Source organism: Hemicordylus capensis, chromosome 2 (assembly GCF_027244095.1).
Source record: "Hemicordylus capensis ecotype Gifberg chromosome 2, rHemCap1.1.pri, whole genome shotgun sequence".
In the NCBI taxonomy this organism is placed as follows: domain Eukaryota; kingdom Metazoa; phylum Chordata; class Lepidosauria; order Squamata; family Cordylidae; genus Hemicordylus; species Hemicordylus capensis.
In genome coordinates this window covers 82,456-153,751 of record NC_069658.1, presented here as the reverse complement: position 1 = coordinate 153,751, position 71,296 = coordinate 82,456, and the positions used below count along the sequence as shown (strand labels likewise).

At 46.8% G+C, this 71,296-nt stretch overlaps 2 protein-coding genes across 4 annotated transcripts; one reads left to right on the top strand and one right to left on the bottom strand.

The window, feature by feature from the left end:
* The first annotated feature begins 31,428 nt into the window (after window positions 1-31,428).
* TUSC1 (tumor suppressor candidate 1) lies at window positions 31,429-38,680 on the top strand. Its single transcript, XM_053289794.1, has 2 exons — window positions 31,429-31,495; window positions 37,224-38,680. The coding sequence occupies exon 2, from the start codon at window positions 37,422-37,424 to the stop codon at window positions 38,028-38,030; it is 609 nt and encodes a 202-aa protein (XP_053145769.1). The 5' UTR covers window positions 31,429-31,495; window positions 37,224-37,421; the 3' UTR covers window positions 38,031-38,680.
* Window positions 34,055-70,481, bottom strand: LOC128342473 (uncharacterized). 3 transcript variants are annotated; one of them, XR_008314996.1, is made up of 3 exons: window positions 69,290-70,481; window positions 35,252-35,413; window positions 34,055-34,188 (listed from the first exon to the last, which is right to left on the bottom strand). XR_008314996.1 is itself a non-coding variant. In XM_053289780.1 (2 exons), exons 1-2 carry the CDS (start codon window positions 70,479-70,481, stop codon window positions 49,028-49,030), a joined length of 1,293 nt encoding a protein of 430 aa, XP_053145755.1. In that variant the 3' UTR covers window positions 48,938-49,027. The 3 variants fall into 3 exon arrangements, 1 of the variants encoding a protein (XP_053145755.1); XR_008314997.1 differs by lacking the exon at window positions 69,290-70,481 and adding an exon at window positions 37,071-37,247; XM_053289780.1 differs by lacking the exons at window positions 34,055-34,188; window positions 35,252-35,413 and adding an exon at window positions 48,938-49,128.
* Window positions 70,482-71,296: the final 815 nt, after the last annotated feature.

Below are 71,296 nucleotides of genomic sequence, written 5' to 3'. Positions count from 1 at the left end.
CCAGCCAGTCAACAAACTTTGCAAAACACACACACACACACACACACACTTTTGTGACTCCTGACCGTGGGTTTTCCTTTGGAGTTATTTTCACAAAGAGAAAGGGGGTGGGGAACAAAACTCTGAATGTTTAAATTAAAAGGTTCTCAGGAATTCTGTACTTTGAGAAGTCTGGACCTATTAGCAATTTTGGCACACAACAGTGGATGTTTGATTCCAATGTGTGCAGAACATATTGGATCCCAGCAGCCATCACATTAAAAGGGCCTTTTGACAATATTAAGAATATATGTTTAACCTCTTGTGCAAGCCTGACAGGAAAGCAGATGTATATTTAAAATAGTTGATGCATTGCAAATGAATGTGATTATGATGAGGTACATTAGCAACTTCCATGAAAACAGAAGTATCCAAAAGACAATCTTTTGGCAGGAGGCACAACCTCTTTCAATCTAAATTACACTAACATTCTTAATATTAAAAGGAGGAAATGCACAAATCATTCAGTGCAACCCTAAGCATGTTTACTCAGAAGTAAGTCCCACTAAACTCAATGAGCCTTACTCTCTAGTAAGTGTATTTAGGTTTGCAGCCTCCGTTTATCTTTGTACAATTTCAACAGGCATCCCAATGTAAAGCTAATGAAGTTGGCAACGCAGCAGTAGTTATTTCAGTTCTAGAGGAGAGGAAAGGAGCTCACCTTAAATTTGGCAGTTCCTTGAAAAGCAATGATCACAAATAACCTCCCAACAGCACTAGATACTAAAGGAGGATAGAAGTGACCTTACCCAACAAGACCATAGTATAATCTCCCTCCAAGCTCCCCTCAATTGATCCACTAAACTCCTCTGAGTTACTTCCGGCTTTCTTTTTCCTCTTAAAGGTACACGTTCTCATTGTTTATCTTTACCCTCTCCCAGTCAGTCGGAAAACGCTGGCAACTTTCAACTAGCATCTTCTTTAGCTTCCTTTCTTCCGCCCGGCATTAATAGTTGGTTGTTTTTTAATCTAAACTGCTTTTATTTCTTTTACTCTCTCTGTGTATGTTTTAAAAAACTTTTACAGTTTAAACAAATCAGGACCAACTCTCTGGCGATTAAGATGTCTTTGAGACCCTTTGCAAGCTATCTGTTCCTATTGTTGTCCAATCAACCCCATGGTGCCAGGAAGACCTTGCTTAAACGCCCTCCAGCGAGGCGAGAGAATAGGCAGCAGCAGGCAATGAGGAGAGTCAGCAGAGAGCACCAAACAGAGAGCAAAAGAAGGGGCAGAGGTTCAAGCCAGGCGTGCGGGGCCCTAGAAAACGCGGGGCCCGTAGCAAATGCTACATTTGCTACTATGTTAATCCAGCCCTGCCTGGCTTGCATTTGAATGGGAGACCTCATGAATTAGTACCATAATATATTCCCCTAAGGGGATGGGGCCACTCTAGGAAGAAACTGAGCACCTGCAACAGTGGCGTAGCGAGGCTGGTGGTGGCCTGTGTGCAGCCGCAGAGGCCCCTGGCCCCACCCCCTCTGGCGTCAGACGCAAGGAGCGTGGCGGCTTCCCAGATCGATTGGCCCTATCAATTAACCCAGAGCAGCGAGCCAAGCACTTTCCCCCCAGGGAGGGGCTCCAAGAAAGAGGGAAGCGGGGAGAAGGCAGTGAAGCAACAATATCCAGGCTCGTGTCCCCAGCCCCTCTGCCCACTGGGTTGCTCCGAAAAACCTGCTTCCTTTCTCCTATAGAGCAGCCGCCTTCAAGTCATCACAGCCTCCCCCCCCCCCCGTCCCGTTTCTAGGGGAGTTTACACCTCCCCAAGTCCATAGGCTTCCTTGATTTACACCTTGATTTACACTTCCTTGATTTACACCAAGTTTACACCTCCCCAAGTCCATAGGCTTCCTTGATTTCCTTGATTTACCTCTGTCCAGTCTCATTCGTCGGAAGGAGCGTACCCCGGGGCGGGGAGGAAGAGCCTGCTTAGCCCTCCAAGCTGCCTTTGGCGGCGGCTGCTCGGCTCCCTTGTGAGCTCGCGTTGCCCCCTCTGTGGGAGCGCGAGGGGCACGGAGAGAGCAGACCATGCTATTGATCCCGGGGATGGGGCCGGCTCCAGCAGGCGCAGCGTGCCCCGCAACTGTCCTTCTCCCAGCTACAGGCTTAGCAAAGCGACCTCCAGGGACCCGCCCCTGAAAAAGCTGGGATGATGTTCTGGTGTTTTAAAGCTCCGGTCTTATGTCAGTCTTCTAAACTGAAAGTCGCTCTCTCTGCATCCAAAGGAAGGCGCCAGACATGGGGTGAGGGGGAGGGTGGTGGTGGGGTTTTGTGTGCCCTTCACAAGTGGAATAGCAGGGGGGAGATTTTATATCGAGAAGGCTAGATCCTTAGACGTGTCGCCTCGGAATAACTGAGATAATCAAACCTGCCGAGAGCCTGATGACAAGCTAAGCTTGCTATCCGCTGGTGGAAGTTTGTTACAGGACTCCAGAGCGTCTCGCCACCCACCCCTGTTTGTATTTTCTAGCTTTGCCAAAAAGGGCCCTCCCACTTTTTCGCCACAACCCGATCAGCCGCCTTCCTCCCCGGCACTTGGGAAAGACACGTTCGCGTGCCCTCCCACGCGAGGCCCGCCTGCTTTCAAGCCAGCGCCTGCACTCGCTCAGGCGCACACAAGCAAGCTGCAAACTCTCCTGCCTTTCTCTTCTCCAAGCCAAGGCAAAGTGTGAGGAGGGAAAGCAACCAGGGTTGCTGCTGCAAGCTAGCGGGCAGATCTGAGTGCTTGCTTGTGTCCAGCTCGGAAGAAGGCATCAAAAGCGTTGTTGTCACCGTCCCGTTCTTGCAGCCCAAGGCTATAAGAAAAGGGCCTGGACTTTGCCAAAAGAACCTGGGAGGTGGCAGGCGGCGGGGCTGCGAGAGGAGGGGGCAGCCCGCCCGTGCAGGGTGAGTCGGAAGCGGAAGCGGAGCTCACCCCAAGCCGGCTCGACCAGCTGCAGGCAGAGTACGGCCGCATCTTCCTGGCTGCCAGGGGCAGCTCCGTGTTGCTCTTTCGCTTCCTTTGTGGCTGCAGAGGTAAGACTGAGCGGGGAGGGGGGCTGCTGGGGCAGAGAGGCTGGCTGGACGGCCCACCAGCTCGCCCTTCGCCTTCAGCGGAGCTGCTGCAGCCTGCTACCATTTTCAGCCCAAGCTCTTATAAGCGCTTCTCCAGCAGATCGGAGACACAGCTGCTGGCAATGCAGCAGGGCCAGCGGCAGTGAGATTAGGAGCAGCTCTGACTCCCTGCCCAGTCAGAAGGAGTCACTCCGGCCGCTCACTGCAGCCTTTTTTGAACCAAAATAACACCTCCTGCATCTGACATCAGATGTTGGGGCGTGTCTGGAGCCGCGCTCGTGGCTCCAGATTGGTTGGCGGCCTGGGTTCTTTGAACCCTTTCGCCCAGTGGTGGCTCCGCTCCTGCGTGCTTGCATTGAGAAGTTTCCATGTTCCCTCCCTGGCAGCATCTCCAAGACAGGGCTGAGAGAGACTCCTGCCTGCAACCTGGGAGAAGCTGCTGCCAGTCTGTGAAGACAATACTGAGCTAGATGGACCTGGTTTGGTAGAAGGCAGCTTCCTATGTTCCTGTGTGATAATAGATGTTCTCACAGTCACAGTGATCCTGGTTAAAGAGCTAAACAGCATTTTAAGTCTGGGGAGCTGATTGTGGGAATGCAGATTTCCTAGGCAATCCTGATCTAACTGCTGTGGTTAAACCAGGATCTGATCCTGGTTATCTATCCTGGTTAAATGTGTTCTTGGGAAATCTGCATTCTTACAACCAACTCAGCGGGGCTCAGCAATCCTGGTTAACCAGAACTACTGTGGTTGTGAGAATGCAGCCATAATTTCTGATCTATCCCAGTCTTCCTTCCTCAAAGTGTTCAGCATAAAATAGATAGTTACATTTGCAAGATAAAGGTTAACTTACAAAATAATCACACAGGCAGCAAGATTAGAATTGTTAAAGGAAATCTTTGGCTGGTGGTTGGACAATGAACTAAAGAGGCTCCTGGATGCTCTGGATAGTCTGTGAAGCAAGTGGGATTCCTTTAGTGGTTACAGAACAATTGTGGAAACTCTCTGAAGCTGATGGGTCAGCCAGGAAGGCAGATTTCTGAGCCTGTACACATAGGAAAACTCACAAGGAAAAGCTACGCAGAATTAGGGAGCAGCAATATGCGTGTGAATCAATTTCAGATTCTCATTCACCCTAGCAGAGCTGTCCTCCTGTTACCTCTCAAAGTGCCTTTGGCAGAGAGAACAAGTGTCCCCCACCTTTCCTCTAGACAATCTTACTTTCTACAGTTCCAAAGGTGGGCAAGTAGGATGCCTTCCTATGCAGAATAAGGCATCTTCACACTACTTTAGCACCACCTGCTGGCCACATGGCAAATAGCCCATGCCCTCTGAGGGGTGCCCCTGTTCCTGAGTGAATCTCAGGCAATTTGCCATTATGAGGCTGGCTTCTTGGGACTGTCATTAAGGCAAAGTTGGAAGAAAATATTGTGCCTCTCAGGAAGCCCAACCCCTCATGCCGTGCATTGCACAAATGTTAAGCTATTAATTGATCTAGTAGAATTGTCACATGGCTTCATTAGAAATAAACTCCATTTGGCATCAGAAGAAGCACCAACTGTTGCTTCAAGTTGTGGTAGATGGATATGCATGTAAAATAGTATAATAGGGGATGAGGATGAAGGTTTGTGGCTATTGGCAAGCAGTAGTTGGGATACCTGGGACAGGTGTACATGGATAAAGAGCTGCAGAAAGGAAAATGCCCTACTCTGCACACTGAAAGGTATTCCGAGAATGTGGGTACTTCCGGAGGGGTGTTTAGTGCAAGACTGCCACTCCTTGCTTTAGCTAAAAACTGGTCCAAAAAGAAAGAAAAGAAAGATAAAAGCAAAACACAAATACCTGGGCCATAGCTCCGACCAGAGCCAGGAACGGAGGGGCAGTTCACTGGGGTGAATCCTGGACTGCCAGGGACTCAGTGGAGGCGGCCACTATCCACTTTATTTGGACGTGGGAAAGCCCACTCTCCATATTAGATTTCTGTGGGGGTAAAGTGGCCAAACCCTCCCTGGAAGGGCTGAGCAGTCCTCGGTCTCCAAAGGTGTGTGACTAAGGCAGGCCCAAAACGGAGAGAAGCACACTTCACAAACCGGCTTCCCCTGACATCAGATGCAGCGGGGCGGGGCGGGGCGGGGCGGAGGCCGAGGTGCAGCCCCTGATGAGCATGGCCCTTGTTCTTTGAACCCATTCGTCCAATGGTGGCTTTGCCCCTGGATCTAGTGTGGTAAGAGAGGGAGGAAAAAAAATCCTCTCTGCCCACTCTCTCTACTCCATGCATAATTTTATACACCTCAATCGTGTCTCCCCTCAGTTGCCTCTTTTCCAAACTAAAAAGCCCCAGATGCTGAACCCTTGCCTCGTAGGAAAGGTGCTCCAGGCAGATACGGTGACCAGAACTGTACGCAGCACTCCAGGTGTGGCCGCACCATAGTTTTATATAAGGGCATTATAATATTAGCATTTTTATTTTCAGCCCCCTTCCTAATGATCTCTAGCATGAAATTGGCCTTCTTCACAGCTTCTGCCCATTGAGTCAACACTTTGCAAAGATGCCCCATGTGGTCCTGCTCCTGGATTGCCTTAGGAGGCATCTGTATTGCTAGAGGAATTATCCTGTGAGTTGGTTGTTTGCTTGCAGGAGAGCAGTTGGGAGGCGTCCCTCTTCTGCCATCCTTCATCATCCTTATCCTGACTCAAGAGAAAGGAAGTTTTATGCTACAGTCCACCACCATAAATGCACCATCTGGAGCTTGTCTCCCGCTCAGGGAGAAAGGTTTATCTATCAGATGCTCTTCTATCATTGGCTTGACTCTCTTCTGTTGGGGACTATAGACTTACAAGATGCTAAAAAGGTAGGAAATGGTTTCATAGACTATGAAGATGCTAGAGTTACAAGTGTTTTTAATAGTCTCTGGGCCCTCCCAGTTATACTTTTGAAGCCTCAGCTGGTGCACAGAGCACCAGAGGAGAGGGATGGGAAGAACTTGTGGAATTCTCTGCCACAAGATGTAGTGACAGCCAACAACCTGGATGGCTTTAAGAGAGGTTTGGATAACTCCATGGAGGAGAGGTCTATCAACGGCTGCTAGTCGGAGGGCTATAGGCCACCTCCAGCCTCTGCAGGGAAGAAGCAGTAGGAGAGAGTGTTAGAGGTTGTTGATTTTTACCCACAATAGGTAAAACAGCAGAGCACTAAGGAATGAGCACACACTCCAGTTACAGAGTAGGTAGCAGAGGATGGTTTGCATATTGCAGCTATTTAAAGAAAAGACATGGAGATCCTTGTGTGACTAAACACTAAATATTTATTGGTTAAATACACTTAGATAGGAAAGACCTATATGTAATCTAAAGGGCTACATAGTGGATAGGTAAGGAGAGAGAGAGAGAGATGTTTCCATCTGCTCTCTAGGAGGAAAGGAAGGATTGTGACTCAGCACAGGAAGTGCTGCAGAGTCAGTTCAGGGGTCATAGAGTAGGGACAGAGAGGGAGACCCTGACTCACTGTCTCTACTCCCAATGCCCCTTGTGGTCATTAGGACAGTTGGTGCAGAAGGTCGATGCACTGGAAGTTCATCTCCAACACCCCTTCTCATCGCCTGTCGCACCTGGTCACAACTCCCATCTTCTCACGAAGCATCTGGAATCTGTCTCTGGATAATGGCTTAGTTAATCCATCTGCCAGCATCTCTTCTGTGGGGCAGTACCTCAGCTGGACCACCCCCTTTTCTTGCAAGTCCCGAACATAATGGTGCTTTATGGGAATATGCTTAGTTCGAGATTTCATCTTCTCCATTTGGGAGATCTGGATACAACTTTGGTTGTCCTCAAACATCACTGTGGGCTTTGGTTCCTCGATGCCAAAGTCCGCTAGTAGTTGGTGTATCCATACTGCTTCCCTGCACGCTTCACTTGCTGAAACGTACTCCGCTTCTGTGGATGATTGTGCAACAAGTGACTGCTTGTGGCTACTCCAAGTTATGGCTCCACCTCCATACAGGAACAGGTGAGGTGTCCACTTGTGGACTTGCGGTCTGTTCTGTCCTCGCCCCAGTCTGCATCCACATATCCCACAAGTTTGGGATTGCTGTTTGCTGGGATCTCCAATACGTAATGTGCAGTACCTTTCAGGTACCTTCCCAGTCTTTTGACTGCTATCCAGTCCTTGTTCGTTGGCACACTCACTTTTCTGCTCAGGATTCCCACTGCTGAGGCAATGTCTGGCCTTGTCACTGTGGCTATGTACAAGAGTTTTCCAATTGCCTTTCTGTACTGGTTGTTGGCTGGCTGTCCTCATCTTGCTTCCACAAATCAGCATCCACTGGTGTGCTGACTTCATTGGCATCTTTCAGTCCCAGGCATTCTAGAAGATCTTTTATCTTCTGTTTTTGGTTGAGAAGGAATGTTCCGTTCTTTTCTCTTTCTATTTGGATGCCAAGGTAATATGAGATCCTTCTGAGTTCCTTCATCTCTATTTCCTTGTTCAGGTGTTGTACAATTTCATGACTGTCTTGCATTTCTTCATGTGCAAGAATCAAATCATCAATGTAAGTCAGAATGTAAGTCCATCTATTGTCTCTGAGTCTAGAATATAGGCAGGGGTCAGCTTTTCCTTGCGTGAACCCCTCCTTAAGTAGTAATTGATTCAGTTTCTCATTCCATGCTCTGGCTGTCTGCTTTAAGCCACAGATGCTCTTTTGCAGTTTGCACACTAGCCCCTTCTTTCCAGGTCCCTCAAAGCCTGGTGGCTGTTGCATGTAGATGTCTTCCTCGATTTCCCCATGTAGGAAGGCAGTCTTTCTATCCAAGTGTTCAACTTGCATCCCTTTGGCTGCTGCCATGCTGAGCAATGTTCTAATTGATGTGTGTTTCACGACTGGTGCAAAAGTCTCATCATAGTCCTGACCGTAGACTTGGGAGTATCCTTTGGCTACTAGTCTGGCTTTGTAGCGCTGTCCATCCCCTTCTGCATCCTGCTTGACTTTGAAGACCCATTTGCATCCCACAATCTTTCTTCCAGCGGGTAGTTCCGCAAGTCTCCAAGTCTCATTTTTTTGCAAGGAGTCAATTTCTTCCATTGCTGCTTTTCTCCACTTCTCAGCTTCATCAGCTGGCAACCTTTCTATATCTTGCCACGTAGTGGGTTCTTGCATCTCTCCTTCTTTAGCCATGAGTGAGAGTCTGTTAGGTGGAACCCCTTTGTTATGCCTCTGTGAGTGCCTCAGTTCAGGTTCTGGTTGTGCAACCCCTTCTGAATCTGGCACTGATTTCTCGGTTAGTTCCCTAATTTGGGAATCAGTTTCACAGTTGAGGCTTCTGTGGCCCAATTTTCTGTGCCATAAGAAATCACGATTTTTGTGTTGGCAACTACTTGCCACGTTTGCTTGTGCAGTAGCACAGTCTACTTCAAAAAATCCATCATCCCGCATGTGGGCAGTCATGATTAACTCATCGCCTTTAGAGATGTAGCATGCTTCATTTCCAAAAATTGCTTTGCACCCCTTCTTGAGTCCATGCCCAATTGAAATCAAGTTGACTTGCATCTCTGGCACGAAAAGTGCATCATTTATCTTAACCTCATAAGCTTCAGCAGCAGAGCCACAAAGTATCTTTGCTGTCCCCTTGCCAGCCACGCTTAGCTTCCTTGAATCTGCTAATGTGACATCCGATTTGTAGCATGTGTCGAATTCAATGAACAGATTGCGATCACAGATTATATTCTGGGATGCACCTGAGTCCAGGATGAAAGTGTGACTCTGTGTTCGCTCTCCTAAAGTAATGCTGTAGCTCTTGGCATTACTACTGGCCCTTTCAGATAAGCCACCTTGTCTGTGCTTCCCCTCCCTTCTTTGTTTGTTGCCATGACTCATCCCTGTGTTTACTTCTTTGCCATGGTGACCAGGTCTGTGCCCTCTGAGTTTCCTGCTCTTTGGATATGCTGATGAGTCACTGAGGCTACTTCGCTTGCTAATGCTGGAATTACTTTGCCTGCTGAAATGTGCCAGAGTGCCATCACTTTCAAATTTCTCCTGCTGCAACTTTATATTAAAATTTCTCAGATTGAATATGACATAATCAACCTTCAGTTCACAGTGAGACAGTTCAAGAGCGACAATTAGGGGTTCAAAACTTTTAGGCAGGGATTGTAGGATTGCCCCAATTAGAATAGTTTCATTCAATTCACATTGGTTACTCTTCAAAAGCCTGCTAATTTCTAAGATATTTGCTATGTGGCCTTCAAAGTCTCCCCCTTCCTGCAGTTTGCTTTCACATAGCCTTTTATACAGGAGAAGAGCTGCGTTTGCAGAGACTTGTCCACTTTGCTTTTTCAGTCTATCCCACGCTTCTAAGGCTAAATCAGTATCCCGCACATAGATCAATAAATCATCGCTTATACTCAAAATTAAAAGGCCATACGCGTGTTGGCTTTTCTTGTCCCACGAGGCTTGAGCAGCTTCATCTTGGGCTGGCCGTCCCTTCGTGAGCACTTCAAAGATTCCTTTTGTCATGAAGATCGCTTTCATCTTGAGGGCCCAGGTTTCATAGTTATTGCCATCCAGTTTTGGAAAAGAAGGAGCCATTCCTGAGTAGGCTGTAGTCACAGGATCCATGCTTCAGTTTCTAACTAACTCAGCTGCACTTTCAAAAATGAAAAATAAAGTAAAATAAAATAAAATAAAATAAAATAAAATCTGCTTGTGCCTAGAAGCCTGTTGCTCCTGCTGGGCCCATAACCCTGTTAGAGGTTGTTGATTTTTACCCACAATAGGTGAAACAGCAGAGCACTAAGGAATGAGCACACACTCCAGTTACAGAGTAGGTAGCAGAGGATGGTTTGGATATTGCAGCTGTTTAGAGAAAACACATAGAGATCCTTGTATGACTAAACACTAAATATTTATTGGTTAAATACACTTAGATAGGAATGACCTATATCTAATCTAAAGGACTACATAATGGATAGGTAAGGGGAGAGAAAGATGTTTCCATCTGCTCTCTAGGAGGAAAGGAAGGATTGTGACTCAGCACAGGAAGTGCTGCAGAGTCAGTTCAGGGGTCATAGAGTAGGGACAGATAGGGAGACCCTGACTCACTGTCTCTACTCCCAATGCCCCTAGTGGTCATTAGGACAGTTGGTGCAAAAAGTCGATGCACTGGAAGTTCATCTCCAACAGAGAGGGCATGCACATACCTCTTCCCTGTGGGCTCTCCAGAGGCATCTGGTGGGCCACTGTGTAGAGATGTGCACGGACCTGTTCGGAGGCCCTTTTATGGGCCTCTGAACAGATTTGAACACTGGGAGGTTCGAAGGCAGGGAGGTCGCATTTTAAGGGCGGGGGAGGGTGCACATCTCTCGCTCCACTTCCCCCCTGCCAGCACTCAATATTTGCAAAGATGGTTGGAAGTGATTATTAATGCCTCATGAAGGGAGGGCAGGATGCCATCGTGCCTCAAGGAGGCTGTGCTAATACCATTATTTTAAAAGCCCTCCCTTGATCTGTTGGAAGTGAAGGACTATGCGCTGTCTCTTGTCTCAATGACATAGGAGGACAGACTAGTGAGTAAGAGGTCTAGAGGTTCAAGACATTGGTCATCTCTTCTCTACTACTCTAACACTATCCCTTTGATATGTAGATTGCTAATCTCAGGGACTGACTTCCTTCCCTCCTGCCACTTCCTCTTCCCCTTTTCTTCTTCCCTCCCTTCTACTTTGCAACATGCAAGCTCCTCTCCCCTGCACCATGTGTGCAGAGATGCAGAATCCATCTGCATCCAGCTAAATAGATAGATTAGAGATTCTATCTCCTCACTTTCCTATCTAGAATGGAGTTCTCTAATAAATATTACTTATATTGATTTGAAACTATGAACTGGCTCCAAGTTACTTTACTCTCAACATACACGCATGCCTAACTAAATTCCGCTGTGTTGTGCCTCTGTGCACTCTGCTATAATGAAAAAGGGTTTCTCTTACCAGAGAGAATTCCCAACAGGACTCCAACCTAACAACTATAGACTGGTCTCTAACCTGCCCTTTTGGAGGCAAGGTGATAGAGCATGTGGTGGCATCCCAGCTGCAGAGGGTCTTGGATGATATGGATTATCTGGACCCTTTCCACCTGGCTTCCTCCCTGGATATGGGACTGAGACTGCCTTGGTTGCTCTAGTGGATGACCTACACTGGGAACTAGATAGGGGTAGTATGTCCCTGTTGGTTCTGCTGGACCTCTTGGTGGCGTTTGATACCATCAACCATGGTATCATTCTGGGCTGCCTCTCAAGTATGGGAATCAGAGGTACTGCGTTGCAGTGGTTCTGGTCCTTTCTTGGGGGGAGAGTCCAGAAGGTGGTGCTGGGAGACTACTGCTCGGCTCCGTGGCCATTGGCCTGTGGGGTTCCGCAGGGTTCAGTCTTGTCCCCCATGCTGTTTAACATCTACATGAAACTGCTGGGATATTTCATCCAGGGACTTGGACTAAGCAATATGCAGATGTCACTCAGCTCTGTATCTCTCCTTGTCACCTGATCCTAGAGAGGCGGTGGATGTCCTGAATTGGGGGCTGGAGGCTGTAATGGGTTGGATGTGAGCTAATAAACTGAAATGGAATCCGGACAAGACGGAGGTACTATTGTTCAGTAGGAGAGCCAATCAGGATGAGGAGATTTTACCGGTTCTGGATGGGGTTGCACTCCCCTTGAAGGAGCAAGTACGCAGCTTGCGGGTACTACAGGACACAGCTCTGACGTGGCTCTGCTCTTGGAAGCTCAGGTGGAAGCGGTGGCCAGGAGTGCCTTTGCACGGCTTCGGCTAATGCGTCAGCTGCATCCCTTTCCCAAGAAGGCAGATCTGGCCACAGTTACCCATGCCTTAGTCACGTCACGGCTGGATTATTGTAACGTGCTCTACGTGGGGCTGCCATTGAAGAATATCCAGAAACTACAGCTAGTGCAAAATGCGGCAGCTAGGGTTTTATCTGGAGCTGCCTGGTGGGAGCACATCACCCCCATTCTGAAAGAGTTGCACTGTCTGCCAGTTCGTTTCTGGGTCAAATTCAAAGTGCTGATTTTGACCTTTAAGCCCTTAACGGTTTGGGCCCGGGATACCTGAGGGACTGCCTGCTCCCAAGGGTTGCTGCCTGCTTGATGAGGTCATCTGAGCGGGCTCTGCTCCGGGTGCTGACAATGAGGGTGGCTCGGCTGTCGTGCACGCGGGACAGGGCCTTCTCTGTTGCTGCCCCCAGACTCTGGAATGGTCTCCCGGTGGGTACCTGCTCCTCAGTCTCCATCACAGTTTTTAGAAAGTATGTCAAATCGTGGCTTTTTACCCAGGCATTTATATGATTGTCCCCACTGCTGCTTCTTGTATTTCGTACTGTTTTTATGCTTGTGTTTTAATTTTTTTTTAAAAAAATCAGATTTTTAAAAATATGTTTTAGTTCAATATTTTAATGTGTTGTTTCTATAATCTCGTTTTTAAATTTTATTGTGAGCCACCTTGGGATTTCTTAACAAAAGGTAGGCTATACATTTAACAATAAATAAAATTTATTTTATTTTAACCCTAAGGGGCAGCAGCGTACCTCCCTGCTACCCCATCTGCTCCCTGGCCGGAAGTGGCCAGAAGTAGCTGGTATCCATGTGCTTGCACCCTGCGGTCACGCACATGCCCGGCGTGTACTTGTGCGCCAGCTACTTCCAACCAGGAAGCGGACAGGACAGCAGGGAGGTACACTGAGGCCCCTTAGGACTTTGAAAATACTGAGCACCAGCAGGGAGAAAACGGAGGGTGTAAGTGCACCGCCCCCCCCCAAAAGTGTGAGCCCCCCCTGTTGGAGATGAACTACCAGTGCATCGACCTTTTGCCCCAACTATCCTAATGACCAGTAGGGGCATTGGGAGTAGAGACAGTAAGTCAGGGTCTCCCTATCGGTCCCTAATCTATGACCCCTGAACTGACTCTGCAGCACTTCCTGGGCTGAGTCACAATCCTTCCTTTCCTCCTAGAGAGCAGATGGAAACATCTCTCTCTCTCCTTACCTATCCACTATGTATGTAGTCCTTTAGATTAGAGATAGGTCTTTCCTGTCTAAGTGTATTTAACCAATAAATATTTAGTGTTTAGTCACACAAGGATCTCCATGTCTTTTCTTTAAATAGCTGCAATATCCAAACCATCCTCTGCTACCTACTCTGTAACTGGAGTGTGTGCTCATTCCTTAGTGCTCTGCTGTTTTACCTATTGTGGGTAAAAATCAACAACCTCTAACAGGGTTATGGGCCCAGCAGGAGCAACAGGCTTCTAGGCACAAGCAGAGTTTATTTCATTTTTCATTTTTCATTTTGAAAGTGCATCTGAGTTAGTTAGGAACTGCAGCATGGATCCTGTGACTACAGCCTACTCAGGAATGGCTCCTTCTTTTCCCAAACTGGATGGCAATAACTACCAAACCTGGGACCTCAAGATGAAAGCCATCTTCATGACAAAAGGAATCTTTGAAGTGCTCACGAAGGGACGGCCAGCCCAAGATGAAGCTGCTCAAGCCTCGTGGGACAAGAAAAACCAACACGCGTATGGCCTTTTAATTTTGAGTATAAGCGATGATTTATTGATTTATGTGCGGGATACTGATTTAGCCTTAGAAGCGTGGGATAGACTGAAAAAGCAAAGTGGGCAAGTCTCTGCAAACGCAGCTCTTCTCCTGTATAAAAGGCTATGTGAAAGCAAACTGCAGGAAGGGGGAGACTTTGAAGGCCACATAGCAAATATCTTAGAAATTAGCAGGCTTTTGAAGAGTAACCAATGTGAATTGAATGAAACTATTCTAATTGGGGCAATCCTACAATCCCTGCCTAAAAGTTTTGAACCCCTAATTGTCGCTCTTGAACTGTCTCACTGTGAACTGAAGGTTGATTATGTCATATTCAATCTGAGAAATTTTAATATAAAGTTGCAGCAGGAGAAATTTGAAAGTGATGGCACTCTGGCACATTTCAGCAGGCAAAGTAATTCCAGCATTAGCAAGCGAAGTAGCCTCAGTGACTCATCAGCATATCCAAAGAGCAGGAAACTCAGAGGGCACAGACCTGGTCACCATGGCAAAGAAGTAAACACAGGGATGAGTCATGGCAACAAACAAAGAAGGGAGGGGAAGCACAGACAAGGTGGCTTATCTGAAAGGGCCAGTAGTAATGCCAAGAGCTACAGCATTACTTTAGGAGAGCGAACACAGAGTCACACTTTCATCCTGGACTCAGGTGCATCCCAGAATATAATCTGTGATCGCAATCTGTTCATTGAATTCGACACATGCTACAAATCGGATGTCACATTAGCAGATTCAAGGAAGATAAGTGTGGCAGGCAAGGGGACAGCAAAGATACTTTGTGGCTCTGCTGCTGAAGCTTATGAGGTTAAGATAAATGATGCACTTTTCGTGCCAGAGATGCAAGTCAACTTGATTTCAATTGGGCATGGACTCAAGAAGGGGTGCAAAGCAATTTTTGGAAATGAAGCATGCTACATCTCTAAAGGTGATGAGTTAATCATGACTGCCCACATGCGGGATGATGGACTTTTTGAAGTGGACTGTGCTACTGCACAAGCAAATGTGGTAGGTAGTTGCCAACACAAAAATTGTGATTTCTTATGGCACAGAAAATTGGGCCACCGAAGCCTTGACTTTAAAACTGACTCCAAAATGATGAAACTAGAAATCCAGATGAATAAAGAGCCATATGACTGGTCTCAAATGGATCTGGAGTCAAGCAGCGATCCCGAGGAATCAGTGCCAGATTCAGACGTCACTGCACAACCAGAACCAGAACTGAGTCGCTCACAGAGGCATAACAAAGGGGTTCCACCTAACAGACTCTCACTCATGGCTAAAGAAGGAGAGATGCAAGAACCCACTACGTGGCAAGATATAGAAAGGTTGCCAGCTGATGAAGCTGAGAAGTGGAGAAAAGTAGCAATGGAAGAAATTGACTCCTTGCACAAAAATGAGACTTGGAGACTTGCGGAACTATCCGCTGGAAGAAAGACTGTGGGATGCAAATGGGTCTTCAAAGTCAAGCAGGATGCAGAAGGGGATGGACAGCGCTACAAAGCCAGACTAGTAGCCAAAGGATACTCCCAAGTCTACGGTCAGGACTATGATGAGACTTTTGCACCAGTCGTGAAACACACATCAATTAGAACATTGCTCAGCATGGCAGCAGCCAAAGGGATGCAAGCTGAACACTTGGATAGAAAGACTGCCTTCCTACATGGGGAAATCGAGGAAGACATCTACATGCAACAACCACCAGGCTTTGAGGGACCTGGAAAGAAGGGGCTAGTTTGCAAACTGCAAAAGAGCATCTGTGGCTTAAAGCAGACAGCCAGAGCATGGAATGAGAAACTGAATCAATTACTACTTAAGGAGGGGTTCACGCAAGGAAAAGCTGACCCCTGCCTATATTCTAGACTCAGAGACAATAGATGGACTTACATTCTGACTTACATTGATGATTTGATTCTTGCACAGGAGGAAATGCAAGACAGTCATGAAATTGTACAACACCTGAACAAGGAAATAGAGATGAAGGAACTCGGAAGCATCTCATATTACCCTGGCATCCAAATAGAAAGAGAAAAGAACGGAACATTCCTTCTCAACCAAAAACAGAAGATAAAAGATCTTCTAGAATGCCTGGGACTGATAGATGCCAATGAAGTCAGCACACCAGTGGATGCTGGTTTCTGGAAGCAAGATGAGGACAGCCAGCTTTTACCAGCCAACAACCAGTACAGAAAGGCAATTGGAAAACTCTTGTACATAGCCACAGTGACAAGGCCAGACATTGCCTCAGCAGTGGGAATCCTGAGCAGAAAAGTGAGTGTGCCAACGAACAAGGACTGGATAGCAGTCAAAAGACTGGGAAGGTACCTGAAAGGTACTGCACATTACGTATTGGAGATCCCAGCAAACAGCAATCCCAAACTTGTGGGATATGTGGATGCAGACTGGGGCGAGGACAGAACGGACTGCAAGTCCACAAGTGGACACCTCACCTGTTCCTGTATGGAGGTGGAGCCACAACTTGGAGTAGCCACAAGCAGTCACTTGTTGCGCAATCATCCACAGAAGCGGAGTACGTTTCAGCAAGTGAAGCGTGCAGGGAAGCAGTATGGATACACCAACTACTAGCGGACTTTGGCATCGAGGAACCAAAGCCCACAGTGATGTTTGAGGACAACCAAAGTTGTTCCAGATCTCCCAAATGGAGAAAATGAAATCTCGAACTAAGCATATTCCCATAAAGCACCATTATGTTCGGGACTTGCAAGAAAAGGGGGTGGTCCAGTTGAGGTACTGCCCCACAGAAGAGATGCTGGCAGATGGATTAACCAAGCCATTATCCAGAGACAGATTCCAGATGCTTCGTGAGAAGATGGGAGTTGTGACCAGGTGCGACAGGCGATGAGAAGGGGTGTTGGAGATGAACTTCCAGTGCATCGACCTTCTGCACCAACTGTCCTAATGACCACAAGGGGCATTGGGAGTAGAGACAGTGAGTCAGGGTCTCCCTCTCTGTCCCTACTCTATGACCCCTGAACTGACTCTGCAGCACTTCCTGTGCTGAGTCACAATCCTTCCTTTCCTCCTAGAGAGCAGATGGAAACATCTCTCTCTCTCTCTCTCCTTACGTATCCACTATGTAGTCCTTTTAGATTAGATATAGGTCTTTCCTGTCTAAGGGTATTTAACCAATAAATGTTTAGTGTTTAGTCATTAAAGGATCTCCATGTGTTTTCTCTAAATAGGTGCAATATCCAAACCATCCTCTGCTACCTACTCTGTAACTGGAGTGTGTGCTCATTCCTTAGAACTCTGCTGTTTTACCCATTGTGGGTAAAAATCAACAACCTCTAACAACCCCCCACCATCAAACTACCCCTGCCTGGATCTGTGCACATCCCTACAACTGTGTGAAACAGGATGCTGAACTGGATGGGCTTCCTTGGTCCTGATCCAGCAAGGCTGTTCTTGTGTTAAACTCTATAGAAAGAACACGGAGGGGCACCTTGGAGGTGGAGTAGCACTGTAAGTTAAAGAATGGATAGAATCTAACAAGCTAGAAAACCTAGGTGGTAGGTGACAATACAAAGCCTGAAAGGGAAGTTGCTACTGGGGGCGTGCTATCACCCTCCAGATCAAAATGCTGACAGTGACTGGGAGTTGCAGGAGGACATCAGGGAGGTGTCAAGGAGAGCAGGGCTGTAATCATGTGTGACTTCAATTACCCACACATAGACTGGGTAAATTCACAGTCAGGTCATGACAAAGAGGTCAAATTTCTAGTTACGCTGAATGACTGTGCCCTAGAACAGTTGGTCTTGGAACCAACCAGAGAGAAGGCGACCTTGGACTTAATCCTGAGTGGCACCCAGGACCTGGTGCATGATGTCAGTGTCATCAACCCTTTAGGGAACAGTGACCACAGTGCCATCAAATTCAGCATACGTGCGGGGATAGAATCACCAAGGAAGTCTAACACAGACATTTTGAATTTTAGAAGAGGAAACTTCTCCAAAATAAGGAGTATGGTGAAAAGAAAGCTGAAAGGGAAAATCAGGAGAGTCACTTCGCTCCAGAGTGCATGGAGTTTACTCAAAATCACAGTACTAGAAGCCAAGTTAGATTGTATACCCAAAAGGAGGAAAGGTACCACTAAGTCCAGGAGGATGCCAGTATGGCTAACAGGTACCGTCAAGAAAGCCATAAAAGGGGAGAAGACTTCCTTCCAAAATTGGAAGGCCTGTCCAAATGAAGAGAACAGAAAGGAACACAAACTCTGGCAAAAGAAATGCAAGGTGACAATAAGGGAGGCAAAAAGAGAGTTTAAGGAACATTTGGCTAAAAGTATCAAGGGAAATAACAAAAACGTCTTTAAATACATCAGAAGCAGGAAACCTACCAGGGAGGCGGTTGGAGCATTAGACAATGAGGGAGTGAAAGGGATTATTAAGGAGGATATGGAGGTTGCAGAGAAGCTAAATGAGTTCTTTGTGTCCATCTTCATGGCAGAGGATAATGAGCATATACCTGTTGCTGAAACAGGCTTTTTGGGGATGAGGGCTAAAGAACTGAGTCAGATAGAAGTGACAAGAGATGATGTTCTAAACTGTCTGGAAAAACAGAAAACTAACAAATCACCAGGGCCAGATGGCATCCATCCAAGTGTTGTCAAAGAACTCAAATGTGAAATTGCCAACCTCCTTGCTAAAATATATAACTTATCCCTGCAATCGAGCTCTGTGCCGGAGGACTGGAAAGTAACCAATGTAACAACAATTTTCCAAAAGGGATCCAGGGGCAATACAGGAAATTACAGGTCGGTTAGCTTAATGTCCCTTCCAAGCAAATTGATGGGTTAGGGTTAGGGCTAGGGTTAGGATAAAACTGTAAAGCACATAGAAGAACAGGCCCTGCTGGGAGTGAACCAGCATGGCTTCTGCAAAGGGAAATCTTGCCTCATGACACCCCTTGAAGTTCTTTGAGAGTGTCAACAAGTGTGTGGATCAAGGTGATCCAGTTGACACAGTATACCTGGACTTCCAAAAAGCTTTTGACAAAGTTCCTCATCAACGACTCCTGAGGAAACTTAGCGGTCATGGGATAAGGGGACAAGTACATGTGTGGATTGCTAACTGGTTGAAAGACAGGAAACAGAGGGTAGGTATAAATGGAGAGTTTTCACCATGGAGGGAAGTAAGAAGTGGGGTCCTCCAGAGATCTGTACTGGGACCGGTGCTTTTTAATTTATTCATAAATGATCTAGAAACAGGGGTAAGCAGTGAGGTGGCCAAATTTGCAGATAATACCAAACGCTTTCGGGTAGTGAAATCCAAAACTGATTGTGAGGAGCTCTAAAAGGATCTCTCCAAACTGGGTGTGTGGGCGACAAAGTGGTAAATGCGGTTCAGTGTCGGCAAGTGTCAAGAGATGCACATTGGGACGAAAAACCCCAACTTCAAGTATACACTGATGGGATCTGAGCTGTCAGTGACTGACCAGGAGAGGGATCTTGGGGTGGTGGTGGACAGCTTGTTGAAAGTGTCGACTCAATGTGCGGCAGCTGTTAAAAAGGCCAATTCCATCCTAGGGAACATTACTATTATTATTTCTTGTTTACACAGTCAGACAGGTGTTATTGACTGGTTTGTCAATCCAGACATCAAGTCTTTCCCAAGGACCTGGGATGGCTGAATTTTATCATCGAAACTATTGGTTATTATAGATATCGTCGCAAAATATAGGCTGTTCCCAGTAAAGGCTTTTTGTAATTGGCTGATGGTGATTTCTGTGGCCCCTATGGTGTTGAGGTGCTCTTAAAGGTCTTTTGGAACTGCAAAATGTTCCATTGTATCAGATGTTCCAGTGTATCATCCCTGCTACCTTGTCATGCCTTTGTTTGTAGTCAGTCTGTGTGATCTTTTTACAGCAGCTGATTAGGTGGGCCACGGTTTCATCTGCTTCTTTACAAAGGCAGCACTTGCCATTTGTTGTTGACTTTTCTACTTTGGCTCTTATTGCATTTGTTCTTAGTGCATGTTCTTGTGCAGCCAGTATTAAACCCTCTGTTTCTTTCTTCAAGTTGCCATTCTTAAGCCATTGCCAGGTCTTGATGATGTCTGATTTTCCACTTATATTGTGCAAGTATTGACCATGCAGTGGCTTATTTTTCCATTTTCCTGCTCGGTTCTTGACTTGTTCTTTCTTGTAGGCCTGCTTTGTTTCATTGGTGTTAAATAGTTTCGCATTATTGACCATTTGAAGTGCATCTTCTTCACTGTCCTTTATATATTCTTCAAGGCCTCTTTTCTCCTCCTCTACTGTTTGATGGACTTGCAGCATTCCTCTTCCGCCTGAGCTGTGAGGGAGGTATAGCCTATCGACATCACTGCGGGGGTGCAGAGCATGATTGATGGTCATGATTTTCCTGGTCTTACGATCCAGCGTCTCTAGCTCTGCCTGGGTCCAGTCTATTATTCCTGCAGTGTATCTGATAACAGGTATAGCCCAAGTGTTTATGGCTTGTATGGTGTTCCCGCCATTGAGTTTGGACTTGAGGATTTTTCTAACTCTCCTGATGTATTCACTTCCAATTTTTCTTTTAACTTCAGTGTGTGCGATGTTATCAGCCTGGAGAATGCCCAAGTATCTGTAATGCTCTTTCTCTTCCAGGCTCTTGATGTTGCTTCCATTGGGCAGTTCTATTCCTTTTGTTTTTCTTATTTTCCCTCTGTTCATTATTAATGCAGCACACTTGTCTAGTCCAAACTCTATTGCTATATCGCTACTGAATATATGGACAGTGTTTAGCAGTGATTCGATTTCTGACTGGGACTTTCCATACAACTTCAGATCGTCCATGTACAGCAGATGGTTGATTTTACTTGATGTTTTAGATGTTTGGTATCCAAGGCCTGTTTTGTTGAGTATTTGTGAAAGTGGGGTCATGGCGATTACAAACAACAGAGGGGATAGTGAGTCCCCTTGGAAAATGCCTCTTCTAATGCTAACCTGTCCAAGTGTCTCGCCATTGATTGTTAACTGTGTACTCCATATGCTCATTGCTTTTTAAAATAAATATCTGAATGTTTTTGAACATCTAAACATTTTAGTATCCATGTCTGAGGCAATGAGTCGAAGGCTTTCTTGTAGTCAATCCATGCATCACAGATTTGTTTTTCTTCTCTTGCAATTTTCTAAAATCATTTTGTCAATCAGCAGCTGGTCTTTTGTGCCTCTGGTGTTCGGGCAATTTCCTTTCTGTTCAACTGGAAGCTGTTTGTTAGTTAATAAGTGTTGCATCACTTCATCTGCTATTATTCCAGTTAATAATTTGAACATGGTTGGAAGGCAGGTTAGCGGTCTATAATTACTTGGAACTGCACCTTTTGCTGGGTCTTTCATGATGAAATGAGTTTTCCCAGTTGTTAGCCATTGTTCAATATCACCTCCTTGCAAAATGTGATTGAACTGTTTTGATAGTTCCAGCACCTGATAGACTGATAGCTGGAGTTTGATAGACTCCAGCACCTGGCGCGGTCCTTGTTGACCCGAGCGACGACCGATCTGGTATAGATTTATTGAAGTTACGTCTCACCATATTGTCCCCCCCCCCAATTCAATTTTTATTAATTTTTAACAATAATAACCATTAACAATCATAATAAACACAAATGGACTTCCCACGCACCTCCCTTCGTGAAATAACAACTATTAAGTTTACCCTTGTTATAATGTTAATTAAAAACACAAATTTAAACCTTTAAAATAAAAAAAGAACCATTAATCTACCCAACCTGCATTTCAAATTTCAAATCCTGCTGTAAGATCAATAGTAGGAAAATAATTCTTTAAATACAACAAAAAAGGTCTCCAATCTTCCTTGAAACGTTCTAAGCTTTGATGTAAGTTTTGCCATCTCTGCATATTCCAAAGTTTTTATCAGCCAGTCTTCTTTTGAAGGCAGTTCGTTACTCTTCCATTTCTGTGCATATATTATTCTGGCCGCCGTAGATGCATACATGAAAAAAGTTAAGCTATTTGTAGAAATCACTCCTTGTGTTATTCCTAGCAGGAAGGATTCTGGCTTCTTAGGAAATATCACTTTAAATATTTTCTTTAATTCGTTATATATCATGTCCCAATAGGCCTTAGCCTTCCCACAGGTCCACCACATATGAAAAAAGTACCTTCAGTATGCCCACACTTCCAACATTTGTTTGAAACATTTTTATACATTAATGCCAGTTTTTTTGATGTCAGATACCATCTGTACATCATTTTATAATAATTTTCCTTCAAAACATAACAAGCAGTAAATTTTAAATCACTCTTCCATAACTTTTCCCAGGCTACCATTTCTATATTATGTCCAACATCTTGAGCCCACTTTATCATAGTTGTTTTAACTACTTCTTCTCTTGTCTCCTCCAAAAGTAACATGTTCAAGTCTTTATGTATTTTATTTTTTTCATACCATAAGTAAGCATGCCATCCAAACCTTCTGTCGAATCCCTCCAGATCAAGAACTCTGGGGTTTCTCACTGTTATCCATTCCTTTAACCATATCAAACAAACAGCATCCAAATACAACCTTAGGTCTGGCAAGGTAAGACCACCTCCTTCCTTTGCATCTGTTAAGTTCTTAAAGTTTATCCTTGGTCTTTTCCCCTGCCAAACAAACTTAGTGATATCCTTCGGCCATTGCCTAAAACAAGGCAAGTTATTAATTATAGGAATAGTCTGAAAAAGAAATAACATTTTAGGCAAAACCTTCATCTTCACCACTGAGATTCTTCCCATCAGAGATAAATTCATTTTAGACCATCTTTGCAAATCATTTTTCATTGAGTTCCATGTTTTAACATAATTATTTGAAAACAACACAGAGTTATTATTTGTTAACCAGACTCCCAAATATTTCACTTTCTTCTCCACTTTTAACTCACTAATATCACCAAATCTATCTTTAATTTTCTGGTCTATATTTTTAGTCAGAACCTTAGTTTTAGTCTTATTTATATAAAATCCAGCCAACTGGCCAAATTGCTGTATCTTGTCCAAAAGTCTTTCAATCTTATCCATTGGATTCTCTAAAAATAACACAACATCATCTGCAAAGGCTCTCAATTTATACTCTTGTCTCCCAATTTTGGGACCATGTAATTCATCATCTTCCCTAATAGATCTACAAAGCACTTCTAAAACCAATATAAAAAGCAATGGAGAAAGTGGACAACCTTGTCTAGTCCCTTTTTGTATTACACAATTGTCAGATAGTTCTCCATTTACAATAACCTTGGCATATTGTTCCGAGTAAATAGTTTTAATTGCTCTAATAAAATGTTTACCAGCAGTTATTTCCTCTAATAGTCCCCACATGAACTGCCATGAAATATTGTCAAAAGCTTTCTCTGCGTCCAAAAAGATCATCGCCGTTTGTCATTATGTTTTTCATAGTACTCCAATACATTCAAAACTGTTCTAACATTGTCTCTCAATTGTCTCTTTGGCAAAAAGCCAGCTTGATCCTCATGAATAAAGTCTCGTAATACCACTTTCAGTCTTCTTGCCAAAACCGCAGCAAAGAGTTTATAATCATTATTTAAAAGTGATATTGGCCTATAATTTTTGACTAATGTTAAGTCTTGATCTGGCTTTGGGATTATTGTAATATTTGCATATTTCCACGAATCTGGCATAATCCCTTTTTGTAAAATGTCATTCATAGTCCATTGAAGAGGTTGTAGAATTTGATCTTTAAGTAGTTTGTAATACGGAGCTCAGAGTCCATCTGGCCCAGGGGCCTTGTTAGGTTTAGCTTGATTTATTGCTTCTATCATTTCCATAACTGTTATTGGAGCATTCACAATTTCTATTTGTTGATGAGAAAGTTTTGGAATATTTTTAGTTCTAAGAAACTGCTCAATTTTTTCTTCTTCTACTATTTTGCCTTTATATAATTCTGAGTAATATTTTAAAAATTCCATCCTTATTTCCTTTCCATTATAAGAGAGCCCATTTTTAGTAGATATTTTAGATATAAAGTTTTTCTTCATCTCAAGTCTAATTTTCCAAGCTAGCAACTTGCCTGATTTATTTGCAAATTCAAATGATCTTTGCTTAATATACTTCAGATTCTGCTCAAGTTCATTTGTTATTAGCATAGAGAGTTGTTGTTGTAAGATCTTAATAGCTTGAGAGATCTTCTTCTTATCTTTAGTCCATATCAGTTCTCTTTCCTTTTTGGAAATCTGCATCAGTAGTACCTCTTTTTTCAATCCTCTTTGTTTTTTAAAATATGCATTTTGCTGTATGAAAAAACCTCTCATGACTGCTTTACTTGCATCCCAAACAATTTTGTTATCCAATCCTTGATTTAAATTCAGTTCAAAATAATCCTTTAACTTCTTTTTGGCTTTCTCAACCACATCCGGTTTTTCAAAAGATATTCATTCAGTCTCCACCTAAATGAGGTCGCTCCTTCCTTCTTCCATGCAAAACAAATTGGATTATGATCTGAGAATGTCCTAGGTAGGATATCCATTGTTTTTATATGAGTTATAATGGTTTGGGATGTCCAGACCATATCTATCCTGGAATGTGACTGATATCTTTCCGAAAAGTAGGTATATTCTTTTGCATTTGAATTTTTAATTCTCCATAAATCATAAAGATCCATATGGTCTACTAATTCAAAGAATGCTTTAGGAAGTTTACCTTGTAAATTCTTTTCCAATAGATCAGATTTTCTGTCCAAAGCTGTCGAAACAACTCCATTAAAATCTCCCAATAGAAGCAAATTAGCATTTGATAAATCTGCCATCTTTTGATCCAAATAATTATAAAATTCAACTTTCCTTTCGTTAGGGGCATAGATTCCAATTATCACTGTTTTAACTCCAGATATTAAAACTTCCAATGCTAATACCCTACCTTCTTCATCTTTAAAGATCAATTTAGGTTCAAATTGTTGTTTAACATAAAATACTACTCCTCTTTTTTTTTTTTTTTCCCTTATCTGAAGAAACAAATTCTTGTCCCAGGGCTTTATTTACCAAAAATTTTTGATCATGTTTTCTAATATGAGTCTCTTGTAAACACACTATATCCAAATTTTGTTTCTTAAGAAAATGAAAAACCCTGTTTCACTTAATTTTGGAATTCAGACCATTTACATTCCAAGATAAAAATCTGTAAGTTCGTTTGTAATCCATCTAGAGTGACTTAAGTTATATATTTATGAAGCAGGATGTTCAGAATATAAGTCTTTTTTGTATTTCTGCCAAAATTCTTGTGCTTTGAGGGGCTCAGTGAATCTATTCCTCTTGCTCTTGTAGAAGAAGGAGATTCCCTCCGGAAATTCCCATCTGAAACGTATTCCTTTAGCATTTAGTGCATCAACCAAAAATTTGTAATCCTTACGCTTTCTTAGAATTCTGGCTGGGATCTCTTTCAGAATTTTTATTTGATGAGTTTGAATTGTTAAGGTTGTAGTAAAGTGAGCCTGAATGATTCGCTCTACTATTGATTTGGTGGAAAAATGTACTATGTAGTCTTTAATTAATTTATTTCTTGTTGCAAAATCCGAGTTTAAACGAAAGACTGTCTCAATCTGGGCATCCATCTCAGCAGCCGTAATTCCCAGAAGTAACGCAAGTTCCTCTCCCAGTAGTTTCCTAATGTTCTCATTAGGGGCTTCAGGGATTCCTCTGAACCTTAGAAATCTCTCTTTTTGTCTTAGTTCTAACAAAGCCATTTGATCCAGTAATTTTTCTCTGTCATCTTTCAGTAATTGCACATCCTTCTCTACAGCTTCAACCCTTAATTTAAATTCTTTGTTATCCTGTGCCAATTTTTTAAGAGTCTCATCAATAGTTGAAGTTTTGTCATTTATCTCAGCCATATTTTGCTTCATTTGGGTTACATCAGAAATGACCTGTTTGAGGTCAGTGGCATTTGATGCCAGGGCAGCTGCGTTTGACTGCAAAATTTGTTTCATCTCAATCAACGTTTGGTGCATGGCTACAGCTACTTTAGCTTCCCCCACACCTGTATCTGGAAGCGAAAGTTTCCTTGCTTGTATGTGTGTCTGGCTTGAATGAGGTTTCTCCCTGCCTCTCATAATGACATGAAGGAGTTAAAGAAGAAAATTCTTTGCCCAAGTATGTTTGTCCTTGATCTCAAAACAGAAAGTAAAAACCTGAGCTTGTTCTCAAGTATAAACAATTCTGCAGCATATCAGTGGCCGTCAAAACTTTCTCACTGTGGTGTGGAGTATAAAAAAAACACCAAAAAAAAAAAAAAAAAAAAAAACCAACCAGCAAAACGTCTCTTCTTTAAACTTGAGAAACAACAATCCCCACTGATAGAATTCTTTCCAGATATTAAAACCAACAACTTAAGTTTCCAGTCTTAATAGTTAACAAGCAGAAGGAGAAGAAAAGAAAAGAAAAAAAGGGGGGGGGGATTCCTTTCTTTAATTATAATCCAAAAGAGAACTTACAGGCTTATCTGTGGCAACTTTCCCAGAAACGCAGGAGGATTTTCATCATCATTCATCAATCACTGAATCACTGACGAGGTGAGCTTCTTTAAACTTTTCACATTAATTATATCCAAACCAAAGAGATTGTCTGCTTGGCAGCTTTAAAATTCCTGAGCAGGTGTTTAGCAAAGATGGAGCCCCTTTCCCTGCTGGTAAACTTGAGACAACAAAGCGCGCTCTGCAGCCCGGTCCTCGTATCAGATTACCAGCATATGAGAAGACGTGGGTTATCTTGAATCAAATCCTTTGATCTAGGACGATGAAGGGAGGATTTTGAAGCCTCAAAATCCTCTTTTTTCTCCTGCTCAGTCCTCCCTTGTCAGAGAGGCATCCGCTGCTTTGGCAGTCCCAACCGGAAGTCCACATACTTGAGTTTCTCTTTCACAACAACCCTGTGAAGTAGGTTAGGCTGAGAGAGAAGTGACTGGCCCAGAGTCACCCAGCTAGTTTCATGGCTGAATGGGGATTTGAACTCTGGTCTCCCCAGTCCTAGTCCAGCACTCTAACCACTACACCACACTGGCTAACCACTACACCACATTAGGAAGGGGATTGAAAATAAAATGGCTAATATTATAATACCCTTATACAAAACTATGGTGCGGCCACACCTGGAGTACTGCGTCCAATTCTGGTCACCACCACATCTAAAAAAGGACATTGTGAAATTGGAAAAGGTACAGAAGAGGGCATCCAAGATTATCAGCGGCCTACAGCACCTTTCTTATGAGGCAAGGCTACAACACCGGGGGGGGGTTTAGTTTAGGAAAAAAGATGTCTGCGGGGAGACATGATAGAGGTCTATAAAATCATGCATGGTGTGGAGAAAGTGGATAGAGAGAAATTCTTCTCCCTCTCACATAACACTAGAACCAGGGGTCATCCCATGAAACTGATTGGCAGGAAATCTAGTACCAACGCATAATCAGCTTGTGGAATTCTCTGCCACGAGATGTGGTGACGGTCAACAACCTAGATGGCTTTAAGAGGGGTTTGGATGACTTCATGGAGGAGAGGTCTATCAACAGCTACTAGTTGGAGGGCTGTGGGCCACCTCCAGACTCAAAGGCAGGATTCCTCTGAGTATCAGTTGCAGGGGATTAACAGCAGGAGGGAGGACGTGCCCTCAACACCTGCCTGTGGCTTCCAGTGGCATCTGGCGGGCCACTGTGCGAAACAGGATGCTGGACTAGATGGGCCTTGGGCCTGATCTTGCAGGGCTGTTCTTATGTTCTAAGTCAGGGGTGGGGAACCTTGGCCCTCCAGCTGTTGTTGAACTACAACTCCCATCATTCGTGGCTGGGGATGGTGAGAGTTGTAGTTCAAAAACAGCTGGAGGGCCAAAGTTTCCCACCCCTGTTGTAAGTTGACATGGAGATCTGGGTGTCATCAGCAAACTGGTAACACTGAGCTCCAAATCCCCTGATGATCTCTCCCAGCGGTTTCATGTAGATGTTAAAAAGCATTGGAGAAAGTATGGAGCCTTGAGGGACACCAAACTTAAGCTCAGATTTCGAAGAGCAACAATCTCTAATCGACACCATCTGGAATTTGTCCGAGAGGTAAGAGCGGAACCACTATAAAACAGTGCCTCCCACCTCCAACACCCTCAGACGTTCCAGAAGGATACTATCGTTGATAGTATCGAAAACTGCTGAGAGATCCAAAAGGACCAACAGAGTCACACTTTCTCTGTCAATTCCCAATTGGAGAACATCCATCAGGCTGAGCAAGGCAGTCTCCACCCCATCGCCTGCCCGAAAACCTGTCTGAAATGCGTCTAGATAATCAGTTTCCTCCAAGACTGCCTGGAGCTGAGAGGCCACCACCTTCTCAATTACCTTGCCCAGCCATGGGAGGTTGGAAACAGGCCGATAATTGCTAAACTCTGAGGGATCTAATGCAGGCTTCTTTAGAAGAGGTCTAATGATTGCCTCCTTAATATAAGGAGGCATCCTGCCCTCTCTCAGAGAAGCATTTATGATTTCCACCAGGCCTCCTACAACAACCTCCCTGCTAGATAGAACAAGCCATGTTGGACAAGGGTCAAGAGAACAAGTGGTAGGTCTCATTGCCCCAAGCAGCTTGTCCACATCCTCAGGAGTCGCAAACTGAAACCGATCCAGTCAAATAACATAAGAGGAGTTGTTGGGCACCTCCAGTTCAGACTTCAAATTAATTGTGGAGTCTCCAGCCTCGTCGGCCCGAATCCAAGAGATTTTATCTGCAAAAAATTATTTAAACACATCACAGTGGGTAACTGATGGGTAACCTGCTGGGAGTGAGCCAGCATGGCTTTCGCAAAAGTAAATCTTGCCTCACCAACCTTTTGGACTTCTTTGAGAGTGTCAATGAGTGTGTGGATCAAGGTGATCCAGTTGACATAGTCTACCTGGACTTCCAAAAAGCTTTTGACAAAGTTCCTCATCAAAGACTCCTGAGGAAACTTAGTGGTCATGGGATAAAGGGACAAGTACATGTGTGGATTGCTAACTGGTTGAAAGACAGAAAACAGAGGGTAGGTATAAATGGAGAGTTTTCACAATGGAGGGAAGTAAGAACGAAGTGGGGTCCTCCAGGGATCTGTACTGGGACTGGTGCTTTTTAATTTATTCATAAATGATCTAGAAGCAGGGGTAAGCGGCGAGGTGGCCAAATTTGCAGATGATACCAAACTCTTTCGGGTAGTGAAATCCAAAACTGATTGTGAGCAGCTCCAAAAGGATCTTTCCAAACTGGGGGAGTGGGCGACAAAGTGGCAAATGTGGTTCAGTGTCGGCAAGTGTCAAGTGATGCATACTGGGACGAAAAACCCCAACTTCAAGTATACACTGATGGGATCTAAGCTGTTGGTGACTGACCAGGAGAGAGATCTTGCGGGGGGGGGGGGTTGGCAGCTCGTTGAAAGTGTCGACTCAGTGTGCGGCAGCTGTGAAAAAGGTCAATTCCATGCTATCAACAGCTACTAGTCTGAGGGCTATAGGCCACCTCCAGCCTCAAAGGCAGGATGACTCTGGATACCAGTTGCAGGAGAGTAACAGCAGGAGAGAGGGCATATCTTAGAGAGTGCCTTCTTCTACATGATCCCCACTGCACGCTAAGGTCATCTGAGGAGGTCCGTCTCCAGTTACCACCCATTTGTCTGGTGGTGACTCAGAGGTGGGCCTTCTCCGTAGCTGCTCCTGGGCTGTGGAATGCACTCCCGGAAGAAATCCACAATCTGAATGCTTTATTGACCTTCAGGAGAGCCCTTAAAACCTATCTGTTTGGCCTGGCCTTCCAGGGTTTTTAATTAGTTTTAATTGTTTTAATGTTGTAACCTGCTTTTCAGGGTTTTTTAATTGTTATAATTGTTTAATTGTTTTTAATGATGTTTTAATTGTTAATTGATGTTTTATATTGTTAATATTTTTGTTTTAACTGTTATTGGTTTTAATGGTTTTGTTTTTAATTGTAAACCGCCCTGAGCCATTTTGGAACGGCGGTATAAAAACTGAATGAATAAATAAATAAATAATGCCCTCAACTCCTGCCTGCAGGCTTCCAGCGGCATCTGGTGGGCCACTGTGTGAAACAGGATGCAGGACTAGATGGGCCTCCTTGGGCCTGATCCAGCAGGGCTGTTCTTATGTTCTTATGAGCCCGTGTTCCTCATAGGGCCAATTCTAGAATAATTCATTTGTGGCAGTTAAAGGTTGGCAAAGACTAGTATTGGAGGAGCAAGATGTGTGTATCTGTGTGTTTGTATGTGCTATGCATAATCATTTATACAAACAAAGGAGGAAGAGGAATTGTTTGTGCCCTTACTGAAGCTCTGTTTAAAAGAAAGTTCTGGCCTGATATTGTCCCCCTCTATATTCTGTGGCTGGCAACAAGAAAATGGCCATCTCAAGCAAAATCACTTCTGGCATCTAGGGGGTCCACTGTCCCACCCATCCCGGCTCAAGATGTCGGCCATCACGAATGTGATCATGTTCCAGCTTCACAGATTTCCAATCCTTGTTGCTCCTTGTAGAAAAGTTCCCTTTTCCCATCTAGTCCAGCATCCTGTTTCACACAGTGGCCCACCAGATGCCTCTGGGGAGCCCACAGGCAAGAGGCGAGGGGTCCCGTGCCCTCTCTCTTGCCATTTCTCCCCCTCTGAGAAGACTGACACTGCAGCTATCATATTGGCATCGACATGGAAGGCAGTGTCTTGGAAACAGCCATTCCTTCTGCCAGGGAGGGTGGAAGAATTTGCTCTGGACTCCAGCAATAGCAGAATTTGCCCTTTCAGAGCTGTCCCCTTCCACGGACTGATACACCTGCTGGCTGTTTAAGTGGTCCTTGAAATCCACCTGTGTCCAGTGAAGGGCGAACCTTGCAACACACCATCGGCCAGGGGCTGCTTGTGTGGCTGCTGATGTGGTGGCCTACAGGCAGGCAGTGTCCAGCTAGGCCCAGAGGAGCCCTGCTTCAAATCCCTGCTGCGGAACCATGAAGTCACTTCGAGACAATCCCCTCGCAGGGTGGTGGTGAGCATAAAGTGGGGAGAGGGGGCCACAGCCTTTGCCCAGGGCCGCCTCGAGCTGCTTGGAGGGTGAGGAGCTCAACCCTGAATGGGGTGGCTGAAGCCCCGAAGAACACGGGCAACGCCCGAGTCAACGATGAGCAGGCAGGGAAAAACCGGAGAGCCTGCGGGCCAGCAGCAGCCAAGCCAGCCCGCCTGACACCCTCCTTGGACCATCATTCCCAGCATCCTGTGGCAGAATCAGCCTTTGGCCTGCCTGAAAGGGGGTAACACAGCAGCAGGCCCCTTTTGCACACACACACACACCCCCATTTATACTTCCAGAATGGATGGGCACACAGTTGTGAAATCTGGCACACATAAAAGTCACATTAGTGGGATTGTCACCCAGGATTCAATGAAGTCGCTAAAATCATGCTATTTTTCATGGTTTTTTTAAAACAGTGGGTGGTGGGGACGGAGGTTGATTAAGATACAAAAGTTTTAAAATGCAGTGCCTTTAGCACGTTAGTTCTTTTGTGTCTCTTTAAATCTAAAGCGAGAGGTCTGAGGGGAGCGGTTTTGGAGGGAGAGGACTCTTGAGTGGCAGAGAGCAGCGGCCAACCAAGGAGCATTTCATCAAATGGCCTCATGCTTCTCCTCTAATCACTGTGGCGTGGAGGCGGGACACACAGCCCTTTATTAGTGATTTGGCTTTGGAAGGGCAGCAGGTGTGTCTTTGCAGAGTGAGAGCAATTGGGTTGCACTCCATGCACAATTGGGGCTTTGCGTTGTGCGTTGGAGCCAGGGGTAAAAAATTCTGCTTTTTGCCTTGGGCTTTTGGGCAGACTTGAGCTGCCTGATGTGCCCTGTAGCTCCCAGTATCCCACCCCTGTCTGGCTGGTGGCCGTGCTGGTTTTTGGCCCTCTGCTTTTGGCTCTTTTGCTTGCTTGCTTGCTTGGAGTTTGCTTTCTCCTGCCTGGTTGTTCTTCCGGGTCCTTGACTTCAAATTCTCTGGGCTCTGTGTGTGTTTGCTGTCTTTCGTTACTGTAGATTTGCTGCCACTTCCACTTTTCTTATAGCTTGTTGGTTGTTTGCAGCCTCACCTCAGTTCTGTCCCTGCTTCTTATCACTCTGCCCACCCCTTAATTTGTTTTTTTTTAAATAATAGTTTTTTGAAAAGCACGTCTGTATTCCTGTTTGCTCTGTTCCTTGGATCTCTGTGTTGTGTTGTGTGCTGGCAAAGCACATTTTCAAATCCAAATGAAGTTTTTTATTTCCTCTCTACTCACGTTCTTGTCTTTCCGCTTCCCTCGGTGGTGCAGCAAAGCACACACACGCACGCACCCACTCCAACCCCTGGTTATTATCCTCCGTATTTTCTGCCTTTTCCTGACTTGCCTTCGATCATACAATATTAGATTTGAGTTCCATGGACTGAGTTCCATAGATCACCATTTGGATATTATTCTTATCAGTTCTGTAGTGCAGTGCTCTCTGTGCCGTCCAGGCAGCAAAGCCGTTTCTTGCCATCAAGTAGAAGGCAGGATGGGGAAGTGCTGTGGGGGTGGTTTCTGTGCTGAGGAGCCCACCTTTGCCCTGTGCCACACTTGCAGGGCAGGCAGGTGGGTCACCTCAGTGCCGCCACCATGCACCTTCACCTAGCTTTGCTCTCCTCTGTAGCGGCTTGGCTTCTCTTTCGGCTTGCCTGGTAGAACCCTGCCCATTTGCTGGGCTCCCCTGACCAGGGGCGTAGCTAGAATTGAGCAAAAGGGTTCAAAGAACAGGGGCCCCCAGCTCCTGAGGGCCCTCCAGCTCCACCCCTCCCTGTTTTCTTCATCATCTCCCTCACTCGGGGGGGGGCGCCAGAGAGAGGGATGAGCCCGGCCCCCTCTCCCCTAGCTGCGTCCCTGCCCCTGACAACTTGCTGTTTCATTTTCTAAGGTGGTTCTCACCCATATTCCGGGTCTCTGTGTGCTCCACGGGCCTCCTTGCAAGCCAGCAGGGAGACCCCAGTCCCTCCTCGACATGCCAGAGCTCTGGAGTTGGCATTCTAGCAAGACCACCTTCGCGTTGGTTTCTTCTGTCATGGCTTGGCTTCACGGTGTGCTTGGCCGGCAGAGCCCTGCCCGTTTGCTGGGCTACGTTGCAACTTGCTGGTCTCTTTTCTGAAGGTCTTCTCTCCTGCCTTCCCGGTCTCTGGGCCTCCTCGCATGTCAGCAGGGAGGCCCCAAGTCTGTTCCTGCCATTTCAGAGCCCTGGAGCAAGCCTTCCACCAACACCGCCTTTGTTTTGCTTTCTTCGGTAATTGCTTGGATTTATTTTGTGCTTGCCCAGTAGAAGCCTATGTGTTTGCTGGGCCACCATGGTAACTTGGGATTTTATTCTTGCTCATATTCCCTGTCTCTGTGTACTCCCTGGGCCTCCTTGCCTGCCAGCGGGGAGTTCCCAAGTCTGTCCCTGCTGTGCCAGAGCTCTGGAGTTGGCGTTCCAACAACACTGCCTTCGCTTGGCTTTCTTCTGCAGTGGCTTGGCCTCACTTCATGCTTCCCTGGGCAAACCCTGCCTGTTTACTGGGGCCACCCTGACAACTTGCTGTATTATTTTCTAAAGCTCTTCCCACCTGCTCCTGCTCCCCACACCGCTATTCTAGGCGCTTTCCAGATTAAACTGTCACTACAGATCTGCTAAGTGTGCTTCCATACTTCCTGTATTGTGACACCACAGAACCTGCGCTGAAAGCAAGGTGCCGTTCACATTTCCGATGCCTTGTTTTGGCTTTTACCTTTGTGTTGTGTTCTAACCCTGACCGTTTGCTGGGCCACCCAGGTAACTTGCTCTTTACAAAATGAGGAGGAGCTCCAAAAGGATCTCTCCAAACTGGGGGAGTAGGCAACAAAATGGCAAATGTGGTTCAGTGTAAGCAAGTGTAAAGTGATGAATATTGGGGAGGAAAACCCCAACTTCACATACATGCCGATGGGATCTGAGCTGTTGGTTACTGACCAGGAGAGGGATCTTGAGGTCGTGGTGGCCAGCTCATTGAAAATGTCAGCTCAATGTGCAGCAGCTGTGAAAAAGGCCAATTCCATGCTAGAGATCATTAGGAAGGGGATTGAAAATACTATACTATAAAGCCCTTCTACAAAACTATGGTGTGGCCACACTTGGAGTACTATGTACAGTTCTGGTCACATCACACCTACAGGAGATTGCAGAACTGGAAAAGGTGCAGAGGAGGGCAACCAAGATGACCAGGGGCCTAGAGCGCCTTTCTTGTGAGGCAAGGCTGCAACACCTGGGGTTATTTAGTTTAGAAAAAAAGACGACTGCGTGGAGAAATGATAGAGGACTATAAAATCATGCATGGGGTAAAACAGAACATATTTTATTTCAGTCATAGACCAGCATAACATGGTGTGGAGAAAGTGGATAGAAATTCTTCTCCCGCTCACATAACACTAGAACCATGGGTCATCCCATGAAATTGATTGGCAGGAAATCTAGGACCAACAAACAGAAGTACTTTTTCACACAATGCATAAACCATTTGTGGAATTCTCTGCCACAAGATGTGGTGACAGCCAACAACCTGGATGGCTTCAAGAGGGGTTTGAATAGCTCCATGGAGGAGAGGTCTATCCACAGCTACTGATCGGAGAGCTATGGGCCACCTCCAGCCTCAGAGGCAGGATGCCTCTTGAGTACCAGTTGCAGGGGAGTCATAGCAGGAGAGAGGGGGATGCCCTCAATTCCTGCCTGTGGGCTCCCCAGAGGCAGCATCTGGTGGACCACTGTTTGGAACAGGATGCTGGACGGGCCTCCTTGGGGCCTGATCCAGCAGGGCCATGTTCCTCAAAACAAAACAAAACAGTTTTTCTTGCCCGTCTTCCCAGTCTCTGTGCACTCCCTGGGCCTCCTCGCACACCAGCACTAGGAGCCCCAAGCCAGTTCTTCCCATGCCAGAGCTCTGGAGTTGGCGTTCCAACAACACTGCCTTCGCTTTGCTTTCATCTGCAGTGGCTTGGCTTCACTTCATGCTTCCCTGGACAAACCCTGCCTGTTTGCTGGACCAACCTGACAACTTGCTGTTTTATTTCTAAAGCTCTTCGCGTCTGCTTCCCCCCCATTCTCTGCGCACTCCCCGGGCCTCCTTGCATGCCAGTGGGGGAGCTCCAAGTCTGTTCCTGCCTTGCCAGAGCTCTGGAGTAAGCCTTCCACCAACACTGCCTTCGCTTTGCTTTCTTCTGCAGTGGCTTGGCTTCACTTTGTGCTTTCCCAGTAGAACCCTGCCTCTTCATTGGGCCACGCTGACAACTTGCGGTCTTGTTTTCTAAAGCTCTTCTCGCCTCCCTTCCCGTTCTCTGCCCAATCCCTGGGCCTCCTTGCATGCCAGCAGGGAGGCCCCTCGGAGGTTCCTGCACGACTCTCCTTTCCTGGGCTCTGCCAACCAACTGTGTGCGTTCCTGTACAGGCTGCTGTGCCTTCCATCTGCAGCATGGTGCCAAACCAAAGTGCCTCCCGAGTCTCTGCCAACCCGCATGCTCCCCCCGCCACCCCGCGCACCTGCCCAGCTCCAGCCACCAACACTTTTCTCCGCTGCCCCATTTGGAGTCCGCTTCAACACAGGATGCTAAAGCTTCCGGGGTGTGTGTGTGTGGTTAGACTGAGTCCTTCCTTTGTTTACTTCATGTATGCCGGATTTCATAACTGCATTCCCATCCATTCCTGAAATATAAAAGGGATGGGGCAAAAGGAGCATGCTGTTACCCCTTCTCATGTTGGCAAAACGCAGATTTCCCGCAGATGGGGTGGAATTAGGGTCCAAGGAGCTTCGTCAGTTTTAGAAGCTTTTGTAAAGTTCTGGCTTGCAACAAGCTGGAAACAATTTTAGTAATTTTTACCCCCCAAATTCACCAAACATCTGGTGATTGATCAGTCTTCAAGTTCACTACCAGGGGCCCTCTCCCCCTTTGCCACATGTGTGATTCTAGGACCAACTGGTTATTTTTGGAATTCCCCCCCCCCCATTGATTGCCATTCCTCCATTGAACCCAGGGACCAGGCAGAGGTCCAGGGAGCCCCCAAACAGGCTCTCTTGGTTACAGCAGCTTCCTATGACTAATTTAGATTAGAAACTGGCATCAGAAGTCAGAAAGTTCTTTTAGGGTATATGCATTGATTTCTTAGTCCATACTGCTTTTCAAATAGGGAAAAGGAGTACCAGTTCCTGTTACCAAATAAACAAGGAACAAGAGGAGCAGAAGAGTCCACATGATCACCACCACCATGTGGAGCAGTCAGCACCGTACAACAATGACTGAAAAGAGATGGCACAGCTATACTGTCATAAATAACATGGCTGCCACCGCCCCCACATTCAGAAAGACAGAAGGCCGATAAGAACTTTGATGACAGAACTGGATAGGAATGAAAGGGCTGAGCTTTATTATTCATAAACTTAACAAGTTTTAGAATGACAACAATTCTAACTTCTAATTAATCAAAGAGGACGGAATGCAGGAGGCAGAAAAACTTCCCAGCTAGGCCAGTCTGTTGGAAAGCAGAAATTCCTACTTGGCCCCTATTAGGACGATCAGCAAAGCAGCACATACTGTCCCAGGGAGGGAGGGAAGCCTAGGGTCGTGCAGAACGAGGGGAGGGTGGTAAGGTCTGCCAAGTTTTAGGGAGTCCCTGGCCTGCCTACTGCAGCCCCTAAGCCCCACCCAATTGGGAAAGCTGGGCTCCTCTTCTTGGATGGGTCAGGTCCTCCCAGCCGTCCAGGAGCAGCAGTCTTTGCTCATGCATAGCTCTCTGGAGCAGTGGGGTGTGTGTGTGTGTGCGTGCGCACACTTCTTTCCAATGAGCTGTGCACATAAAGCGTGGAACCAGCTGGCTGCTGCCCAGGAGTGACTTGTTGGGGGGCAGCGAGGGGGGGCTCCCTGGCTGGAAGGACCCTCATCAGCAATACATCAGCCTTCAGGTCCTGCTCCGGGGCGGACAGGCAGGCTGCCGCTGCTGATGCAGGAAGGGCATCTCCAAAGTGTGTGAATTGTTGTTTCAAAGTAAAGCATGGAACCAGCTAGCTGCTGCCCATTGAGCGGTTAACAAATAAAGTTGATTGTTTTATTTATTTAGTTTACATTTTATTTTATTCATACATTCTGAGAGGAAAGATTGTTGCACCTTTCACATCACTGAAAGGAAACTTAATGAGCTTATATCATTAAAAAGCTGGAGTGGGGGGGAGATATCCAGGAGTAACTAGTCAGACTTGACAGCCGTAGTTTTGCTAGGGCCAGATACTGGGAATCAGGAACAAACTGAATTTAGGATTATGTGATTATGCCAAAGAGAGAATTCTGTCAGGTGCAGCTTTTCTCACCATCCCTGGCGCTTAGATCCCAGCATTCCTGCCTGGCCCAGCAGGGCACAGTGTCGGGCCTTAGCAGTCCTGATGGCCATTACAGGGACGGCCCCCTGGTGCCCAGAGATCACTGCAGCTCCCTTAAGTAACCTGGCTGTTTGCAACCTGCAGGGCCGCAGCACCGCGGGGGAGGACCTGCCTGCTGCCTGCCGGAGCCGGAGCCGACGAGCCAGCGCCCAGCCCCTCCCTCCCGGGCTGGAGGCACCACCCGGAGGCTCCGCCCCCTTCCGGTCCCTCGCAGGGGATAGAGACGCTCCTGCCCGCCTTCCTTCCTCCCGGAGCAGAGCATAGAGAGGCTTCTGGCCACGGATGAGACGCATGTGCAGCCGGCACTGGAGCTGCTGCTTCTGCGGCGCTCGGGTTGGTCACGGCGGCGGCAACAGCAGCGTCTACTGCAGCTCGGCGCGGAGGGGCCGCCGCGAGGAGAGGGAGTGCTGCGTCTGCGGCGGCTGGAGAGGCCGAGCGGGCGGCTCGCCTCAGCAGCTGGCGGAGAGATACACGGACTTGGCGGCCAGCCACGCGGAAGCGCTGAGGCTGAGCGAGGAGCGCGAGCGGCAGAGCGGGCGGCTGCGAGACGAGAACGCGCGCCTGCAGCTGGAGAACCGGCGCCTGCGCAGAGAGAACCGCAGCCTCTTCCGCCAGGCTCTGAAGCTTCAACAGCCGTCTCAAGCGCCGCCGCAGCAGCAGCAGCAGGAGGCGGCAGTAGTGGCCGTGGCCGTCCCTGCGCCGCCGGAGAGCGTGACTTCCTCCTCCTCCTCCTCCTCCGCCCCCGCCCCCACCCAAGAAGAGCCAGGGAGGCTGAGAGACCAAGAGACGGCAAAGGGGCCGGAGGAGGAGGAGGAGGAGGAGGAGGAGTGTGAGGGAGAGGCGAGGCGAGGCGCCCGGTGCAGCCTGGAAGCTGCCAGCTGCCCACCGTAGCAGAGGGGAGAGAGCGGGATGGTGGCCGCCGCAGCCAAGCCGGGCTTTCTCCCCCTTTCCCCAAGGAAGAGGCTGCTTCGGGGTCCGAACTCGGAGGCGGCCTCTCTGCAGAGGGCCTCGGCAGGAAACCCTCCGCCTCCTCCCCGAGGCGCTGCCCTCCACCCGCTGGGCAGCATGATTATCGCCCCAGAAGCCAGCCAGAAGCAGAGGCTGCTGAGCCTCTCCCCGCTTCCCGGCCGGTGAAGAGGCCTGGCTGCCACGTCCGCATCATTGGGGGGGGTCTCTTGCCTTGTTGACCCCATGACTGGAGACTTCCTACCTTCTGCTTCTTTGCAAGTGCAAACACATCCCCCAATGGAGGCCTTTAATAATAATAATAATAATAATAATAAAAAGGATGTGACAAGTAGTATGTCTCCTGTTAATAGTCTAATGAAAGTGTGTGATGGCTTAAAAAACAACTATTTGCCAGACAAGTTCACAGAACTAGGAAATTGAGAGTTCCTGTGAACTTTATTTTATTTTATTTGTGTGTGGGGGGGGATCTTATGTGCAACTCCTGGTGCCAGTTTGTTGATTTATAGTCTGGATGTTGCCACTAGTCAAAGACTTACAAAAGCTCATGCACAATAAATTTGCAGTGCACTGGATTTTCTCCATGCTTCATTTGCGGAGTGCAGCTGTTCTGTACTCTAGGCACAGGCTTTGTTGTCAAACTCTGGGAGTGTGTTTATTTTGTGGACATGGTGGTTATGGGGGATTGATCCTAGTGGCATGTTGGAGTGAAATTAATAGCAGAATATGCAATCATTCTTTATTGTCTCAAAAAGCGTTTTCTTAAAAGGGGACAGGTCCCCATGTCTCAATGGTGGTCTCAAAAAGGGACAGGACCTTGAGTCTTACATCACTTGCTGATCTGAAATGTATTTACACAGAAGTAAGTTTTACTGGCTGACATCCAGATAAAATTACTCCTGAGTAATTGAAATGAAGTAGACCTTTTAGAGTAACTCTTAAGTAGTACTATTGAGTAACTTCGTCTGGATGTCAGCCACTATGTTTAATGGGACTTACTCTCACTTGAGTTGGGATAGGATTGCATAACCCAGTCCTATTTGGACTAATTTCATCTTCTTTAGACTAATTAGTTTTTGTTTGCTGAGTCTGTGAAATGAACAAAAACTTTACATTGACTAGAGTGAAAATACGATTTTTTTTAAAGTGCTTTCTTCCACTATACTAAATGTTTGGAAGCAATACATTCTCAATTAAAACGCATCTTCATTCTTAGTCATTTGTACACATAAGAGCTTGATCTGAAGCATATTAACATCCTTGGAATGGAGATTCACAGAGTTGAAAGAGCTCTTTTAAAAAAAAGTGTGGTTAAGATTGCAGCCATACAGTGTAAGCCTAAATGTGTTTTCTTAAAAGGAAGCTCCACTGAATTCAGTGAGACTTATTCCTTGATAAATATGCAAAGGATTGCAGCCTAAGGCTGTAGTTTTATGTACACTTGTGAATACAATAGGACTTGCTTCTCTAAGTAAACATGCTTAGGATAGTTTTCCAGTGACAGATGGATACTAGAAAGACCATGAGAATGCTGTCCTCTGTGAAATTGCTGCCTAGTAATGAAAGGACTCCAAAAACAAGCGGAGAGGACTGCACCACTTCAGCCCTCTGGCTGTTGTTGGCCTACAACTCCCATCATCCCTGACGATTGGCTGCTGTGGCTGGGGGTGATGGGAGGTGTAGTCCAACTTAGGGGCTGTGGCCACTCTGGGAAGAGCATCTGCCTGCTTGCACGCAGAAAGTTCCATGTTCCCTCCCTGGCGGGATCTCCAAGATAGGGCTGAGAGAGATTCCTGCCTGCAAACTTGGAGAAGCTGCTGCCAGTCTGTGTAGACAATATTGAGCTAGATGGACCAAGGGTCTGACTCTGTAGAAGGCTGCGGCAGCTTCCTGTCTTCCTATGTAGCAGCTGAAGGACCAAAGTTATGCAACCCTAGTTAGATGAACAGCTGCACAGTCTGCAAAAACACTGCTGCGAGTAACTTCTGGACTGAGTTCTTAAAGTGTTCCATCCCCTCATGCTTCCAAAAGATTATGGCTATTTTGAGTTTAAGAAAACATCTCTCAAGTTATGTATTTACTTTGAATCATTTAGGGTTATTTCTAAGTAAATAGGTTTAAGTAAAGGGTTCATGAAGCAAATGTCATTGAAATAAATTTCTGAATAACACCCAAATACTCAATATTACTTGGTTTCAATGAGGCCTTGTTTACACAAAATGCTTTAAAAATAAACCTAGATGTATACAGGCATGAGAGTACTTGTGTATTCTGCATGGAGAGGTTTCTTAGACTTGGGGAGAATATGAGGTAAGAGCACTCACTATATGTTCAGAGGCATTCTTCTTCAACATTGCTTTAACACTAATTCTCAGCTTTTGCTACGGTCACCAGCCTATGCAGATAGTGGGTCAGAGCATGGAGGGCCTAGCCAAATTGTGTTTCCATGGTTATGAATTTGTAGGCCAGTACAATACAACAGATTGGCTACAGGTCTCATGCCCCCATGGCATAAACATAATGGGTCATTGAATTTCCTTGCTTTTGGGAGCTGCCACACTCATAACTATCCCTGTAAACCAGAGGGGGTGTTGTTTTAAATTGAATATGAATATATTTAGATCAGGAAGGGCAAAGAAACCTACCTGGTACTGTTGGTTTCACAGAAGTTAGCATCACAGCTTTAATGAAATATGTGACTTTAATGTTCAACAAATAAGTCTAGACTAGCTGATCCGGTGCAGAGCATCTGCGCCCCTCGTCCTCCCTATCTCCTCCCCATCTTCACCCCCCCTCCCTTCAGCCAGCCTGGCGGCCCTTTCCTTGCCTGTCCGTGGCTGCACCACGGCCGCCTGCTGGCCTAGCAGCCACTCTTTCTTTTCCACTGCTGCCTGGTGGCCGCTGCTTCTCCACCGCCGTCAACCAACCTGGCAAGTCATTGCGACAATATTGGTATAAATGTTCCAGGTGTCGTCTGCTGAGTTCTGCACCATATACTGAATTCATAGTATGGTGGTTGTAATTTTTAGAGTTTTCTAAAATTGGTTTAGTATTTGTCAGAAGTAATGTATATGCTAACAGAGAACACTTGGTGTCCATAAGGTCTGAACTAGAAGACAAACAACCAGGGTGATTTAATACTTATTCTAATAGTTCTAACAGGCCAGTACATGAGGGAAGATCCTATGGGGTTTGGGGGGAAAGATTAAAAAAAATTTAAAATTGCCCACTTGCCCATTTGTTTTGTGGGTTGGGTGCTTAGGTAGCACCCATCATGCTCTAATATACAACCCACTTTGGTGTCTCTAGAAGCTACCCCTGGGGAACAATGGGGTGTTTTGAATTCCCCATTGTTCCCTATGGCTGGAACAAGCTGCACTCACAGAGTGCAATCCATCTTGAAAACATTGCAGAAGCACACAGTAAAAGTGGATCTGACCCTCCCAACACAGAACATACATTTCAAAGTCCAAATGGCCAAAAAAACCCACTGACCCACAATCCACTGTCAGTCATAGTGCCTGCACTGCAGTAACACCACTGGCATAACATAGGAAGCTGCCATATACCAAGTCAGATCATTGGTCTCCAAGGTTAAAGCAGGAGTCTCTCTCAGCCCTATCTGGAGATGCCAGGGAGGGAACTTGCAACCTTCTGCATGTAGGCAGGCAGATGCTCTTCCGAGAGTGGCCCCGTCTTATAGTGCTCACACATGTAGTCTCCCATTCAAATGCAAACCAGTGTGGATCCTGCTTAGCAAAGGGGACAATTCATGCTTGCTACCACAAAACCAGCTCTCACAAGTTGCTCTCTTACAATGATTACTCCTTACATTCCTGACATTGAAACAGCTGCCATAGCAGCACACATATCCATAAGCTCAACTAGTGCAATTTCAGCCACATTTTGGCTGATTACATCTTGCAGTGCAGACCAGAGCAGTGAGTGAAACACAAGTTAGTCACAAGGCCAGAGATGGAGCTCATCACAGCAAAATTATACACACACAGCTGCGTCTATCTCACAAACAAAACAAACCACAACTCAAGGAAGGAAGGCACACAAGTTCTGCCTCTGTTAATCTGAGATCCAGCAAAACCATATTTATAGCAGCAATAGCACAACATATTACACTCCCAAGTGCTGAGAAAAGAAAACCACAAAATCAAACCTCCTTGATCCCTTTCTCCTCTCCTGATGCATTCTCTTCAAGATGCTGTAAGGGCTCTCTCTGCCTCCCAGTCCCTTTGAATACATTTTGAAATTCCCCCCAAAAGTGTCTCCCCTCCTCCCTTCCCTCAGCAAATGGGAGCACAGTTGCCTATGACAACACTTGATTTCTATGATAACAAGCCAAACATGAAGCAAAGAGATTGCAAGCCAATTGGAAGCCAGTGACAGAAAACCAATCAGGAAGGGAGAAACAGGCATCCAAAATGGCACTTGGAACATTGGAATGTTTTGATCGAAGTGGGGTTGTTCTGTTCTGAGCTTGAAACAGGCCCTTTATTTAAAGGTTTCAGAGAAGCTGAATACATCTGTCTTCATGGCGGAGAATACTGGCTATATACCAGCTCCAGAACTAAGCTTCTTAGGCATGGAGACTGAAGAACTGGGCCAATTTGACAGATGAGAGAGGATGTTCCAAACTGTATTGAAAAACTAAAAATCAACCCATTGCCAGGGCCAGATGGCATCCACTCAAGAGTTCTGAACGAAATCAAATGTGAAATGACTGATCTCCTAGCAAAAATATATAACTTGTCCCTCCAATCAGGCTCTGTACCATAGGATTGGAAAGTAGCTAATATAATTCTGATTTTCAAAAAGGGGGAAGGGGATTTGGGAAACTACTGGCTGGTTAGCTAGAATTGCGGGCATGGCCCCTCTCCTGCTGTTACTCCCCTGCAACTGGTACTCAGAGGCATCCTGCCTTGGAGGCTGGAGGTGGCCCACAGCCCTCCGACTAGTAGCCATTTATACACCTCTCCTTCATGAAGTTATACAAACCCCTCTTCAAGCCATCCAGGTTGTTGGCTGTCACCACTCTTGTGGCAGAGAATTCCACAAGCCGATTATGTGTTGTGTGAAGAGCAAACGTTTTCTGGTTTGCTGGTCCTAAATTTCCCAGCAATCAATTTCATGGGATGACCCCTGTTTCTAGTGTTATGTAAGAAGGAGAAGAATTTATCTCTATCCACTTTCTGCACACCATGCATGATTTTATAGACCTTTCTCATGTCTCCCTGCAGCCTTCTTTTCTAAACTAAAAAGCCCCAGGTGGTGTAGCCTTGCCTCATAAGAAAGGCGCTCTAGGCCCCTGATCATCTTGGTTGCCCTCTTCGGCACCTTTTCCAGTTCTACAATGTTCTTTTTTAGATGTGGTGACCAGAATTGTACGCAGTACTCCAAGTGTGGCCTCACCAATGTTTTCTGTAAGGGCATTATAACACTAGCTGTTTTACTTTCAATCCCCTTTCTAATGATCCCTAGCATGGAATTTGCCTTTTTCACAGCTGCCGCACATTGAGTTGACACTTTCAATGAGCTGTCCACCCCCCACCCACCCCGCAAGATCCCTCTCCTGGTCAGTCACCAACAGCTCAGATCCCATCAGCGTATGCTTGAAGTTGGGGTTCTTTGTCCCAATGTGCATCACTTGACACTTGCCAACATTGAACCACATTTGCCACTTTGTCGCCCACTCACCCAATTTGGAGAGATCCTTTTGGAGCTGCTCACAATCTGTTTTGGATTTCACTACCCAAAAGAGTTTGGTATCATCTGCAAATTTGGCCACATCGCTGCTTACCCCTGCTTTTAGATCATTTATGAACAAATTAAAAAGCACCAGTCCCAGTACAGTGCTTTTTAATTGATTCATAAATGATCTAGAAGCAGGGGTAGCAGCGAGGTGGCCAAATTTGCAAACATGCCCCCATTGGATTCAGGGGAGCCACCACACCTCACCCCTCACTCTCTGCACCTCCAGGCTGGCCTGCCACCAATGCTAGGCCACCCCCTCAGTCTCCCTGAAGGGCACAGGGGCCCCAAGGGGTTCAAGGGAGACTCCAGTGATGCACCCTGGCTTTCAACAAATCCCACGCGTTCGCCAGGTCATCCTCTGATGCCACAAAAATCACAATTTGTAATTTCAATTCCAGTAACAGAGCATTTTTAACAAAGTCCTGAGCCAGAGTCTATGGGTGCATTCTCCACAGGGGTTTTCTCCATGGTGGCAGATCCGCATAGTTGCATACGAACCTTACCATTGTGTGATCTGACCATGAGGTGATTGAAACCTTACACCTGTAAACTTCTAGAGTATTCGGCATCCAGAGCCTATCTAAGCGGCTCACCGAACATGGATGATAATAAGTAAACTTAACATTGGTACCCCAATCACATTTATATTGAGAAACAAAAAGGCCCTTATAACTGATTGGGGAAAAAAAATCAAAATCATTAGGGGTCCCCAACACTTTATCACTTAGATTCAAGGTTCCCTTCAAAAAAAAGTGAAGAGATTTCTCTTCCCTAGTTAAAGGAGGGTCAGGGGAGGAGACTGGTAAACCATCTACATAATACCTCCTGTCACTTGGTTGTGCACTGTTATTGAAATCTCCAACAACAAGGAGATGACATCCTGTGTTGCAAATGTCCTTCAGTTTAGTCCACTGGACCTTCCTGGTTCTTGCCTGTACCAGTGCATATAGAGCGCAGAGACAAAAGCTCCAACCTCAGAGCGGGCACGGAAATCACATCTCCTCTTATAACGAAATCCACATAAAGCAATCTGCCCGGTTTGACTTCCAAAAACCCTTCCACTTCAAAGCCAGGTATAGCTTTAAATAAACCAGCAACGCCAGCCAGCCCACTCCCATCATACAACCAGAAAGAGGGACCAGCATCATCCCCAGATGGAGCGCTATCTTCTCTCAGGTTTCCTTCAAATGAAGTGACTGAAATCGCGTTGTCAGATTCCGGGGCCTCAGGCAGGGAGTTATCAACCCGTTCCGGAACCAACCCTGTACTTGTTATCTCCTCTAGTTCCTCTGTTAGAAGTCTCACCATTGCCATCTGAAGGCCGTACTTATTTTCCACAGTGGTGAGCTCATCTTTCTCACTACTCATCTGGGCTAGAATACTGTCCAATTTTGTTACATTGGTGTTGACCTCTCCTTTACGCTCGCTTTCCGGACCCTTTGATTGAATGGCTTCACATACTTTCGCCTTCTCAGCCAACAAAAATTTCAAATGGTCTCTAATCGCAATGCACATGGACCACAGCTCATCCATGTGATCCTTTTCTAGGAGTAGCTGATCTTCCAAACAGTGTTTCCTCTCGGGTGTAATTACTCTTTCGGTGGTGCAAAGCATTGGAGAAACTGCTGTGGTCCCCTCCATTGAGTTGGGTGTCAGTCCATTGTTTTTCATCCGTTTTCTGGGTGTTCATTGCATCTTACTTGAAACCACCGCTCATGACGCAGCTGCCATCACAGACTCCAAAGCCTGTTCACATTGTGTATCCGGGACCTCCCCATCTGGCGTCTCTGTCGCCGCTCCCAATGCTTCAAATCTGTTGTGTTGAGGTAAGTTAGGTCTTCTACCTCCCACACGTTCAAATCTGACAGGTGGGACACCATCCCCATTTCTCTCCTGCTCGGGCCGCCAGCCTCTTCTCGTAATTACTCTATTCCACATCGATTTGGGTCCATTTTCCTCTCCCTCGAGACCTGCTCCCATTTCGATATTATCCTCCTGGGGGACCTGATGCCCATCTCTCACCCCAGCTGTCCCTTCCCAAGGTCTCCTTCTTTGCTGTTGTCTGGACCCTTGCTCTTCTCTTCCCTCCTCCTGCCTTTGCGCCCTCTTTTCCCCCTGATTCAGCCACTTTTGCTGCCTTCTCAGCCCTTTCTGTGTTTGTCTTGTTATAGTGGGCCTCAGTGCACCAGAAGTACGTGTGACCCCACTCTAGGCAGAGGTTACATCTAATACTCTTCTTATAGCTCATCAAACTGTGTCCCCTCACACCACATTTTGAACAGAGTGAGGTGGTACATTCCCTGCGGATATGGTCGTATGCTCCACAGTGGTAACAAGCAGGGGTTGCCCACTATACTGTAGACTTGCCCACTATACTGCAGACTTGCCCGATCGGCTCCAAGGAAAAAGTACTCAGGCAGGTGTATAATGCTCCCATTGAGAGGATCTGTGCACAGAGCTACTACGCACCTGTATTCCCCCGTCCAAATCCCATATGTGTCCTTTCACGCCTGCGGCCCCATTAGAATATTGTCATGACATCCCAGCCATTGGGCTACGTTCTCTGCTGGAATAGTAGTCGTCCTAACAGTGATAGTCAAAACCCTTGTATCAGACTTAAACGGGTACAGGATGAAAACCTGAAAGTAAGTTTGGGTGCAGAACATCCACCTTCTTACAGTTTGTCCAGAAATTGTGATAAGCAGCTTGTGTCTGCAGACAGACGTCTGTTTCATTAGAGCCTGCCTGATGGATGATGCCTCGCAACTTCGCACACGGGAAATCCATCGCATCATGAATTAGCGTCCGAATCACATAGTCCCTGGTACACTTCTGAGGATCTATACCCAAGTAGCGGAACCTGATCACGAACCTCTTTTTTGGGTCTTCCTCTTCAAATACAGCATTCGGTACAGCTGCCACCACCCCTGCAGTAGATTTTCCTTGTTTCAGACCAATAGGTCTCCAGCCCTTATTCAGATTAGCCACGGTGGCGTATGACCTTGTCGTCCCAGAGGTAGCTGCGGGTGTGGTAGGTTGGACTCCTCCAGTTCCCTCCGATGAAGTCCCAGCTTCTGCTTGTCCTCTTACTGTCTGTGAAGCTTCCCGTGCAACCTTATTCAACACTGTGCTTGTTCCCATTGCTGCGTCTGCAGTTGCTGTAGTCGGTTTAGCCAGTGATTTAGGCTTCGCCCCCCAGCTGCTCAAAAGGAGCGGGTGCATTCAATGTATTATAGCAATATAGCAATAGCACTTACATTTATATACCGCTCTATAGCCAGAGCTCTCTAAGCGGTTTACAATGATTTAGCATATTGCCCCCCAACATTCTGGGTACTCATTTTACCGACCTTGGAAGGATGGAAGGCTGAGTCAACCTTGAGCCCCTGGTCAGGATCGAACTTGCAACCTTCTGGTTACAGGGCAGCAGTTTTACCACTGCACCACCAGGGGCTCTTATTATTATTATTATTATTATTATTAATAATTCGATTTCTATACCGCCCTTCCAAAAATGGCACAGGGCAGTTTACAAAAAGAGATAACAAACAAATAAGATGGCTCCCTGTCCCCAAAGGGCTCACATTCTAAAAAGAAACATAAGACATACACCAGCAACAGTCACTGGAAGTACTGTGCTGGGGGTGGATAGGGCCAGTTACTCTCCCCCTGCTAAATAAAGAGAATCACCACGGTAAAAGGTGCCTCAATGGTGCCGACAATCGTGTAGCTGACTTCCGGTCTTCATCCATGTGCAAGGGGGAGTTGGATGCAAGTGTCTTTCTGCTCCTACAGATTGGTCAAGTCATGGTCGTTTTGTTGTTACAAGATTGGATGTTTCTATTCCGTCCTCTTCTTCAGTCGAGGGGAGCATAGGCCCCGGTTGGTTGAGTTGTTTAAGAAAGGATGTTGCAGTAGTCACCCCTCCCTGAACCTCTTGTCTGCTTAGAGGTTTCCCCCTTTTTTTTGTCCCCTTCTTTAGGTGTGAGTCTTAGCGACCAGAGAGCTTATGAAGCCTTCTGGGTGCGGACGAAAGTGGCGGATTATAGTCACCCCCACCTTTTGGAGGGCTTCCGTTAATTCCCCTCCATCGGGAGGATACGAGGGTTTTGATTGTCGTGTGGAGGACCACTAGTATTCCGGCGCAAGATGTCGAAACGCGTTTGAGTCGAGATGCGTAAGTGTTGTTCACCCCACAGAAAGTGCGGGATGAGAAGGGGTATTGGACAGGAGAGTATCACACGATGGTGCGCATCCGTAGGGATGCTTTCATCGTAGGGCCAGTGGGGGCTCCCCCGTGGACATAGTCCGTTGGGGGGGCCCTTGCCCTTCCCCAAAAATGCTCTCCCTCTTTTCTAAAGAGAAATCTCAACTTTTTACTCGAAAAAACGCCCAACTATTTCTATAGAGATAACTGGAGCTTCTCAAGGACATTGTAACAATCACCCCCCTCTTCTGAACAACTTTCTTTGGATTCCCACCACTAGGCTGTACTACCTCTTGTCCTTCGATGTCACCAAACAGCATCCTGGCACTTGCTTCTGGTCTTCCAGGTCTCCACGGGTCCCAAACGCCTCAGGTCTCCAATCGGGACTCCTAAACATTCTTCCCTGGGCTCTCCTTATCACCTGAGCAGCCCCCCTTCTCTTGCAGTCAAGGCTATCGACCTTAGTCTAGGCCTTGTTCCCTCTGCCCTGATATTTTTCAGAGCAAACTCAATCCTCGGGGTGCAACACAAGAACCTCCATCCCTTCCATCTCGCTGGCTCTCTAGACACAGCCAAGGGGGGGGGGGAATTCCAGCCCCTTCCTCCTCTTAGAAGCCCTTCAAAGAATAAAAAAGTGCTCCCCACACATTTCCCTGAGTTCATTCTGCAGTGTTAGGGCATGAAAACATGGGCTCGAGACTCCTTGGAGTACAGGCAAGGGTCTCCACCTCTACTACCTGCCTTCCCACTGCCAATCCCACTCCGTCCACACGTTTGGGGTGTGCACCCAATACCCAGCTGAGGTGACAGCTGTTCCAAAAGCCCATTTCCCACCTGCAAAAAACACTCCCAATGGGTGTACTAAGGATTTATTCACCTCCTTACCACAGCTTTTTAGGGCCGTGTGGGGAAAGATTACAAAATACAATAATAACATTCAACAGTTTTCTCAGTCAAATTCCATTCTTCTACTCCATAATCCTTCATCTTCTCCTGCATCTCTCTTCCAGTTCCAGCAACTCGACATCTTCTCTTCTTCCTCCGAATCTCCTGAAAAAGAAGATCCTACCGTTCTCCTCCCCTAACCGAGGCCATCCTGGTCCGACACCGGCGTCCCTCGCCGTGCCCAGCATCCCCCCCCCAGCCCCTCCGAGAGATTATTTATTTGCCCTCAGGGTTTTATCAAAGAGGGATGCCGAGGACCATCAGTCCACCAGGCCGCTCCCGATGCCCCGGATTTGGAGGATGGGGGTTACAGGCCACCTACTATCCCAATTCTCTCTTCTCCTTCGTCTACCCATCTTTCTATACCATCAAATACTCTGACTCATGCGCCTAAAACTTCTCCTGCTGAATGTACAAAAGAATACGCTTATCTCTGCCTACCCCTTCTACGGTCCGCCTGTCACAGGAACGTCTCGATCCTCCTCAGAAGGCTCCAACTCTAAGGAGATTGAGGAAGATGGCGAGGGTGAGAGTGTGACCGAAGGGTCAGGAGACGGTGTTTCCAAAGGCACAAACTCTAACGGAAAACGAACTACTTGCGATTGCCTTTGCTCAGCCAGAATCTTCTGCAAGGCCAAATATGCCTGCCTGTGACTCCCCACAGACGAAATCGAGGTTCCTTCTGCCCCCTCCGACTCATTCGCCGGAGGTGCAGTGTTTACAGCTGTGGCTGAAGTGCCAGGAAGAGTTTTGCCGGGGTCCTGGACCACCGAAGGGTCCAGGTCCTCACGGCCTACCTGTGCACCTTGGGCCTCCGTTTGTCCATCTGGGGGCTCTTTTTCCTTACTGATAGTAACTTCACTAACTGATCCCTCCCCTTCCTTCCCTTGAGCAAGAAATGATGTTCCTTCTACTACTACTTCCATCATTGCTGGTGCTAACTCCAAACCTGCCTCAGTGTGCCTTCCGGCTTCCATGGGCACCTCTGGATGCTCGGAGCCTTGGTGCAGAGCGCCCTGGGCGAGTAGTGAGTGTGGATCAGGCGCCTTTGACCCCTTCAAACACTTCGCTTTCAAAACTGTTGCAGGCCATTGCTGCTCCTTCTCCTGCTGCTGTTCTGTGCAACCCTTAATGGTGCTCAGAATTTTAAGACGAGTTTCCTCATGCGTCTTTACCATGTGTTCTGCCACCTCTTTGTGTTTACGACTCACCTGGATCTGTGCATGTAAAGAGCATTGTTGCACCTGTAAATGTGCTTCCCGCTTGCGAAGTGACTTCACTACATGCTTATTCTCAGCAAATTCTATCTCTGTCAAGAGCTCTTCCCTCTGTATTTCCAGACTGGCCGAGGTGTTGACCAGTTTGGAATATTGAGACCTCAAACACATCCACTTAGCTTCCCAATGCTGGAGCTCCTTCTCCAACTGTGTGACCCTATGCAACCTCATTTCCACTGAATCCGTGGCACAACCATCAAGCCCCCACTTCAAGCACCGGTTAAGGCCGTGTTGTCTCCTCTGACGCCTCTTCTTACGATGCTGTATCCTTCGCTCATCTGCTGTGTCTGTATTCGTTGTGTCCGAGTTATCTGAGCTGATATCTGTCTCATTCAGATTGATATCAGACTCACATCCCTCCTGACAAGCTCCTTGTTCACCCAATTCTGCCTCCGGCTGCTGCTGCAGCTGTGATGGCAGCGGGCGTGGCGACAAGATCTCGGGACCAAGGTCCTCTGACCGCGCCAATGTAGCAAATGGATTTGCATCTCGACACTGTTCTAAATGCCTCAATTCTTCCACTCGATCCATCTCTACAACCATCTGCACATCATCCACTGCTGTGACCAGATCAGCATCTGAAGGGGCTCCTGAACTACCAATCACTTTCACCTTCCTCTTCCTTTTCCTAGAATCTTGAACTATCCAGTCCTGCTGCATCTGCTCATCCTTCTCCACCACCTCCTCCTCCTCCCTTCTAGGAACCTCTGTCATCTCTGTTTCGCCTACATCTCTTCCCTCTGCTACTGCAACTACTACTGCTGTTGCTGCTGCTGCACCCGTGGTGGCCTGTGACCCCTCCCTGTCAGGAGTACTAGTCCTATAGGTCCCTCTGGTGCGCTGCTGTGTACTTTCAGCTTGTCTCCAAGACCTACGTGCTACCTGGTTCCAGTTATAGAAAGCCTCATCACATTGCCTATAAACATGACCCTCTTCCATACACAAGTTGCAACGAGCAGTGTTCTTACAATGGTTTGCCACATGACCTGTAACTCCACAGTGTGAAAAAGGGATTCCCTGACAGGAAGCCTTGAAATGTTCATAACTACCACACTGGTAGCAAGCCGGCGGTTGACCACTATAACGGGTGGTTGCTCTCTCTGCTCCCAAGAAAATGTACTTAGGAACATGTTCAAGCTCACCCGTGGTGTGGTTCCTGTGCAAGCGAATCATAGTGCGGTACTCCCCCATCCAATAACCCTTTTCATCCCTAACTTTCTGTGGCTTCATGAGCACATCTGCATGCCTCTCAAGACGCATCTGCACATCTTGCGCTGGTATGCTTGTACCTTTCCAAGCAATCACCAGCACCCTAGTATCCTCCTGATGGAGGGGGATCAACTGAAAGCCCTCCAAGAGGTCGGGCCGACAGTAGTCCATAACCTTAGTTTTTGCCCCAAAGGCTTCATAAGCCCATTGACTCCTAAGCCTAACGTCCACTTCTGGTGAACCTGGCTGTTGAACTATGCCCATCACCTCCTGAGGGGGGAAGCGAAGTGTTTCTTCCACCCACTGATCCCTCACATACTCTCGGAGGAAGGGAATGTGGCTGGGCGCTTTAGGAGTATAGCGGAAGTGAATGATCCTTTGAACATCTTCCTTACGCTCCGCTCGCCTCCTGCACCTCCCTCTCCCCTCCCTCTTGCGTGCTCCACGCGAGGTTCAACCACTTCCATCCCTACGCATTTGTCCTGTGCTCCCTTCTCCTACACACATATCCTGCTCACTCTCCGAGCGCTCACTCGGCTCCGACCCATAATGACTGGTTGCACTGCTACTACTGCTGGCATCACTGTCATCGGAGTGGTCTGGACCGACGTCGCTCGAGAGAGGATATTGCAGCCACACTTGTGCATCTTGGAGGTCTCGGACCTCTTCCAGGGTAGCCAAGCGCCCTCCTCCCTGATAGACACCCGTCTGTGCAGCATAGAAATTCGCCCTCTGGCGGGCCCTTTTCATCTGCGCACTCTCAGTGAGACGGGGCCTGCGAGGGTGGGGCGAACCCTTCCCACATCCACCTGCTCCAAGTCCTCTTCTTCCTCCATTTGCCCTTCTCCTTCCTCCTGCACCTCCTCCCGCTCCTGAATCGCTTGTCTCCAGATCCACTGATCCAAAGCATTGTTACCCAGATCGAGTGGATAGCCTTCAGGGCTCCACAATGGAGGCTGAGGAGTCGGCACCACTCTCCTACTGGGTGTCGAAGCATCGAGGCCCATTGGTCTCATCTGCACTTACACCGTGGACACTCTGCCCACCTCTTGTGGGCGTTCCTGGTCCGCCCCCAGCTGACTGCCGTCCCTTACACGGCCACAAACCTGTGTGTACGTCTGTGTCCGTGGGACGGCCTGAGCCGCTTGTGTTGAGCGAAATACTCAGGCCGCTTCCCCTGCCGCCGTCACAGCCCCCGCAGTGGGGGCTAAATCTGGAGCCAAGCCCACTAAAGACGTGCCGGTGGTGGAGAGATCTCGCACACTTCCCGGAGCCTGCAGGCGCGCCTGCAGCCTAGCTGCCGTCGCCGCCTGGATCTCCCGCTGTTGACTTATCGCCTCTTCATAGCGTACTTCTGCCTGCGGACCATGTAGCCAAGAACCCCCCTCCAACAGCGGGGCATCTGTCTCCCTCCCACTGCCTCTCAACTCCAACGGACTCTGTAACAACCCCAAGGGTTGCTTAGGGGGAACTCCTACAACATTACTCATCTCCTGCGGTCTTAATACGGACGAGGGGGAGGGGGGGAGGCAAAAATTCCCTCTCAACTCCTTGACCATCCTCAGTCCTCACCGAGGAGACTTCCATGGGCTCAGATGGCCTCACGGTGTCTAAACCAATCTGCAATGAACCCTGGGACTGCTGTTCTTGCGGCTGCTGTCGCTGGTCCGGGGTGGGCCTCTCTTTTTTACGGGGGGGCGTTGCGGGAGTGGCGGGCGCTCCTTCGGCCGCGCTCCCTGCTGCTCTATGGACTCCACACTCAACTGTCCCTCCACCGGAGGTTCAACTACGATCGCAGTTTGAAGAGGGGGTGGGGGGATTTGCTGCTGCAGCTGCGGCTGCTGTTGCTGCTGCTTTTATTGAGCGGCCCGCGCATCCTCCGCCTCCCTCATCCTTGCCGCCTGTAAAGCGACTTCTCGCTCAACACCCTGTCTTTGGCGACTCCTCTCTTGCTTCCGTCCTCTTCCCAGTTCCTCCTCTCGCTCCCTCACTACCCACCCTTGTTCCTCCTGAACCGCGGTACAGACCTCCATCTGTCTCGCGGGGGGCTCAGGCGACGAAGGAAAAATGGGAGAGGGGGGATTCATCTCGGGGCACAACTGTCCCGGAGGCCCACCCTGCTCTGACTGTAATTGTGCCTGATACTCCTCCTCCTCCTCCTCCTGCCAAAAGCCATGACGCACACGCAGGAACCCCTGCTGCGCCCGTAACCAGTCCACCCAGTACTCTGCTGTCCAATACTCCTGTATGGGGACTCCCACTTCCACCGGCTCAGCCGTTACCGGGGCCGGCAGGGGGTGCCTCTTCGGCCCTCCCTTCCCATAAAGTTCCAATTTTTCCTCCAACTACACTCCAATTGTCAAAAAAGGTCTGCCAAGTGTCCCTCATCAGCCAGCCAGAGCTGCATGAACACGTCTCTGGCCCGCAGATGGGTATCCTGCTGACTCTCCCGATCCACACTCTCTTCCTGTGGGTGCTCCTCAATCTCCACCGCCCCTGATCCTCTCCTCCGCGCCGCCACCCCTTCAGTCATCAACCGCTGAGTGATGTTCAGCATGGAGACCACTGCTCTACTCACCGGGTGCTGTGCGGCATTGTAATGACCCAACAAGAACCTGAAAATAATCCGACCATCCTGCTCCAATCTAGCCCACAATTCCCTATGTGCCTTCTTGCTCCATGTTTCTCCCGAGGAGAACAAGCAAGGGACTGCTACCCGTTCCAACACATAGGCCCATATCTTCAATGGGTCCAGATGCAGGAAGGGTTGCGTACATATGAGAAGACAGGAGGGGCTTAGCTCTGATGCTGGATGGACGTGTTTCCCTGAGCTCCTCCACTTCTCATCTGTAATTGTAATTGTTATTTTTCTCTTTTTTAGTCCCTATTTTTATACTGTTTATCTTATTTTCTTTTAAATACTTTTTAATACCTTTTAACCCTTGGACAGAGGTTTTAATTATTCTCCCCCTCCCCTTGCCATTTGTGTTTCACTGCTCAAATCTCTCTTACTGCTCAAATCTCTCATCCACTATGACGAGGAAGAAGAGAGCTCGCCTCAGTCCTGCAGCTGCAAATGTGGAGGAGGAACGCCGTCCTAAACAATCTCGGATGGATGATTTTTTACTCACTAAAGTAAGTGCCTCCCATATACCAGCTTCGTTGAATAGATTCAGCCCATTTTAGTCTTTAATTGACCCAGATGCAGAGCCTAATGAGAGGACTGCTACGGCTTCTCGTCAGACTGATATAGCTCAAGCTTCACAAGACTTTGGAAATCTAAATGCCACCCTTTCTCAGTTTTGTAATCTTACTGCAAATACCCTTAAACTTATGCTGCAAAATCTGCATTCTCTTGAAAAGAAACTGGACTCTTTATCTTTGTTTTGTAAACAAAAACCTTCCAGACAAAGTAGTTCCCCTAAAAAATGCAATTGTGCTTTTACATCTAGTGCTCCTCCCATGCAAATGGGGGCAAGAGAACCTGTATTTGTTTCTCCTCAGAAACGTATTAGCAAGTCTTGTTATGTTTTGCAATCAAATTGTATTACGCTCCTGATTCCTAGAACTCCCATAAACTACTCTAAATGGCATCACAAGGAAGCCATACTTTGTTCTTTGAGACTTTTAACGCACTCTTTCATTTCATATCAGGATATAGCCCATTACAATTATCTTCCTGATTTTAATTCTTATCAAAGGATTATGATCACATTCAAATCTGCAAGGTTTCCTTCGATGTTGCTTCACTCAAACCGGCTATTGGCCAGATATGGCATTAGAACTCAAAGATGTTTTGTTGATCTCCAGCCAACGCCTCTCTATGTACAGAAGACCAAAGAAAGAGCACAAAAGACCAATTTATGTCATGCAAGATTATGCCCATATCTCGGTGCAGTTTACAGCCTGAATCTTGCAAATGATTCCCTCATCATTACTGACTCTCAAGGACATTCCACTCCCTTTGAGTCTTTACAGCTGGCTGAACTTAAACAAGGAAGGCAAGAGCTGCTCATCTGTCCAGTTACAGCTGCAACTAATTCTTTTAGACCTAATGACTCTCCTGATCTCATTGATATGATCTCCTCTGAATTACATGAGAATTCTTTACCATTGCCAGAGACAGTGGATAATTTGGCTCTGCTGGGAAACAACACAGAAAAAAATGCCTTGGCTTCAATCCCTGTTTCAACTTGGACAACTAACGACCTCTCTATTCATTCTGAGCCGTACTCATCCAGCATCTCACAACCTTCTCATGTCTCTAAATTTAGTTCGGAGCTACTGAAGCTGATTGATATACACTCTTTAGATGCTGTACCAGGTACAAGAAAGGGTAGGCCAAAGGGGGGTTTGGCTATTCTCACTTCTACCATGCTCAGGGGTAAAGTGTCCCTAACTGGGCAGTTGGATTCGCTAGCCCTTGCCATTCTTATTACCCTGAAAACGTTTAATATAATAGTGATTTCTGTTTATGTACCACCAGTTGGTTCCTGTACAAACATAGATGAGATATGGCATAAATTAGAGGCCTTTATAGCCTCTATTCGATCAGCCTTTCTGGGGACTTCTGTGATAATGGCTGGTGACTTTAATGCTCGTTTGGGTCTTGATAACGACACTCTTTGTAATAAATTCCATTACCATCCTGTTGATATCCCTATTCCATCGCCCTTGCTTACAAGGTACTCTAAGGACCTTAGGTCTAATACCCGTGGTTTCCGTCTCCTGTCCCTATGCCACAAGCAGAGGCGTAACGATAGGGGGGGATGGGGGGGCACGTGCCCCGGGCGCCATCTTTCCCGGTCACGTGGGGGGCGCCGCCATGACCCCCGCCAATCCCCAAAATTTAATTTATTTATTTTTTTTTAAAAAAAATTAACAATAATGCTGGCCTGGGCTTGGCGGCGGGCGCCAGTAGTTTGAACTTAGACAAGCGACACAAGAGAGGCCCTCTTGCCAGCCAGTCTTGCGTCACGCACGCACACGCAACTCGGCCGGCATGCCGAGTCGCGCTGCGCATGCGTGCGCGACAACATCCCGTCCGTCCTCCCAGCTCGGCTCACCGGCCTTCTGCACGTGGCGCGGTCGCCGAGCAAGCGAGCGAGGAGAGCGTTGCTGGGGCTGGGGGCGCCTGCAGGCAGGACTGGAGCTGGAGGACAAGTGGACAACACATGGATTCAACGGTGCATGGCGGGATTCGGGAAACAGACCTCGAGAGACGAGAGTCTCTCTTCATAATTTAAAGCGGCGTGCCGTGGTCAGCAACTTAAGGTGTGTGTACTTTTTAGGACGCAGCAGTGCGCTGCAAACCGCCTTGGGTTCTGGTTTGTGGCTGTGGGTTCTGCGTTCCAACTTCTGGTGTGTGGGTTCTGGATTCCCCGCCCTAAGGCAAGCCTCAATCACTTCCCAGGCAGGGCGACCTCTTGGTTCCCCGTGTGGCGGGATGATTCCCACCCCAGATCTCCCCCACCCTTGCCTGCCTCTGCCTGAGCCCTCTTTTTGCCACTTGCGGACCCAGAGCTATTGAGATGAAAAGTGAGTGACTCTGCAAACATGCGCGCCGTGGGGCGGGATTCGCCGCTGCAGAACAAAACCGCCCGCCCGATAGCCAAGGTGGTTGCTTGCGTCTTTTTGCTGCTGGGTTGATCTTAGGACTGGGAGGTGTTTTGGGGCGATATCCAGCTCCCAGTCGCAAAGTGGCTTCATCAGGCTGGGTGCCGGAAAACCAGCCGGCCCCCTAATGAAGCTTGTCTTCCCCCCTCCTCCTGGGAACTGGCGTGAGCTGCGTGAGCTGCGTCTTCCTTTTCCAGCAGCTTCCTCGGCGCTCTTCCCTCACCCTCAGGCTCCCCTCCCGGTCATCTCTCTGATTATTTCGTGCTCTCGGGGAAACTTTGAGGTCATGTGCACATGTGAGGGAGTTTAAGCTAATTAACTAACGATTTAGGGGGGGAAAGGAAAAGAGAAAAGAACAGAAAAAAGCTAGAGCAGGTAGGAGGACCCGAGGAGGAAAGATGTAAACTAATCTCCAAAAGTAAACAAGAACAGCTCAGCAGTCTGTGATCAACCCAGTTCCCTTCCCCTTCCTCTTTTTATTAAGTGTTTTTTGCTTGCATTTCTGGTGGCAGCTGGCATGGAGATTTTCCATAACCTTTAGAGGACTTGCATGGCCAGACCAGTTTGTATTCTACAGTCTTTGCATGAGGCTGTTACCATACTAGCATAGCATATCTGCTCTTAGTGCTCACTTTCAGTTCAATCCTTTTTTTTCCGTTTGGAAGGAAGGTGAGATTTCATTTGTGACTTATACCTCAGCATCAATTCTGTGGTGATACAATCTCAATGAAGCAAACAAATCTGAACCAAAGAAAACTTTATGGGAACTGCAGATGTTACCAATGTCACTAACTGGCTGTTTCACTCCTATTTCATTATTCACAGTCATCACTGAAACCAAGTTTGTGTCTGGTTGTATTGCATTTTTTAAGTCCTGTAAATCTATAATCCCATTTTACTTTACAGACAAGTATGTGACTCGAAAACCCTCAGCTTCCAGAACATGACATGAATCTAGCACACATTTGTGTTCAGTTTGTGTTGTAATTGTGTGTTTCTTTCTGGATTTCATATTTTGCAGCTTTGGAGTACATAATACTTACAAAAAGAAATCAGTGTAAACCTAACCAACCACCAAACAACTGCCAAGTAGTTGCATTTAGGACAGGGTGTCAGATTTTTTTTTAACAATTGCAGTATCAGAGTTGGAATATGTAGTATCATACTACATACATACATACATAGGTTTTTCCTCACAACAACCCTGTGAAGTTGGCTTGTATCTCAAACATCAGAATTATGATGCAATGATGATACATACTACATAATACTTAGGTTTTTTCTCACAACAACCTTGTGAAGTTGGCTTGTGAAGTACAAGCCAACTTCACAGGGTTGTTGTGAGGAAAAAACACATGTGTGTCAGTCAGATGTATGTTGGGGGGTGGCGGGGGGCGCGACAGGGGGGGGCAATTTCAGTGCTTGCCCCGGGCGCCGTTTTCCCTAGTTACGCTTCTGGCCACAAGGAGGATCTTCATCTCCTTAATGGCTCCGTTATAACAGATTTTCCCGCTGAATTTTCCCATTGGACTGGTTCCAACCCCTCCTTGATTGATTACATGGCTATTTCACGTAATTTGGCTTCGCGAGTCAGCTCTTTTCGGGTGGTTCCTCGCCTGGAAAGTGATCATTCTCCCCTTGAGCTATGCTTATGGTCGACTGACTCAATCCATTTGGTGGATGGACAGCTGTCCCATTTAGAATTGGAGCAAGGGCCCCTCAGAGCAAAATGGACAGAAGAATGTGCTTTTCGTTTCTCTGCAATACTGAATTCAGACAAAGCTAGTGGTTTGCGAGAGGTGATATTAGCCCCACGTACTATTCAGGAGAGGGATTCCACTCTCGCTCATTATCATGATATTTTGGCTCTTCTACTTCCTGTGCTAGTTAAATCTCGTTCTCATTCTAGTAATAACCTCAAGGCTCCGTCTAAGCCATGGTTCGACCTTGATTGTCTGAATGCAAAAAGGGATTTGGTAAGGGCCTTTAAAAGCCATGTTGCTGATCCCTCGTTAACCTCTAAGCAGGTGATCTCAAAAAAAAAGATCAGAATATAAACAGCTAATTAGAGATAAGAAATTTAAAGCTGCCAGAGAAAACTGGGCCAAATTAATTGAGGCGGCTAGATCAAAGAATCAAGTTATCTTCTGGAGGCTGATCTCACCCATAATGGGCAAAGCTTTTTCCTCCCCCTCTTATTGTATCTCAGCTGCTGCTTGGGAAGAGCATTTTCGATCCCTCTATCAAAGGGTTAGCGGGATGGATGTTAATATCATCAATGAATTAAATAATACTATGATTCCCAGTTGGGACCCTGTATTGTGCTCCGAAGTCGAAAGCCTTATTAAATCTTTTCCTAGAGGCAAGGCCCCGGGAAGCGACTTTATTACTATTGATGCGCTTCGGTCTAATCTTGATTGGTGGGTACCCCTGCTCGCTTCTCTCTTTTCTTACATCGACTCCACGGCTAATATCACCTGTGATTGGGGTGTAGCCATTATTATATTCATTTATAAAAAGGGCAATAGGGATGATCCTAAAAATTACCGCCCAATCAGCCTTCTAAACGTGATTAGTAAGATCTATGCTAAACACCTATTTTGTAAATTGGAGGATTGGATTGAGCCAAATAATGTTCTGGCCCTGGAGCAGGCTGGCTTTCGGGCGGGCCGGTCCACCCTGGAGCATGCCCTCACTCTACAATTCTTATCTGAAAAATATTCCATTAAGCCAGCTTCCGGACTTTATGTCGCCTTTATTGACCTTAAATCTGCATTCGATCTTATATCCCGTGAAAGGCTTTGGCGCAAACTGTGGGATCTTTCAATAGACAGAAGGTTGTTATTATTGATTTCTTCCTTGTATGAAGGCGCCTTTCTGAAAGTGCGCTGTAATGCACTGGGGTCCCTTTCGAATGCGATACCTACATACAGGGGCGTGAGGCAGGGTTGCATTTTAGCTCCCTTATTATTTAATCTATATATTAACTCGGTTGTCTCTTTTGTATCTACATCTTCCACGCATCCTCCCAAAATAGCAAATAAGCATGTATCCATTCTTTTATATGCAGATGATATAGCAATCATGTCCCAAACCCCAATTGGTTTGAGACGTGCTTTAGGCCTCCTTTCAAAATTTTGTTCCCAAGAGTCCATTGAGATAAATTATGAAAAAACTAAAGTCCTAGTCTTTGCAAAACGACCTAGGCAATATTGTTGGTCCATCAATGGTCATACGATTGCACAGGTCAACTCCTTCAAATACCTAGGAGTGGTTTTTCATTCATCAGGCTCACGCAATGCCCACCTCAAATCCACATTGTTGACGGCACAGTTAACTACGAACCTTATTACATCTTTTCATTTCTCGAGGGGGGCTTCTTATATTCCCGCTGCAGTTAAACTATTTGTATCTAAAGTCCACTCTCAAGTGCTGTACGGAGCCCAAATAGGACCTGTTAGCAACTTTACGGCTTTAGAAGCCCTGCAGTCTAAATTTCTGAGATCTATATTGTTAGTCCCCCGATGCGTGCCTAATGTTGCGCTAAGACGAGAGGTGGGTATGATTAGGGTTAGGGTTATATAGGAATATATATATCGGTTATATAATATATAGGAAACTTGTTATTGGAGGAATATCATATTATTCTGGTTAAAATTTGTCTTCTCTTGTGTAGGATTGGCCCCCCCTTATTAAGACTGATTGTTTCCGATTTAAGTGGAAGACCCAAATTGTTGACAAATTGGCTCACTATGGTTTCTCTCAGGATGAGATTATAAAATTGGGATATGATCGAGCCAGGATTGAGATCAAACAACGTATCATGGACATGGAACTGCAGGAAGAAGTTGCTTCCTTGCCTAAGAATATCTTTCTGGGGGATCAAATGTTTAACATTAAACCAGCTAGCTATTTAAGTCTAATTACCATTCCCAAATTTAGACGTGCTTTGACGCTCGCCTGTCTTAATGCGCTTCCATCTGCTGTTATGGAGGGAAGATGTAAAGGTACCCCTTTCTCTGCTCGACTTTGCCCTTGCGGGTCTGGTCAAGTGGAGACAAGTGCGCATGCCATTTTATACTGTAATTTCTATAGGGACGCCCGCTTAAGATCAGTGTCCCCTTTGCTGCAACGTTTTCCTGGGCATTTGGATGACTTCCATTTGAAGTATTTACTGTCCAGTCTTGATGACGACCTAATTAGCAAAATGGCAAGGTACTGTTATATCATTTGCAACATCCACTTAGGTTTCCAATAATGTTCTGCTTTCTTTTTTCTGTGATTCCTGTTTTATGATTGTAATGGAGGGTGCTCTGCTCTCTTTGGCTTTCAGTAAGATCTATCTGGAGTTCACCACAACTGTCTTAATTTTAACCTGTCAGTATTGTGTTACAATCTGTCTGTTTTGTTATGCTGAGTTTCAGTGGTGAAGATGAATGTTTTGCCTAAAATGTTATTTCTCTTTCAGACTATTCCCATAATTAATACTTTAACTTGTTTTAAGCAATGGCAGAAGGATATAACTAAGTTTGTTTGGCAGGGGAAAAGACCAAGAATAAATTTTAAGAACTTAACAGATGCAAAGGAAAGAGGGGGTCTTACCTTGCCAGACTTAAGGTTGTACTTTGATGCTGTTTGTTTGACATGGTTAAAAGAATGGATAACATTGAGAAACCCTAGAATTCTTGATCTGGAGGGATTTGACAGAAGGTTTGGATGGCATGCTTATCTATGGTATGAAAAAAGTAAAATACATAAAGATTTCTTGAACCATTATGTAAGAAGGAGTTTAATGAGGGTATGGTTAAAATATAAAAACTGGTTAGAACCAAAAACTCTGTTGTGGATATCTCTGATTGAAGCTATATCACGTAAAGAAGTGAACATGCAGATGTGTTGGGGTACTTACAGGGATTTGTTACACTTTCATGGAAAGGATTGTAAATTAAAAAGCTTAACTGAAATACAAAATTTGGTTAGAGATTGGTTTCAGTATTATCAGTTAAATGAGATTTATAAGAAAGATTTTAAAGTTGGATTTGAGGATCAGATTTCGAATTTTGAGAAGGAATTATGTCAAGATGATGAAAAAATAGTTTCTAAAATGTATAAACTGTTACTTTTGGAGGAGACAAGAGAGGAAGTGGTCAAAACAACTATGATAAAGTGGGCTGAAGATGTGGGACATAATATAGAAATGGCAGCCTGGGAAACGTTATGGAAAAATGATTTAAAATTTACTGCTTGTTATGCTTTGAAGGAAAAATATTATAAAATGATGTACAGATGGTATTTGACACCAAAAAAAACTGGCATTAATGTATAAAAATGTTTCAAACAAATGTTGGAAGTGTGGGCATTCTGAAGGTACCTTTTTTCATATGTGGTGGACCTGTGGGAGGGCTAAAGCCTATTGGGACATGATATATAATGAATTAAAGAAAATATTTAAAATGACATTTCCTAAGAAGCCAGAATCCTTCCTGCTGGGAATAACACAAGGAGTAATTTCTACAAATAACTTAACATTCTTCATGTATGCTTCTACGGCGGCTAGAATAATATATGCACAGAAATGGAAGAGTAATGAACAGCCTTCAAAAGAAGATTGGTTGATAAAAATTTTGGAATACGCAGAGATGGCAAAACTTACAACACTGATAAGAGATCAAAGCTTAGAAGGTTTCAAAGAAGATTGGAAACCGTTTTTGTTGTACTTAAAGAATTATTTTCCTACTATGGATCTTACAGCAGGATTTGAAATTTTTAAAAAATGCAGGTTGGGTAGATTAATGGCTTTTTAAATTTTTATTTTAAGGGTTTAAATTTGTGTTTTGTACTAATACTATAGCAAGGGTAAACTGTATAGTTGTTGTTTCACGAAGAGAGGTGCGCGGGAAGTTCATTTGTGTCTATTATGATTGTTATGGATATTATTGTTAAAAATTAATAAAAATTGAATTTGAAAAAAAAAAGAAGAAGAAGAATATAGCCGGCACGACCTTCCACTTTCTCATCAGCGTGGGAAGATCTTCCAGATAGTCCAGAAGAGCGGCTCTGATAGTTGAGGTCACGTTTCCAACAAAATTACCTCTTCCCCACCACGCATTGCCCCAAACGGATCTACGCCAGTCTGACGCGAAGAGGGAAGTCCACAGTCTCTGCAGAACCCCTCCTTTATCGTTAACAGTGAACCGGGCCCAAGTGCCAAAATTATAGGAAACGAATCTCGCCAGGAACAAGGGCTGCAGCGCCGGCTATGCCAAGCCGCCCATCTCCACCTGTCGGTAAGCCTCCGCCCTGGGTAACGGGAAGTACTTAGCCTTCCACAATAGTCCAGAGACTTGTCCTGTTACCCTCCTCACGAGATCTGCGGGAGGAGGATAAATGACTGCGAGATTGGACACTATGGGGATCAGGTACGTTCTCACGTTCACTGCCCATTGATACATGTTCAGATTCCAGAGGGCGACCTTTTCTTTCACTTTGTCTTCCCACGCCGCCCAATTCTTAGCCCAGACATGTCTTTTAAGGCCAAACTCTATTCCCAGGATAGAGATCGTGTCCTCCCATTCTCTCGTTGCAATCTTCTTCCCATGTCGTGGTGCCCCTTTCATCAAGACGGTCAGACGCAGGAGACGTTGCCGTTCGTGATCCACGCTGATGAAGACGCTCTTGCTCGTGTTCAGTTCGGATCCGAAGACTCTCCCATATTCAGTAAAGGGTTCCACTGCTACACTGACTTCTTCTTCACTCAACAGCAAGAGCGTGACATCATCAGCGTGCGCCATGAACTTCGCCATCTGATCGGCTTGTCCTCGTTCTACCTCACCCTGCAACATCACAGAATTGGTGGACGCATCAGGAAGCACTGCGTTCGAGGCGGCACCTGAGGCGTACTTTTCTGGTGTGGCTCTAAATACCCTAACCCTAACCCTAACCCTCCCTGGATCCGGACCAGGATGGGATCTAGGCCGAAGACATAAAGCAGAGGACTTAGGGGACAACCCTGCCGCACCCCCGACCGAAGGGCAATCAGGAGGCCTCTCCATCCATTTACTTGCGGCGTCGGCGTAGCTTTGGCATATAACATCTGGATCCAACACAAAAACGGGGAAGGAATGCCTTTCGCTCTCAGCACATGCCATAAAAAATCATGATAGACCCTATCGAAGGCCTTAACTTGATCGATAAGCAGTAAGTGACCTTTCCAACTTTTTCTCTGCAGAGATCGAAAACATTCCCTTAACAGACAGAGGGAGTCCATCATTTTGCACCCAGGCACCGCGCTCGTCTGAAAGCCGTGGATCAATTTATGCGCTATGAGTGCCAATCTGTCATTAAGAACTTTAGCTAAGATCCTATAGTCCACATTAGTTAATGTGATGGGCCTCCAGTTTTCAGGCAGAGTGGTATCACCTTTCTTCGGGGAAAATAACAGGAGCCCATCCCCGAAGGACTGGCCCAGGCAACCAGTTCCATACAGAAGTTGAATAACTTCACCAAAGCTGGGATCAATAGTTCTGCAAAATCTTTGTAAAAGCTCCACGGCAGCCCATCCGGGCCCGGGGCTGACGTTCCCTTGCCTTTGGAAATAATTTTTTGCAACTCATCCGGAGTTACTGGTTGTAACAAAGCCGCTTGTTCTCTCCTGTCAAAGAGTGGGCTGTTCCCGAACCCCCTGCATTGCAAAGACTTTCCAGGTAAGCCTTGATATCATTTTCCGGAATGTCCTTTCTTGCATATAATTTTTCATAAAAGTCAGTCATGATCTGCAACATGTCATTGGGATCCACTTTCAAGCGATCTCCTTCCTTCATTCTCAATCTGTCATGTCCCCTAGCTCTGACAGCGAGGAAGAAAGGGAAGCTGTCGGCATTCCAGCCGAGTCTGGAATGTCTGAAGGGCAGAGCCCGACTGCAGTGGAAGTAGCTGACGGTTCCGAACAGACTCAACAGCCTGAACCAGCAGAAAATGTCAGCGACCAATCGGGGGATGATTTAGGCATTGGAGCTCCACCGACGCCACGGCAACGCAGGTGTTTCAAACGCAGGTCACAACTGGAGGCGGTGCGGAGGAGCAAGCGTCTGTTATCGAAGGCTGACAAGCCGTAAATCCTGACACCTGGGAGCTTTTGACTGGCTCCATAAATTGGAGCCTCTGACTCCCACTCATTGCTGAGTTCCAACAATTGTCATTCACCCACAGCAAGCAGCCGAGCCGTGTACTTCGCTGGCCTTGGGCCAGACCTTGACACAATCCTTGAAAGTACAGGTGAGATCTAGGTATCCTGTTTTTAGCCCAATCCTCTTTTACATTTATAGGGCCCCTCGCCCAATAGGTCTTGTTACTTAATCGTTGTTGACGCAAATCATTCTGGAAGCGCTTAATTGTTTCTAGACAACTCCCATGCAGATTCGCATCAAAAGCCTCTCCTTTGTTCATTGAATCTGTTATCTGCAATTAACGGGCTATGGCATTTTGGTAATCTCTAATTTCTTCCTGTATGCCCGTTGCGTGGATATCCGCATCCTATAGTGAATCCTCTTTTTAAGCCTTTCCCATCCCCCTAGCACATCTCCATCCTCATTCAGAAATAGGTTAATTTGTAAATTCAACTCTAACAGGATATTTTTAAAGAAACAATTGCTTAACTGTTTCTGGTGTAGCCGCCACAATGGCCTCCCACGCGGTATTACATGTCCATAATTACAAACGAACCCCACCAACACGTGGTCGGGCCATGGGGTTAACGTCAGTCTACATCCATATACCTGGAAAGAGGCAGGTGCTCAGGGTCTGTCCAAGCGACTGACCGTCTTTGGGTGAAAGTAGGTAAATTTTGTTCCCAAATTGAAACTTTCTGATAAGTAGACTCAAAAATTAACTTATGTGAAACTGGGGGAAAATTTAACAAATTTGGAACTTCAAGGGCTTTATCATGCAGCCCCAGTGTTTCAGATAGAAAGCATTGCAGGTCGTTTTCCTCCACCGTCAGGGGCAAACTAGGGAGGGGGATTGGCCGCCCATGCGTGAAATGTCTCCTATCGTCTGGCTATGCTCTATTGTTAAAATCGCCAACCACGATAACGTAACGTTTGGTGTTTGTAGCATCTCTAAGTCTGGCCCAGAGGGACTTCCTCTGGGCAACCTTAACGGGGACATAAATTGCCCACAGACGAAAGGAGAGATTTGACGCATGAGCGTTGGAGCCAAAGCCCCGGGCACTAGTAAAGGTGAAATCGACATACATTAAGCAGCCCTGTACTATCTCTACCACGGTTTCGACTCTCAAATAAGAACATAAGAACAGCCCTGCTGGATCAGGCTCAAGGCCCATCTAGTCCAGCATCCTGTTTCGCACAGTGGCCCACCAGATGCCGCTGGAAGCCACAGGCAGGAGTTGAGGGCGTGCCCGCTCTCCTGCCATTGCTCCCCTGCAACTGGTACTCAGAGGCACACCCTTGAGGCTGGAGGTGGCCCACAGCCCTCCGACTAGTAGCCATTGATAGACCTCTCCTCCATGAAGTCATCCAAACCCCTCTTAAAGCCATCCAGGTTGTTGGCCGTCACCACATCCTGTGGCAGAGAGTTCCACAAGTGGATCACGTGTTGTGTGAAAAAGTACTTCCGTTTGTTGGTCCTAGACCTCCTGGCAATCAGTTTCATGGGATGACCCCTGGTTCTAGTGTTGTGTGAAAGGGAAAAGAATCTCTCTCTCTCCACTTTCTCCACGCCATGCATGATTTTATAGACCTCTATCATGTCTCCCCGCAGTCGTCTTTTTTCTAAACTAAAAAGCCCCAGGTGTTGTAGTCTTGCCTCGTAAGGAAGGTGCTCTAGGCCCCTGATCGTCTTGGGCCGATCCTTAAAAAGGACGGCTAGCCCAGCATTCCCGCTACCCTCATATGACCAAAAGGATGGACCCATGGTCCATTGCCTCTGGGCCGCCCATCGGTGACTCTCGTTCTCAAAGTGTGTTTGCTGTAACACACACACATGATAATTTAAATAAGACAGAAAATGAAGGATTTCACGTCGCCTGGAAGCCATGCATAAGCCATGGACGTTCCAGTTTAATAAATTAAATGGGATAGCCATAAGAAGATAATGTATATAAAAAATTATATATATAAATATGAACTCGATAAAACATACTCTATTATAGCTGAATAAATCAATAGGTCGGAAGTAATGAGAACAAATAGTCACAGAAAGAGGTAGCAATATAAGTGGACGAATTAAAGGCAAATAACAAAACCCACTTTTAAACAAGAGTCACCGGTGTGAGCCCGTCGGCATACAGTAAAAAGATCAGTAGCTAGGATCATAGGAATATTATTATCAATTCAAAATACAGAAACATAGTCAATATACCAAAACAGCACTTTGGGGCACACATGCTATCTTCCACCATCCGTCCCTCCACCCCTCGGGGTAAGGTCATACTCTCTACCCCTCTCCCATCTATGCCGACAGGGAGTGTAGCCTTACTACAAGAGCCATTGGCCTCGGCCTCAGGTAGGGGGAGGGATATCGGAGCGGGGTCAGGTGGGTGGGTTTCCTTGGGCAGAGGTGGGACAGAAAAGACAGGGTTTGGGGAAGGGGAAGAGGAAGAGTGGTCGACACTAGACTCTACTACCCGAATAAAATCCTGGGCTTGTTCCAGTGGATATTCATTTTCCACCTGTTCCTCCCAGTTCGGGTTTATACCAACTTCCTGCGTACTTTTAACTGAAGCATTAAACATATCCGATACTACTGACACCCCTATTGCACTGATTTCCCCAGGGTTAGGGTTAGGGTTAGGTTCTGCAATAGGTTCACACAATAGGTTCTGCTGAAAGACCTATTACAGGAATTTCTTTTTCTATGGCCTTCTCTATTGGTACATTCCCTTCACTTTCTACTAACATAGCAACATTTGTAACGCCGCTATCTAATTGTTTTTCACCTAAAACATTTCGTAGACCCTCGCTATCCTCTACCAGGTTTGCCACGATGCTCAGCTGGCGACAGTACTTGGCATCGATAGCTCTAAACTCTGCTGCCTCTTCCCTAATCTCTTTCAACAAGTTGTCCAGTTTTTCTACCTCGGGGCTCTTGCCTTCATTCACCTTCTCAGAAAGACCCTTAGACTGTATTTCATCACAGAGCTTTTGTTTCTCACCTTCTAAATAGGCAAGTCTGTCCTTATGATAATTACGCACACCCCAATATTCACCCTGTCTATCCCTCTCCACTACAAGCTGATCCTCCACCGTCCTTAAAACTTCCTGTACACTCCAATCCCCTAGCGCCTGTCATCCACTTGCCGGGCGGGCCCAGTGAAGGATCTCCTGGCAACATTTTAGGTTTTGAGTCCGCACGTGACTTGTTCTTCACCTGTTTCTTATTCTTCCTTTGTTCCTTAGGTGGCGAGAGTTTCATCAGACCCGTAGGCGCGGGTTCCTCAGTGGTATCTCCTCGCATACAGACTCTTGCATATTATTTAAGACATCAAATCTATTCAATCTAGTGATGTCATTCACAAGAGCCCTTGACTGGCCCCCTTGATTGTAAACCATAAGCATATCCTGTTTCCCACCCCCCACCACCCGAGTACTTTTTACTCCCGATTTTCCAGGATGGTACTTGTATCCAAGTTGACCCCCTTGGGTCAGCCATGTCGCTCCTTTCTCCACTTGGGTCTGGCTGGTCAGCAAGTAGTGTCGAAGTCGCTTCCATTGCCCTCTCAACGCTTGACTCTCTACTTAGTCTCTTTTGTCTTTCCTGCTGCCTTTCTTGTCTTTGCTCTTGACGTTGTGCTCTCATCTTGCCCGACTCCGCGACCTTCGCTGCCTTGGCCGCACGTTCCTGGTTGGTTTTGTTATAATGGGCTTCGGGGCACCAAAAGTAGGTGTGACCAAACCCCAAACATAAATTACACCTAATGCTCCTATGACAGTTTACCATGCTGTGTCCACGTACCCCACATTTGGAGCAGAGTGAGGTGTGACCATTTCTCCTTAAGTGGTCATATGCTCCACAATGATAACAGGCGGGCAGTTGCCCACTATATCTAAGACTGGCTCTGTCCGATCTGAGGAAAAAATACTTAGGGAGGTGTTGCACTGTTCCCGTCTGGGGATCTGAATGGAGAGACACTATACATCTGTACTCACCTGTCCAGAAACCATACTGGTCCTTCCGTTTGTGAGGTCCCATCAGAACCGCCACATGCCTCTCCAGCCAGATGGACACGTCTTCTGCAAGCACCACTGTTGTCCTAAAGGTAATTGTCAACACTCTTGTATCAGCTTTGAACAGGGGAACAAGCTGGAACCCTGTCAAAAGATTAGGAAATAATTTATCAACAATTCTACAGTTGGACCAAAACCTGTGGTAGGCCACTTGATGTCTCAAGCATACATCTATTTCATTGAACGCATCGAGCTGGATGACAGCCCTCAGCCACAGAATAGGAAAGTCCATGGCCTCCATAATCACTTTTTTGATGACATAATCCCTGGTTGCTTTATTTTCATCACCCCTGACATATCGCTTCCTAATAACTAAGCGCTTTTTGGGGTCCTCGTCTTCTGAAATAGCATCTGGTATTGCAGCCATAGCCTCGTCTTCTATCTCAAATTGTGCCTGCAGATCAAACCGTCCATCACCTGGTGTCCCTGACGTACTCTTCCCTCTCCATGCTGTGCTGAGACGTTTACTTTTGTTGGGATCAGCCACTGAGGCAAAAGAGCGAGTGATTACCGTCTCTTCCGCGGCGGTAGTTGACTTATCCTGTAGGGCGGACTTCATTGATGTTGGACCCTTCTCCAGATGTTGCATCTCAACCAGATCGGAAGCGGAGGGCGGCACCCCCACATCCTCCCTTCTTTTTGAAGAAGTCTTAGCAGATGCTGAGAAAGTTGCTGAAGTTGTTAAAGTCGTCCTAGGCCTTGCGCCTTCCTTCACATACTGACTCATTGAGTGACAGCAATCGGCAGGTCGCACCGAAGAGTTGCTTGTGTTCCTCGCGGGCCTCCAGGAACAGCAGCTTCCTGCCCTCGAGGAGGTGCTGCAGGCTCGCCCGCCACTCAGCCCTGCGTAGCCACTGGGGCTGCAGCCTCCAGGCGAAGGTGCCCTCTTGCTGGAAGTGAGCCCCCTTCCCAGTGGCCCACTGTTCCCCTCTCCTCCCGAGCCCACAGCCCTCCGTGCCCGCCTGCCCCGTTCCACTCGGTGCTTCTCTTGCCCTCCCTCCTCTCCTCCTGGCTGCTGCTGCTGTCGCTGTTGTGTGCTCTCCACATGTGGGGGTGCACGTGAACTCGGGGCCCACTCTCGGCCACCCCACAGGTGCACCGCCACCTGCATCATGGCGTGCAGGGAGTGAGGCGACCGCCTGAGCCCCTGGGGGGGGTCTCGACTCGACTCGCCTCGCCTCCACCCCTCCCTCCCCCGGCCCCCCTCAGGGGGTGCAGCCACTATCCTCCAACTCTACCTGTACCACTTCCGGCCGGCCGTGATTGGACATCCGCCTCCGTCCACTACCCCTCCGGCTGCCACGGGCGCATCTTGCTTTCCGGAGCCACGGTGCGGGGTGCTCTGAGCCAACAGCAGTTCCCGGACCACTTCCTCCGCCCAACTCGCACCGCCCAGAGGCTGTGCGTGCTCCTGACCCTCCAGACCCGCGTGTCCTCTTGATGAAGGGGGATCAGCTGAAACTCCTCCATGAGGTCGGGCCTGCAATAATCTACCACTTTCGTCCATGCCCAGAAAGCATCATAGGCCTTTTGGCCTTTGAGACTCACATCTACTTCTGCTGAGCCGGGCTGCTGGATAATGCCCGCCACTTTCTTGGGAGCAAAGCGAAGTGCCTCTTCCACCCATTGATCCCACACATATTCCCTCAGGAAAGGCAGGCGACTGGGCACCTTGGGGGTGTAACAGAAGCGGATCAGCTGCTTGGCATCCTCCTTCCGCTCTGCCCGCCTCCTGCGCCTCCTTTTCTGCTCACCAATGTGCTCCCGATGTTGCGCCCTGCTCCTTCTCTTCCTGTCTCTGCACCCCTCATGGTCTTCTGCCCCACTGCTCTCCTCCCCATCCTCCGCCTCCATCTCGCTCCCTGAGCCCATGCCTTCCCTCTCAGAACTTTCACTGCCCGAATCTGGTCCACTGCTGCTGCTGCTGCT

Coding starts and splice junctions, on each gene's coding strand:
- TUSC1 (XM_053289794.1), top strand. CDS start 37,422: ATGAGACGCATGTGCAGCCGGCACTGGAGCTGCTGCTTCTGCGGCGCT.
- LOC128342473 (XM_053289780.1), bottom strand. CDS start 70,481: ATGATGCAGGTGGCGGTGCACCTGTGGGGTGGCCGAGAGTGGGCCCCG. Junction 49,129..69,289: donor CCAGTATGGTTTCTGGACAG/GTGAGTACAGAT, acceptor CTTCTTTTTCAG/GAGATTCGGAGGAAGAAGAG.